This window comes from Tachysurus fulvidraco, chromosome 6 (assembly GCF_022655615.1).
Source record: "Tachysurus fulvidraco isolate hzauxx_2018 chromosome 6, HZAU_PFXX_2.0, whole genome shotgun sequence".
Taxonomy (NCBI): domain Eukaryota; kingdom Metazoa; phylum Chordata; class Actinopteri; order Siluriformes; family Bagridae; genus Tachysurus; species Tachysurus fulvidraco.
The window spans coordinates 23,643,870-23,715,958 of NC_062523.1; the positions used below are offsets into that span (position 1 = coordinate 23,643,870).

The window sequence follows — 72,089 nt, forward strand, 5'->3', positions numbered from 1 at the left end:
AGTTGTTTACCAACCATCATTAAATACAGCAATGTATGTAATCAGTTTATCAGGTAAACAACTCAGACGGAAATAAAAATCCTCCATTCTAGCCTCTATAACTCTGTGTCAGTAAGGCTTAGAATCACGCTGACACTTGTCTCAGAAACTAGAGACTCTCTTCTTTCCAATGAGACCAAGCTCACCTCTGTGTGTCAAAGTATATGGGAGCTGTACTACTTTTTAGGTGGGTATGTCATCTGGGCGAAAATCATGAAAATGGGGGGGTGACAGGTAAGAGGTGTCCAAGTCAAAACTCCAGTTCTGCCAGAACACTGTCCGCTACCTGGGCTACGAACTCGCTCAGGGCTCAAGGAAGTTAACTGCCGAATGAATACAAGTTATCATGGACACCCAGCGGCCTGCCACTAAACAGGCTTTACAGGCCTTCCTCGGACCTCATCAACTACTGCCGCCAGTGGATCCCAGACTGTTCTTTGTATGACAAATGTCTGCGTGCTGCGGTGAAGCATTCTGATCCTTCATCCGCACCTCTCTCATGGACACCAGAAATGCAGGATGCTTTTGAGGCCTTGAAATGGGCCCTGTGTACGGCTCCTACTCTGGGACTCCCCAACTACAGCCTCCCTTTCCACCTGTATGTTGCGACTCAGCCAGGCACAGCCTCTGGGGTGCTGGCCCAGGAACATGGGGGAAGCATGCGACCTTGTGCGTTTCTTTCTAAATCCCTCGACTCTGTGGCTCAGGGTTTGCCTGCCTGTCTACGTGCTGTTGCCACTTGTGCTTTGATGGTAACTGATGCTGAAAAGATCGTTTAATCTCATCCTTTGACCTCACATCAGGTAACGTAAATTTTACGCAATTTAAACACACAGCACATGTCATCACAGCGTTGTTCAGGATATGAGACCGTGTTATTGGCCACTGATCATTTAGCTGTACGTCCATCATCCTCTCTTGACACTGTAGCGCATGCCCTGCAGCGCCTTCTTAATGCACAGGATGATTGTATGGGTGACTCTGATCATGATTGCCTTACTGAAATAGTCAATGCCACTAGCATCCGCCCTGACCTTTCCTCCATTCCCCTACAGACAGGCAGACAGGTGATGTCCTCTTTGTAGATGGCTCTTGCTCCAAACCGTGATGGTGTTTATCTTTGTGGCTATGCTGTTTGTCGGTTACCTAACACTGTCCTTGAATCTTTTTCTCTCCCTTTCTCCTCTGTGCAGGCAGTTGAACTCTTTGCTCTCACGCATGCCTGTGTTCTCGCTGAGGACGCTGACGTCACTATTTACACTGACTCTCATTATGCCTTCGGAGTAGCTCATGATTTTGGCCGTATCTGGCAATCTCGTGTCTTCACTGCAGCTGACGGCAAGCCTATCTCCCATGCCTCGTTAGTGCAGGATTTAATCACTGCCTGTCATCTGCCTCGTTCTGTGGCCATTGTTAAAACTAGGGCGCATTCCTTTGGTGACACAGATGAAGTGCGAGGGAATAGTTTTGCTGACCGAATGGCTAAACAGGCTGCAGCCTAACGCCCACTTCCCCCAAACCTATCTCCAGCCATGGTCTCTGTTAACACCATGATCTGTGCTGTTCTACCTGACATGGATCTCCCTTCGCTGCAGGCTTCAGCTTTGCCTGCTGACCGCGAATTTTGGACTAGTCAGGGTGCAACTGATTCCTATGTTATTCTAGATAACAAGGCCGTGCCTGTCTACCGCGACATTGTACTCCTTTTCTCGTCCGCGAGTTTCATGGCCCCACTCATTGCGGACAAAGAGGGGTGTTACAGGACTTATCTGAGGTTTTTTTGTATTTTCCGCTTACACACAGACGTGAATAGAATATTAGATGGATGTTTAATATGCGCACAGAACAACATTTCAAAATCAGGTGCCACACATCAACACCTTCCCATGCCTGACACTCCCTTTCAAGAATGGCAGATCAATTTCACACTCATGCCTAGACAGGGTCCTTTCAGATACCTTTTGGTAATGGTTGATAAGTTGGGTAGAAGCCAGATGGGTAGAAGCCTTCCCATGTTGTAAGGAAAATGCTAGAGTTGTGGTACAGAAGCTACTGAAATAATTCCTAGATATGGCATCCTTTAGGAATTGATTCTGACAAGGGAACTCTATTTACATCTAACGTCACTCAGCTTTTGTGTAAAGAGTTAAAGATCAATTGGCATTTCCACATTCCTTGCCATCCACAGTCATCAGGTATGGTGGAGCGAGCCAATCACACAATAAAAGACAAAATCCGCAAAGCTATGCATGCATCTGGCTCTAAAAATTGGCTACACGCACTGCCACTTGTCTTAGCAGATATGAGAATGACCGCACAAGTGGCTTTGGATCACCTGTCTCCCTATGAGCTCGTGATGGGGAGACCATTTCCCCAACCTTGGCGAAGAGGCAAACAGGCATTGGGAACGGGGGACCTTGATGTACACCTCAGTGAGTACTCTGCAGGGTTAATTCAGAAGCTCAACGAGTATTGGGCGGGGGTAAATTCAAAACGACCCCAAATTCCAATTGGCAATACTCACCCTTTTAAGGTGGGAGATCGTGTCTTGGTCAGAAATTTGGGAAAATTAGGCACGCCTTTGGGTGAGACCCCGTATAGTGGGCCTGCAGAAATAGTCGCTGTGACTTGCACTGCTGTGTTAACTGATCTTTTTCCACAGTGGATCCACGCCTCCTGTCTAAAACCAAGCACGGGTTGGAAAGAAGAATCATAAGTAAAAAGTCTGTCTAAACAGTGTCTGTGTTTCAGAAAACTGAGGTAACAGCTGACGACCTTTTCAGGGGTCCCCTCTTCCCAGTATCCAAATAAAAGGATCGGCTGACCTACAAAGAGGGGGCTGTCGGTGAGCTCCAGGTGGTGACACACATCTCTCTGCAAAAGGCTGACATCATTGAGCGAAACGGCGTGGTGACCCCGCAGACTCTCCTGTGTCGCCTGTTCGGACATCTGCCACGGTGCAAACAGTGCACAAGGAAGCCGTTGGGGACAGAAAGACAACCTTTACTGGAATCAGGAAACATAGCCAGTGACCAGTATGGCTGTTCTACTTCTACTACTGCTCGTCGCGCTTGGGACAGGGATTCCCGTCCAAGCTCATCCACACGATAATACCTTCTGGCAGTTCGCGAATTGGACGATAAGAAATAGTGTTTGCATTTGTAGTTATACTTCATTATTATTCAGTATAAAAGAGGGGATTGCTGAAATGAATTTTCTTTATGTTAATTAATTTTTGTGCTTATTTCATTTTCTTTACACATTTCTCTTTCTCTGTCGAAAGGAATGTTCTCCCCACTCTGGTCATGCTGACCTGTGATAAGTGTGTTCTTGTTTTCTTGTTTTTGTACTCTGTGTTTCTGCAAACATAAGCATAATATCGGGAACATAGGATGGTAAGGCTTGCTGATAATGTAACCTTAATCTTAAGGGAATAGAAATGAGGAAACCTCTGTCATGTAAAAATGTATTTCTGTGTTATATGTCATCTTCACCTCTTCTGATTTAATGTTCTTGATTTGAGTCTATCCTGTTCTTTAAGCACTCTATCTTGACAGTATGAAGAAGACAAGATAGGCTGACCTGCTTGTGAGATTACTCGCAGGACATTCAGTTTCTTTTTGCTCATGTACAGTACAGGCTTATTGACCTTCAATTCTTGGATAAGAGTTGTGAGGAATCAGCATTCTGGCATACCCATATCTATGTTGAACTACCTGAAATGTGATGGAATAGTGTGTTCAGATTTCTGTTATTTTTTGTTAAACTAGCCACTGTGCTAAATAAAAACCTGGGATTGTTCTGGTTATTTTCTATGAGTTTGCTCAGGTGTTTAGCCCTAGCAGCTTTTAGAGCCTGTCTATAGCTGGACATACTGTCCTTATATGCAATTCTAAAAACCTCTAATTTAGTTTTTCTCCATTTCCGTTCGAGGTTACGGGTCTCCCTCTTGAGGGTGTGAGTATGACTATTATACTATGGTGCAAGTGTTTTATCTCTAACCTTCTGTAATCTGACTGGGGCAACAGTGTCTAATGTGCTAGTGAATATAGCGCCTATGCTGTTTGTCATTACATCTAGGTCGTTTGAGTTTAAGGGTACAGTAAGAAGTCCAGACAGATCAGGCAGGTTATTTATGAATCTGTCTTTGGTGGTCGGAATAATGGTTCTACCGAGTCGATAATGTGGTGAGACATAGTTAGTCTGTTCTATAGGTAGTGTGTACATTATGAGGTAATGGTCTGTGATGTCATCACTTTGAGGTATGATATCTATATCAGTGACATCTATTCTGTGTGATATTATTAAATATAGTGTGTGTTTACGTCGATGAGTTGCACTAGTGATGTTTTGTTTGAGCCCTGTGAGTTTGTGTCGTCAACATGAATGTTAAAGTCTCCTACAATTAATGCTTTGTCAAAGTTAACCAATAGGTCTGAGAGAAAATCTGTGAATTCTCTAAGAAAAACTGAGTAGGGCCCTGGGGTCTGTACACGGTCGCTAGAGCAAAAGACATCAGGGATTTCTTCGTGTGCATGTGCGATAGTGTAACATTAAGGACGAGCACTTCAAAAGAACTAAATCTATGCTGTGTTCTCTGGGTAACAGTGAGGTAATCACTAAGGATAGTGGCGACACCACCTCCACGACCAGTCAGACGAGGCTCATGCTTATAGATATATCCTGATGGTGTAGACTCGTTTAGACTGATGTATTCATTTGGTTTAATCCAAGTTTCGGTGAGGCAGAGTGCAGTAAGGCTATTATCTGAGATCATTTCATTTACAATAAGTGCTTTGGGTGCAAAAGATCTAATGTTCAGAAGTCCAAACCTTAAGAACTGTTTTTGTTTGTTTCTTTGGCATTTTTCTGGTCTAATTACAGTAGGATTATTTCGAGAACTTCTCATGTATTTACTTTTCAATCTCACTGCTCGGGGAACAGACACAGTTTCTATTGTAAGTTCTGAGAGTTCTGCTGAGGTGAAGGATGGCTATTGAGATTTAAATTTAAAGAGTAGTTTACCAGTCAGAAGGTGTTCAGCGCCCTGGAGATGTGGTTCGAGAGGATCTCCGCTCCAACTCTGCTGAGGTGTAGGCCGTCAGCACGGAATAGCCTAGGATGCTCCCAGAAAACTTTCCAATTATCGATAAAGAGTAGTTTCTGAGCCTGCCACTATGACTGTAACCATTCATTTAAAGCAAAAAGTCTACTGAACCTTTCAATTCTTCGCTGGTACGTTGGAAGCGGTCCACACACGATGATCCTCGTCGTGGGCGCTGTGCTGCGAACCGTCTCCACCAGGGTGTAGTAGTCCCTCTTCAGGATCTCCGACTATAATATATTATGTAATATAAATAAATATATTTAAGACATATGTTCCCATATGAATTTGATTATATTATCTTGTACATTGAGGTATATTATCACATATAATTTTACATATATATTTACATACATTTACAATGGCTTTTCCAATATATAATTTCATATAATGTGGGACATATTTCAATATACATAATAATATATTAAATAGTATAATATGTATTTATTCAATATATGAAAACGGAAATAATTGTAATATTTTCCCATATATTGCAATATATAACTTACATATAATATATCATGTATCATATGATATATTATATATGTAAATTTCACAATATCTGGAGATGCATGAAATATATTGTCACGTAATATATTGAGACATATATTTTTGTTGCATCATTGCATTGCAACTATAAATGTCACCTCCAAATCCCTCCTGTGTTCAGCCCCAAGTGGTTGGCTTGAAAATCAGCAGCCAGACAAGCCATGTTCAATCTCATTTTGTAGCCATAAACCCAGGGGACTCAAATCCTGCCCTGGGTTGAGTAAGCCCAGAACCACTTCCATCACCCAGCTAGGCAGCTAACCCATCAATATGTGTTGGGGTATCAACCGCAACTGTTTCCCTGGAATGTAATTGTTACAAACTCACTTGAAGCGGCTAAGTGGTTCAGGTGTTAGGAACAGGCGTGGGAGAGTGCACACTATAGGCTCCAATGATTTGCAAGTCAACAATAACCAAGCTGACAATCATAGTGGACCTACCCACAAATGCATACTGGCAGACAGAGTATGTCTTGCCAGATCCATGTCTGTAAAAACCTTAGTCTCAATGAAATGGAATTTCAAAATCTATGAACAAATCAACATTATTGAGTATAAGCTGGATCTCCACCAACACTGGTACGTAGCCCGTTCGTTCCATATTTCTTGCTTCAAGCCAGTCGTGCCAGGCTCCTCATCTCTGACCAACCAGTCTCTACACCACAGTCTCCCCTAGATATTAAGGGTCAGCAAGCCTGCATCATAAAGACAAATCTGAACTCTTGCTGCTGTCAGGGCTGGCTGCAATACCTAATTGAGTAGCAGGGTTATGGACAATACTGGTGCCTGGGCACAACATTCTTGACCCAAAACTCTCCAGAGTGTCTTGGGCCTTGGCCTAGGGTGAGTAGGTATGGGAATAGTAGGTATGGGGGTTCCTCTGTGAGGTCTAGCCAAAGTATGGACCTCATTTTCCATCACACATTGCAACCTACATAAAAGGCAGCACCAAGCTCCACTTGCCACAACTCACCTGTAGTTTAACATTCAAAGTCACAACATTCAAAAGTCTTCTGATTGCAATACACATATTTTCAACATGGTACCTATATAAATCACTTTTAATTTTAGTTACATTGCAGAGTATTTGCTCAGTTTGATGTCATTTTCAAATTAATTTACTCATCACTTTATCCTGTGTTTTCATCATTGTCTCACACTGTTTTTGATATTGCCTGCCCTTTGAATAGCTCCTTGTTGATTGCCTAACCGGGGCTGTTTGCTTTTTTGGATTAGTCTGCTTTAAAAAATAAACTCCAAACAAACTGAACCTGTATGACATATAGTATGTACAGATGTGGCATTTTAAAAAGCCCGCCTCCGGCAGAAGAATGACGCAACGACTTCCGGGATTCCGCGTGAGCCAATCGAGGGGGGTCAAATGTTCAGCGCGGGAAATTCAAAAACCTGTAGAGGGCAGTTGTGTTTCATGTAGGCTGACGAGTCGACAATACTGTATGTGTTATTTTCTTTTGCCGGTTACATAAACAGTCACATCTGCGACCATCTCCGCTGTCACGGCTGGCTTTTTGGTACCGCTCGATGCAACCTTGGATTTCCTCGTGTTTAAGTCATTATTTATATATTTTATAAAATACAATGTTATCTCAATACAATATGTGATGCTGAGGTATTTTTTTTATTAAAAATAAGTTCCTGTTCATGTTCTCTGAACAATAAACACTATTTAACACATGATTTTTAGTCTGATTATTTGCATTGAGCATATCACAATATAGAGGCTGTTCTTATGTAGTTATGTACTAATTTAGCATTTTTTGTCTGATTATTTGCCATTGAGGCATACCACAATAGAGAGATTAACAACCTGCCCGGCAAAGCCCTAACCCTGGTCTGCGCTGCTTTTGTGTACTGTCTTTTGTGTAATGTCTTGTATTTTTTGTCTTGCACTGTCTTGTTTGTCTTGTCTTGTAATATTTGCACAGAAGCTGTCAGGGGTGCAAGGTAAAAACAGACTCAAATGCAGGATAGCTAAAATAAACGGATTTATTAACTTAAAAATCACAAAACAGGGACAAGTACTCGAAAAACCACATGACAAAAACGACGGGACAAGGATTCCGCACCGCCATAGGCAATGCGGCATGGTTAAATACACAAGACATTCATCACATAAGGAACAGGTGTGCAGAGACAAGGAGGAGTAAACAAGGGCGGGGAAGACATGTGACACAAAACAAACAAATGCACATTCAAGTTTATTCAATTCAAGTTTATTTGTATAGCGCTTTTTACAATAGAAATTGTCTCAAAGCAGTTTTACAGAGCATAAACATAGAACAGAAAGTAAACATAAGGAATAATATAAAGAATTAATTAAAAAATTCAAGATTATTATTAGATATATATAGTTCACAATGTGTATGTATTTATCCCCGATGAGCAAGTCTGAGGTGACTCAGGCAGCAGTGGCAAGGAAAAACTCCCTTAAATTGGTAAAGGAATAAAAATTGAGAGGAACCAGACTCATAGGGGAACCCATCCTCATATGGGTGACACTGGAGGGTGTGATTACAAATATACAGTCAAACAAATGTTGTATTGGTGTAAGGATCACATGGAGTTCAGATCTACTCTTTAGTATCACAGAGTCCGACTGAAGCTGGTAGATCTGTAGATGTCTCAGGATTCTCACAGAGTCGGCCTCATCTCAGTGGAGGTCCAAAATCTTCATCGCATGGAAGACGATTGGAGCTGGTACAATGTCTGGATGCCTCGGGATGGGTAGAAAGAGAAAAGCAGTGGAGAGGGATTAACATATCTGGAGTTCATAAAAAATGTGATGTAATAGTGCATAATATTATAATACCATTATAATATTATGGTAATAGTGCACAATAAGAATCTAATAGTTATGTAACTATTATCACCTGAAAAGAAAGAAAAGAAATAGAGAGTGACTGAATAGAGTGACTGCCCTGACTCCCCACCAAAAAACACAGAGGGGGAAAAAGGAACCCACTCTCAAAGAAAAAAGGCACCCGCACCCCTACTGCCAGTGAAACAGTGAGCAATATTTACAGTGATAAATAAACAAATCCAAGGGAAAACCCAGTTCAGAAACAGGCTAAAGTCAAAACGGGACAGGAACTATCAAGAAACACAAAAATCACTCTCTCAACAACATTGCAATAAACAAACCCCTACTAACACCCTCCACCTTCTTCTTCTGCTTCCTCTTTATATAGCAGATCAGTGATAAGGTCATCGAAATGGGCTCAGGGTCAAGGCCGGCTAAGTCAGCCTGGAAACTCTGGCCTGGAATCAACCTGCACACAGACATGCAAAGAACACAATACAATCCACAAATTCATGGGTTGTAAACATAGGTATCTAGTTGTACAAAAGATGACTGGGGAATTTCAGCATATTTTTCTCTAGCTCATCTGAGGAAAGAAATTATATGATTTTAGTGATTGTTCTGAGCTGAAGCTGCTTTCAAAAACAGCAGTCATTTGATTTTTAGTGATTTGCTATTCAAATTTTCTTCCTCTGTGTTTGACTTCCAAATTGCACAGTGAAATGTGTTTGCCCTGTCAGCTTGAATTTTCGTACCTGACAATGTTCAATCTATTTTTATATCAAGGATACAAAGGAATATTTGTACTGTATGACCTTTCACTGTAATAGAGAAAAATAAATAATAATATTAACTGTGATAGGAACTAGTAAATTTTCTAGAACAAATAACATGAAAATACATACTACATGATAAATAATAACTCATGGCAGTTTGTGAATATTGGTAGTGGTGTTCAAATCTCACGTGTTTATAGGGTTATAATGTCTATCAAGCAGTTGAACAGGTTAAAACCTTAGCCATTCCAACTTTTGCCTATATACCACTATATATGGGTAACATGATTAGGTGCTACGTTCAGTGTACAGTCTTTTTATTTATGAAATTCTTGGTATCAGGCTTCTTATCTCTGCAACCTATTGTACATTGTTACAAAACAGACATAGTACAGTACATAACGCAATAGTTTTCTCATCTCAGCCAAGTATTCCTATTCAGTTTTTTGGTAATCAATCCTAATCAGTCCTATTAAATCAGTGTTTTCATTACTCTCTGTTAGACAAGGCTTTTACAATTCAAAGTCTTGCACTAAGTAAGGCTAAACCTGCTGGAATATACACTCATCAGTGAGATATATATCAGTGACACCCTTGGAGTAATTTTGAGGTCCAGCCCTTCAATAGCTATTTTTGAAAAATCAGACTGCCATAACAATAGTTAGAAGTTGGTAACGGGAAATCTGGCACAGCAAGGAAAGAAAAAATGTGTTTTTGTGAATCTGAAATCAAATCTGTATTTAGTTGATCCTACAGCTAATAATCCATGAAAGAATCGTTTAGGTTTATGCAATAATAACAAAATGAATGATACAAAGGATGAAGTTTAAATGTCACTAAATGTTGAATTAGTATCCATTCTCCCTGATGAGCCAGAAGGGGTGGAGTTTCCACAAAGTGTATACAAATGTGGATGTGTTGTTCCTATATATAATATAGAAGAGTCTCCTACACCTTTCTAAGAAGCTCACTTTGGAACTGCACTTTTAAACAAAGATGACAACATATTCAAAGAGAGGTATACCTGTAAGCTCGGTAAGTATTTATGGGCTATAACTAAGTTAAACTACAACCAGCTATCATTTTTGTATAGTGTAAATTAATTTGAATAGAATTCTATAGTCACAGGTTACTTTGTATGGCTAGAACTTTAGTACTGTCTCATAAAGAAAAATAGATAATACATTACTGATAAATAAGTGAAATTAAACTAAATTCTTTGACTTGAATAACTGCCGCATACCTATTATGTATATTTAGTTACAGTGTAGTTTCTCGGGAACTAATTACCATATGCCTAGATAACTTTCACATTTATTTCTTCCTTACTATCCTCAGACTGTGTGATCATTTTTGACACATTTTGAATTCAGACTGTGCTGAGCAACATCATGCCCAATATGCACAAAAAACACCATCCCAGTTTTCGGAAAGAAAAAGATCCCATCAATTGTTCACACTCAACACTTGGCTACAATCCAGGATCAGGCTATTATTCAGAATCCTAAAACTTGAACAGACAAGTTTTTCGAAAAAATGAAAAGCAACATGCTTTTATCATCATTTTAGACTTTTTTCATTTAGTTTGTACGTGCTACTCAAAACAGTGAGAATTTGAAAAAGATATAGAGCTATTTATAAATGATCTTCAAAAGTTGATGAGGTTAAGGTACAGTACTTGATTATCATATTATTTTCCTCCTAAAGGTAAGTCCACAGTATCTGCACACAAACTCTACTAGCCACATCTGGCCCTTCAGCGCAGTAGCAGAACTGATTGGTGAGTCAAAATTATTTTTATTGCTTTATGGACCATTTTGCATAAACAAGAGAAATCTTTCACATTCTAGATTATAGGCAATATTCTGGCTGCTTACGTTTTAGAGATTAACCCTTAGGAATCCCACACCTCCCACTCACAGCCCTGACACATCTGGACATCAGGAGGGGAAATTACTTGAAGAATTTTCTTGACTAAAAATCAGATTTTAACACAATAATTCCCTTCTGTATGCACTATACTTGTTTTGAAACTGTCATTCACAACTCTCATTTATAAAACACATTTTAGTGTAGGTGTAATGAGGAGTCGTAAGACTGAGGATCCATTTGCAGCTTTAATATATAATCTCGGAAACAACAGGCAGAGTTCAGTACCGGTAAACACGACAGTGTAGGTAAGGCAAAAACGTAGTCAGAACAACAGGCAAAAGGTCAGGGCAGGCAGAAATCAGTCGTGAGGCAAAATACAGAAACAGATCAAAAACCAGAAACAGGAACAATCAGACAACGCTCAGAATGATAGCCGTATCAAATCAAGACTTCGCAATGGGATCAAGTTCGTTTGCTTATTTAAGTGCGCCAGCTGATAGAGAACAGCTGGTGCACTGATTAGGCTGAGCGGGGTGTAGTGGGAAGTGTAGTCCGGGAGCGCTTAATACTCCGGAGACGATTCTCTCCGTTGTGGGTGCGGAGGTGAGGCAGGTGTGCTGATCATGACAGAGCCCCCCCCCTGCGAGCGGCTCCTGACGCGAGGACGTGTGCGACGTCGAGGTCTACCACGAGACCGGGGAGCGGGCCTGTCTGGGTGGCGTAGGTGGAAGTCAGTGGTGAGTGAAGGGTCCAGGATGTCCCCTGCCTTGACCCAGGAGCGTTCTTCCGGGCCGTACCCCACCCAGTCGGCTAGGTATTCCAGGCGGCCCCGTCGGCGCCTGGAGTCCAGCAATTCGTGGACCTAGTATGCCTCTTCCTCGTCGACCAAGAGGGGTGCTGGTGGTTCGGCGGAGGTTTCTGGGTCTCTCGGTGGTCTCTCCGCGGGTTTCAGAAGTGAGGCGTGAAAGGTGGGAGATACGCGGTATGACGGGGGTAGTGCCAGGCGGTAGGAGACTGGATTAATCCGTCTGATGATTCGGAATGGGCCCACAAACCGTGGGCTGAGCTTACGACAGGGCGGACGGAGGCGGAGGTCGCGGGTGGACAGCCAGACCCACTGTCCGGGTTGGTAGTCGGGGTGCTCACGGCGGCGTCTGTCGGCCTGTGTCTTTTGCCTGCGAATGGCTCGCCGTAGCTGCCGGTGCGCCGCGCTCCATGTGTCCCCGCCGCGACGAAACCACTCGTCAACGGCCGGTAGGTCCGAGGGTGTGTCGGACCAGGGGAACAAAGGAGGTTGAAATCCCAGGACGCACTGGAATGGGGTTAGACCCGTGGCGGGTTTAAGGAGAGAATTCTGAGCATACTCAGCCCACATCAAGTATGTGCTCCAGTCGGTCTGGTTATCGTGGCAGTAGGAGCGTAGGAACCGGATGAGATCTTGGTTCAGCCTTTCCGTCTGTCCGTTGGCTTGCGGGTGGTACCCCGAGGTGAGGCAGATGTTCACGTTGAGTTGTTTGAAGAATGCCGCCCAGACTCGTGAGGTGAACTGGGGACCGCGGTCGGACACGATATCCTCAGGCAGGCCATAGTACCGGAAGACAAAGTTGCACAATGCCTCCGCGGTCTCGAAGGCTGTGGGAAGTTTCGGCATGGGGATCAGACGGCAGGCCTTGGAGAATCGGTCGATCACGGTGAGGATAACCGTGTGGTTGTTGGAACGGGGAAGGTCGGTGACAAAGTCAATTGCAATGTGGGACCAGGGGCGTTGAGGCGTGGGCAGGGGAAGCAGTAAGCCCGCGGGGAGCTGATGAGAGGGCTTAGAGGTATTGCAGATTGTACAGGCTCGGACGAATTCGCGCACGTCTGTGGCTAGAGTCGGCCACCAAAACTGGTTCTGAGCCAGGTGTAGGGTGCCTGTGACGCCGGGATGGCCGGCGCTGGGGTTGGAGTGTAGGAGCTCCAGGAGGTTCGTGCGCCAGTTCTCGGGCACATAGGTCCGGGATGGAGGGCAATTGGCAGGTGGTGGTGTGTGGGCGTTGGCCTGGGTTATTTCCGTCATGATGTCCCACTGGATGGGCGTGAGGATGTGGGCTTCGGAGATGATGGGTTCAGGGCTTGTGTCCGGGCCGGGTTCACGGAACATGCGGGACAGGGCATCGGCCTTGATATTCTTGGTCCCCGGCCTGTAGGTCACTGTGAATCTGAACCTCGTGAAGAACATGGCCCACCTCGATTGACGGGGATTCAGGCGTTTGGCGGCGCGAAGGTATTCCAAGTTCCGGTAGTCGGTGAGCACAGTGAACGGGTGTACCGCGCCCTCTAGCCAGTGCCGCCACTCCTCGAATGCTACCTTCATGGCTAGCAGCTCTCGGTCCCCCACGTCGTAGTTGCGTTCCGTCGGAGATAGCTTGCGAGAGAAGTATGCACACGGAAACATCTTGTTGGCCGGGCCCTGGCGTTGAGACAGTATGGCTCCCACCCCCGTATTAGAGGCGTCCACCTCTACTATGAACGGCCGGTCTGAATCCGGGTGGTGGAGAATGGGAGCTGAGGTGAAGCTCGCTTTCAAGCGCCGGAATGCCGTTATAGCTTCAAGGGACCAGGTAAGCCGAGTGGATGCTTTTTTGGTCATAGAGGTGAGCGGGGCCGCAATCGTGCTGAAACCACGGATGAAGCGGCGATAGAAATTAGCGAACCCCAGGAAGCGCTGTAACTCCTTCAGGCTCTGTGGTCGGGGCCACTGTAGTACTGCGCGCACCTTGGAGTCGTCCATGGCGACCCCCTCGGCTGAGATGACGTAGCCTAGGAAGGTCGTGGAGGTCTGGTGGAATTCGCATTTTTCGGCCTTGGCGTACAGACGGTGTTGGATGAGACGTTTAAGGACTGCCCGCACGTGCTGGGTGTGTTCCTCCATGGTCTCTGAATATATAAGGATGTCATCGATGTATACGACCACCCAGCGGTCCAGCATGTCGCGGAACACGTCATTAATGAATGACTGGAACACCGCGGGACTGTTCGAAAGGCCGAACGGCATGACTAAGTATTCATAATGGCCTGATTGGGTCGAAAAGGCGGTCTTCCATTCATCCCCCTCTCTGATCCTGAAGCGGTTGTAAGCGCTGCGTAAGTCCAATTTCGTGAAGTATCGGGCCTGGCGGAGCTGTTCGAGAGCCGACGGCACGAGGGGAAGAGGATACCGGAACTTGACTGTCATGTCGTTCAGCGCCCGGTAGTCAATGCATGGGCGGAGGCCTCCATCTTTTTTCTTCACGAAGAAGAACCCGGAGGATGCCGGGGAGACAGAGGGTCGGATGAAGCCCTTCTGGAGCTCCTCCTCGATGTAGGTTTTCATGGCTGCCGTCTCTGGTTGCGACAGCGGGAAGATTCTCCCTCTGGGTGGAGTGGATCCAGGCAGAAGTTCTATGGCGCAGTCACTGGGCCGGTGCGGTGGTAGTTCGGTGGCCCGAGTCTTGCTGAAGGCCGCCGAAAGGTCTTGGTATTCCGCTGGGAGTTTAGAGGTGGTGGAAGTGGAGCATACAGAGAGTGTGGTGCTGGGTCGTGGGGTTTTCGGAGGCAGTGGCTGGTGTCGGTGGCATGCTTCGCCCCAGCTTGAGATGTGCAGGTCTCTCCAGGAGATGACGGGGTTGTGAAGTTGGAGCCAGGGGAAGCCTAGGATGAGGGTGTGACGCGGGGAGCGGATGATGTGGAAAGGCAGGTATTCTTGATGGTGAGGGCCCACCTGCAGCCGGAGACGCCTGGAGATGTGCGTGATGGGGCCCTCACTGAGCGGCCTGCCGTCTACCGCCTCCACTGCCAAAGGAAAAGCACATGGGGTCACTGGCACGTTATAGGCTTGCACAAACTCCCTTGACATGAAATTGCCCGCGGCGCCGGAGTCGATTAGAGCAGACTGGTTAATCATTTTCCCCCGTATTTCAACTTGTACTTGTACTACCGCGCAGTTCGAAGATTGAGGAATGAGTGGGTCAGGACTCACCGATGTGTTCCGTCTGCCGGGCGGCTTGTTGGGGCAGGCGGCCAGTCTGTGACCGGCTTCTCCGCAGTAGAGCCAGAGTTGGAAGCGGAAGCGTCTTGCTCTCTCCTCAGGCGTGAGGTGCGTGGCGTCGAGCTGCATGGGCTCGGGGTCCGCCGGTCGGGCTGTGCGAAGTGTCTCGCGCGCGTGTCGGGCGGTGTGCGTAGGAGGTTGACGTGTACGCATCAAATTGTCAATGCGGATGGACAGGTCAATGAACTCCGTCAAATCTCTCCCTTCATCACGGCAGGCGAGCTCGGCTTGTAGATCCGGATGCAGCCCTTTGCGGTAGATCACCTTTAGGGGTCGCTCCTCCCAACCTGTCTCGGCGGCGAGCGTACGGAATGTCAGCGCGTACTCAGCGGCGGGACGGTCGCCCTGAGATACGGCCAACAAACGCTCCTCTGCGCTCTCACCAGTGGCGGAGTGCTCGAAGACAGCGCGGAATTGGGAGAGGAAGTGTTCAAACGTGGGGAAGGCGGAGCCATCCTCTTGCCAAACCGCCGTGGCCCACTCCAGCGCTTTCCCGGTGAGGAGCGTGCACACAAACGCTACGCGGCTAGCGGCGGTCGGATACAGGGACGGTTGTTGCGCCACAAAGAGCTGACATTGCATTAAGAAACCTCCGCATTTTCCAGGATCTCCGTTAAACTTTTCCGGAAACGCGAGCCGCGGGCTGGTGACAGCTGGGGTCGCGATTGGATCGGCCGGCGGGCGGGGCGCCGGTGCCGGAGGGTTCGGAGCCGCAGCGGAGCCTCGCAGACCTTGTAACGCCGCAGCGAGCTCTCCGATGAGCGAGGTAAGTCGCGTTAGTTGTTGGTGGTGTCCGGCGAGCTGCTGGGCTTGAGCGGAGAGCTGGGTGGCAAGCTGAGAGACGGCTGCTGGATCGCTTGGTGGCGAAGTCTTCTGTAATGAGGAGTCGTAAGACTGAGGATCCATTTGCAGCTTTAATATATAATCTCGGAAACAACAGGCAGAGTTCAGTACCGGTAAACACGACAGTGTAGGTAAGGCAAAAACGTAGTCAGAACAACAGGCAAAAGGTCAGGGCAGGCAGAAATCAGTCGTGAGGCAAAATACAGAAACAGATCAAAAACCAGAAACAGGAACAATCAGACAACGCTCAGAATGATAGCCGTATCAAATCAAGACTTCGCAATGGGATCAAGTTCGTTTGCTTATTTAAGTGCGCCAGCTGATAGAGAACAGCTGGTGCACTGATTAGGCTGAGCGGGGTGTAGTGGGAAGTGTAGTCCGGGAGCGCTTAATACTCCGGAGACGATTCTCTCCGTTGTGGGTGCGGAGGTGAGGCAGGTGTGCTGATCATGACAGTAGGTTTGCTCAGTTTCCTTTGTGTCTTGTTATTTTCCAATGAGATTTCTTACTATTGTTTATTCTGTTTTTTCTTTTTAAAATCCTTTCCTCACTCACTGTTTTTTCTTGCCTCTTGCTGTACTCTCCTGAGCAAATTCTCTGACTTCTAAGACTGCCTTCTACAAGGAAAAGCTGGAAACCGCTGCTTGTGATTCTCATAATCTTAACATCTTTTCTATTCTACTTAACCCACAGCTTCTCATGCACCAACCTTTTTTTTAAACTGCTAAATCTACAACTCCTATACTGTAGTATTCCCTTTCTATTTCACTTGCACATTTTACTAAGCTAGCAACAGAATAGATCCTGCAAGTAATCTTGTCATGCAATTATACTACCTGTCTGCCTATAAGTATGCCTCTGAGAGCCATTTAATCTGCAACAAATCCTAAATGCAGCTGCATGACTTTTTCCCACACCAACCCATTGCTACACTCCCTCTAGTGGTTCATGTAGCTGACTACATCTGAAATTAAACAATGATAATTGCCTAAAAGCAACAAGTGGACCTGCACCCACTTACTGTACCTCAAAGCACTTATCACACCCCACATTTCACCAAGCTTCCTCTAATTTTTAGTACTGCTAGGCAGAGGTGGGAAGTAACAGAGTAAAAATACTTTGTTACTGTACTTAAGTAAATTTTTCTGGTATCAGTACTTTACTCCACTATTTATTTTTTGGACAACTTTTTACTTTTACTCATTACATTTTTACACAAATATCTGTACTTTTTACTTCTTACATTTTCAAAACAGACTCGTTACTTTTAGTATTATTTCTTCTCATTGAGCGCTGTTTCCAGCCTATCATCCTATCATTGTGCGGCTTTTTCACCATGTGACTGGTGTACTGTATTATTTACTGGCTATCAGACATAGACTAAGGATAGCGGAGCTAACAATGAGCAGCACGCCTACAAAAGAAATGGCTAATGTTAATTCAGAGGGTGTCACCGATGTTAAAATAACTAACAACGAGGACATTCCTGAACACACATGGCCATATATGAGGGAGATGTTTGAAATAATTGGCGTCAAAAAGGATTCCTGGCGAATGCATAGCGAATTGTGTCAACCCAAAAAAACAAGAAGTGCTTAATTTAATTAACAGTAATTTTGTCATTTGAGAGTGAGTGAGTGAGTGAGTGAGTAAAACATCACAATAATTTTGAGTTGTTTTCAAGGACAGAGCTGGAATCTCCCTACAGTTTGGGATATGGCCTTGGTGATACACTTGGTATACATTGGTATACACTTGGTATACATACATATATATATATATAACATGACGTCTAGTTACCAGCATGACACTAAACAGGTAGGAGTATCGGCGACTTTTTACTTAAGTACATGTCAGAGCCCACACTTCTTTACTTTAACTTGAGTAAATAGTGTAGTCACTACTTCAACTTTTACTGGAGTCTTTTAAAAAATGAGTATCTGTACTTCTACTTGAGTAAAGGATGTGTGTACTTTTGCCACCTCTTCTTCTCGGCTGTTTCCACCATCTCTCAGGGTACAAGTTATGCCTTCAGACTCTGTTCTGTTTCATAGTTGGTGAAATGAACTCCCCCTACCGTAAATGATTAAACAGCGGTGTCACTGGTTCTCTTCAAATGATGTCTAAAGTCGTACCTTTTCCTGAGGTATTTAAACACTGGTTAAATGTGTCTGCCAAAAAATGCCATCTTGCCTGTTCTTCAAAAGTTGATCATCTGACCAGTACCTGTTTTACTTTTTGAGATATTTTAGATTTGTTTGTTTTTTTAAACTCCAAGCTAACATACACTTGTGGGGATGGAGAGAAAGTGGGCAGATGTATAGAAATTGGACGGATGTAGAGTGAAGAAATTATACTGATATACTTGCCCCTTAGCGACACATGTTTTCGGATTGCGTAGGAAACCTTACGCGCCCCCACTAAGAAGTGTATCTTAATTTGCACGAGGTCGTGTTGGAAACACAAGATCAACTATTAAAAGTTGGTCTTACCTTGAACGCAGGTGTCCTTCGAAGTCCCCTCGGTCTTCTAACAAAGGATCCTCTCCAAGGTCTTCTACTTAAACTATTGTTTGAATCTTTAAATGAAGGAGGCAGACTTATACCTTTTTGTCTTTTCAGGATCCTCACAATGGGAGGCCTTGTTCTTATTAAAAGTAGTGTAATACAAATAGGTGTGTGTAATATATGTAAAAGAAAAAGAAAAAGATTACAAATAAAAACTTCCTTCAAATAATCAAACTGTACTAGAATACGTAAAAGGTATTAAGATGCAAAGATTATAACAAACCAAGAAACACTCTCCAAGTGTAAACTTGCATTTGTTCTATGATTCAACTAAAGTATAACATGCACTAGGCTGCTTACAATAGAATGCACACTCAATGTGATTCAAGGCAGGCTTTTATACTTTTTTACTGTGGCCAGATTTGGCTGTCAGGTTTGGTTGGCTTTGTGCCTTTTAGACGGCTACCATCTTATTTCATAAATACTTCTCGGTTTCTCAAACATATCTCGCCTGCCGACTCTGTGTGCGCTGCTAATTTCTTTTCTTTTCTAAACTCACGGTTAACACTTCTATATATGGTCATACTTCCTGCAACTTCTCAAGCTGTGATTATATAGAACTGAAGCTTTCTTTCGCCGTGGAATTTGACAGCAAGCTATAAAACACTGCGCGTGCAGATTACTCCCCGCAAATACACAGAAGGCTTTACTTTTAACAGCAGGCCTTGAAACACGTGTGTGCAGATACTCTCAGTAATACACAGTAGGCTTTATAAGTGTTTACTACTAGAAAGTTTACAGTAAAATCCACAAGATTAATCTAATCAACTCTATTACATGAGGATACATGATTATAAGTAAAAGAAAAGCATTTCAGAATTTTTCTTGAACATTCTGAAAATAAAACATAATAACACATAATGCATTATAGTCTTCTTTTTTCTTTTGGAATCTTCTCCAGCTGTCTAGGTACAGCGTCTGATCCCTCGGTGTCTTCTTTTAAACACTCATATTCAGATCTTTTAACTCTTCAACCAATTCTTCAACCTTTTGGATTTTTACATCAATCTTTCTTTGTTTCTTCCCCTTACATTTAGCTTTTCTTTCCCTATTTCTCCTTCTCTTTGTATTATCTATGTCTGTCTGTCTATTGATGGATAAGTTAATAATTGGTCGTGGTGTACCTTGATATTTGTTATTATTTATTTGCTGAGGACCAGTATTAAGAAAAACAGTATCAGGTATGTAGAGTCCTGTAACTCCATCCAGTACATGCCGGTGTCTGATAACATCTCTTGCATGCCGCTGACTCACATAAAGAGAAAGCTATTGGCTGGACGAGGGGTAAGTTATAGCAGTGAAGTAGAGTAATTGTGGAAATGTCAGAAGAGGGATTCGATAAGGGATTCATGTTGCTCAATAGAATGCCTGTAACATTACTGTCACTTTGTGGGAACATTTAAGCAAAATATATGGATGTGCACAGAAGCAGGTTGGGAAACCGCACTTGCAGTCTTGGCTGCTTGAACAAGTGCCTATAACAGTGCGGGCTGGTGGCTATGAATTTCCTGAGCAGGCCGCTGTGACGTTACAAATGCAAAAATAGGTGGTTTTCTTGAAAACCGAGTTGCAATGCTTCTTGAATTTGCCAACTTCTTCAGTGCTTCATTTAAGACTTTATTATAATAGATCTCCCTCTTACATCCTTCCTGTGGGCAGCCCCATGTACTTGGCTTGGCCTGGCTACAATACCTCATTGAGTGGCAGGCGTCTAGCCAAAGTATGTACTCCATTTCCCATAACACATTGCAGTCTACAAAAAAGGGAGCACTGATCTTCATTTCCCACAATCACCTGTGATTTCAACATTAGAAAGACTTCTGATTGCAATACACCTATTTTCAACTGTTATAGATTCAGGATGTACCTTTATTGTATGACTTTTCATTTAAGCTACTCAACAAAGTATATGTACAGTTTCCTGTCCTTTACCAAACCATTTTGTTTCATACTTGCCTGACTCGTGGTTTTTGATTTTGCTGACCCTTTGAATGGCTCCTTATTGATTGCCTGACCTGTGCATGTTTAACTTTTTATAGATTATGTTTAGGATTAGTCTGCTATTTAAAAAAACTCCAAGCAAACTTGCACTTGCACCCTCCTGTGTATAGCACATAAATTTTTTATTTAACCCTGACCTGCTGAAAATGGGAAAATGGTGAGATAATCCTTCACTCTATCAAGCTTTGTATTCTGAAAATGTAAGCTTGTTTTTAATTAGAGCATTAACTACATTGGTCTACTGTAGATCTGTCTTAAAAGACACAAATTTAGCTTACTACCTAAAATAGTCTACCACCTCACAGCATCATTATCTTGAGTGCAAGTGTATTAGATGCCATGCAATAGACTGACATTTGTTCCAGGGTGTAATCTTAGTCACACATCAAAATTTTGTCCTGAACAGAATAAAGAAGAACCTTAAGTTTTAAAAATGTAAGTAACATTAGATAATATTTGAATTTCCTCCTTTTTTTCTGTTGGCAGACAATGCTTATGACCCAGATGTCAATGCAAAACAGCTCTGGATTACAAAAAGTGTGTTCAAACACCAGGACTGCCTCATCTTTTTGGATAATGGAAATGGCATGGACTTTGACAAGATGCACAAAATGCTCAGGTGTGTCAGGAAGCTTGTGATTGTCTGTCAGATGGCAAATATATATTTCACGTTTTTAATTTATTCAATTTTCAGTCTAAACTAACTGTGTAAACAGTAATCAATTCCTCATTTTACTGACTCTCTCTCTCTCTCTCTCTCTCTCTCTCTCTCTCTCTCTCGCTATCTCTCAGTTTTGGCTTCAGTGATAAGAAGCAGTTAAAAAAACATGTTCCAGTTGGTCTTTACGGTAACGGTTTTAAGTCAGGATCCATGCGCTTGGGAAAGGATGCCATTGTTTTCTCAAAGAAAGCTGACACCATGTGTGTGGGTCTGCTGTCACAGACTTACCTCGAGAGGACAGGAGCACAGAATGTCCTTGTTCCTATTGTCTCGTTCACATGCACTGGACAGACAGATATCCTTTACCTAGTAACAGAGTGATAGATGGATCAATTTTATTGGAATGGTGTACAGAAATATTGAATATAAAATGTATACTATATATATAGACTTTATCACTGCAAAAAATTAAATAATGATTAAAAACTAATTTAAAAAAATGATGAATAGCCAACCACCTAAGTGCTAAGTTCTTCAGTTTAGTAAATTTATATTAGTACATTTTATGCAGTAACTATGATTATTCAGTGTTCAGTGGGTAAAAAAAATTTAACTCACCATTTTTCTCAGAAAAATATATTTCTAAAGGTGCTGTTGACATGAACACAAAACAAATAAGTTTGGAAATTAAGTGATGTGTAAATAAATGGAATGGAATTACAAGTTTACATGGCTGTGTGTTTGGGATCATTGGCTGAAATGTTCACCCTTGTTTCATCTTCATCATCCTCGTACATGGCAGCAGATTTGTATCAAGAATGTCTTGGAACATTTTTCCATTCATACTTCCTTCAATTATATGGTATGGTGTTTTTATGGTTATGTGCAGTGCTGTTTGTTCTCGAAATATGGAGTGTATTATGGCAACCAAAGAGTTAAATTTTGGTCTCACCTGACCAGACTATATTCTCCCAATATTTCACAGGCTTGTCTAAATGTTGTGCAGCAATCCTTAAACTAGCCTTAATATGCTTTTTTTCAGAAATGGAGTCTTGATGGTAAGCATGCATACAGACTATGGCAGTTGAGTGCATTACTTATTGTTTTTTTTTTTAAAAAAAAAAACAAGTGTAATGCAAGGTCTTTCTGAATATCTCAACAGGTGGTCCTTGGCTCTTGCGAAACTCTTCTGATAATTATTTTCACTCCTCTATCAGAAATCTTGCGATGAGCACCTGATTGTGGCCAGTTCATAGTGAAATGATGTTCTTTCCACTTTTGGATTATGGCCCCAACAGTGTTTACTGGAACATTCAAAAGTTTATAAAACCTCCTGTAACCAAAGCCATCAAAATATTTTGGAACAATAAGGTTGAAAGAGCTCTTTGCGTTTACCCATCATGAGATGTTTCTTGTGTGGCACCTTAGTAATGAGAGTCCTTTTCATAGGCCATCAGTTGGGATTGAACCAGCTGGTATTAATTTCCACTAACACATGGGCAGGATTGCCTTCTAGTTACTAAAAGATTTCAGCTTTTGTCTTGGCTTTCCATGAATTTTAGCAGCTCCCTTCCTTGATGTGTCCATACCATTTTATTACACATGACTTAATTTCTGAACTTATTTGCTTTGTTTTTTTTTTGTTTGTTTGTTTGTTTTTGTACGTACTACTTGGGTTTTTACCGACATCTGGTGAAACTTTAACGTCAACAGCACCTTTAGAAATATATTTGCGGAGAAAAATGGTGACGTGTTCAGTACTTATTTTACCTCACTGTATATAGTAAATTAATTAATTCCGGGAGGAATTTTTTTTTAACCCCAATTAATTTGCATGAGAAATGTGCTGAATATGCTGGGCCAGCCAATAGGATGGGAGTTTAAGAGGACAGAGTTAGAAAGGTAAATAAATACTTCATGAATGTATAAATGGACCTTTGTGTTCTTTGCTCCTTAACCTCACTGCTCACTCAGTGCCGCACCAGAGCATGCAGAGAGTTTTCGAGATATCCTGGCACATTCTTTGTTTAACACTGAGGAAGAACTGTTTTCTCAGTTCAAAGTTATTGAAAGTCTTGCGAAACTAAGTGGAACCTGCATCATAATCTGGAACCTACGCAGGTGAGTTTTATTTGCCTTATTATTTATATGAGAACTCTGTGTAGGTTAAGGATGTGGATACTACATTTTACTATAAAAGAGAGAAGTGTAACATAAATATAAACTATTATTATTGTGATATTGTAATGTAGTCAATGATATGAATGTGAAATGTCACTTGAAGTAACAGAGTACCCTGCTACTCTAAATTTGCTATTACTACCTTATTTACTAAACTGCTGAAGACTACGAGCAATATTATTAGTTGTATGAAATTACACCATCATTTCTTACCTGGTTTTAACCTCCAATTATTAAACTGCAGAAAATCTTCAGGAGAATTAGAATTTGATTTCTTGAAAGACCCCAAAGACTTCCGGATCCTTGATGATGTGTACAATACATTCAGGAAGTCAAACAAGCGTCAGAATCAGGACAGCATGTCAGTGCCTGAGAGTGTTTATTCACTACGGGTAAGAATTAATCACCAAATATTATATAAATGTTGACTTGTCTGAGTTTACTTGTCATTTCATGTGAAAGGGGTCATTTTAGAAAACAGGGTTTCAGATAATATATAAGAAATCACATATATCTGGCTGGACACATGGATTTAAGTGTGAGTTGTTTATTTACAATTCATAACATAAGGCAAATTGTTATCAAACTGAGGTTGAACATCAGAAAAACAATGAAGGAAAATCAATATCAAAGTGAAATGAGAAATCTTAATTATAAACCAAAGATTGTCAGCAGGGAAACAATGACCAAATGCACACAGAATATAAAAAGTATAAAGTACACAGTAGATGTAAATCATCCACTTATCCCTGTTTAAATGGGAGGTTTTTGTGTTTAGTAAAAGTGGGGATCAATTACTGTACATACTGTGTACACTCATATATAATAAGGTATGCAGTTGTGCTCAGAATGAACCAATGACATTCACTATCATATTTAATGGTAATGTTTCTACACCTGTTGTGAAGTGATTTTTAATAATCCCAAGCAATAGATTAGTTGATTCTGTTGGATTTATTTTACATACTTTGACACACGGGGTGGCCTGGTCTCATTGGAAAGAAGAGATTCTCTAGTTTCAGAAACTAGATTTCAGATTGATTCTAGGCCTTACTAGCACAAGGTTACAGAGGCTAGAATGGAAGGTTTTCATTTCCGCCTGGGTTGTTTATCTGATAAACTGATTAATCTTATTTTTCTGGAACATGTTAGGGACCAAATAACAACCGAGGGTCATAGCCACATGTCTTGGCTTTCACCAAAAAAAAATTCAAGTCAAAAGACCCAAAAATGGCTTCAATAAAAATATTTTTCCACAGACATGGTCGTCTGGTGCAGCGTTTTTGTGTACTTGTTTACTATATAACTTTGAATTAAAAGGCTGCATGCTCAGTTTAAAAGGCCTAAAACATGCGAGTGACAAAAGGTCAAGAATTACGCAAGAATTTTTCTGCGCAGCTTTTTCACGCAGATCCAGGGAGCAAAGAGGGGGGTTGCAGCATATCGTTGGAATCATCTGCTTATTGGCTAAAGAGCTGTATAGGTCCCGGCCCATTTCATTGCTATTGGAAGGAGTAATTGTCAGTCAAAGGCGGGTTCCCAAAAATGATGTCATGACATCATTGGCTTCCCAGCCGTCTATCTCTGCAATACAAGCACCGATTGGCTCAAGTGAGGGCTTGTTTGATTCGTTAGGCCCTGGGCTATAAATATGATGTAAATTTAGAATTTTTGAAACCCCCAATGAGAAGTTAGAGCGGCAAAACAAGATGATGGCGCACTACTGTTTCCAGTTTTCGGAACACAAACGGAATATTTGCGGCGCGACCACAGCGTTTTGGATTAAAAGGCTTACAGATTCCAGTTCCTTGGACCTGTGTGGATTTTTGTGGAATATTTGTTTTGGAATATATTACCCCAGTGAAGAAAGGGAAGCGTCTAAACGTAAGGGAAAAACCGGTCTAGCGCCACCTAGGTCAGTTTTCTCCAAAAAAATTTCTAATAGTATGAAGGCTGTGAATCATATTGTGCTTTGTGTGTGGGCTTAAAAAAATATTGAGAGTATAAACCTTACTAGGTAAATAGGTTTTTTTCGTGTTTTTAGAGGATTTGATGCTTTAAAGATGAAATGAAGCTTGTTTCTGGGTCATCCCCTAGTGGTCAATTTGACCCGTTAGAGTTTAAAGGCATTTATGGGATCTTGATGTGAAAAAGTATTATGAGTATAAAAGAAATTCCAACTTCGGTGCATAAGAACACACAGTGACGTCCATCATCAAATTGAAAATTGAGCACTGCAGTGATCACCAAGAACAAACTGTCCCTCTATAATAGTTAAGAGACCAACAGCAACATTAAAGCAGCTATTAAACACCTGGTCACTAACTGTATGAGATAACAATCTCATATTTTTTTCATTTCTCTTGGCTTTGAGGTAGGTAGGGTAGCTAAATGGAAGAAAAAATATCCAAGGTTGAAATCAAATCTAAAAGTTTATGACAAATTTGCAAAGATTTTTTTTTCAATAAAAACTCTTTCGTAAAATGTCCATATTATGTTTTTGCTATCTTTGAATATGCTGTTTTGTACATTTCAGTACATTGCTGTTTTGTACAAGTAATTAAAATACCTCATGTAACTGCTGCTACTATATTAAGTGTTCATTCCAGTACATTTAAGTACAGTCTCGTTTCATTGTGTACTTCATTAGCTATATATGGTTGAAATGACAGTAAAAGTTCCTTTACTTCTTGACATGAATTATGCAACCTGGTAACCATTGTATTTCTCTTAAACATTTCTATTCCATTTTCAACCTCATTTTGTTTCTACATTGCATTTTGCAGATATACAGGTGAGTGAGAATGTGCTATATGAATTGAAATGAGTTTATGCAGCAGCTCCTCCTCTTTTCTGCAGGTGCAGTTTCAAGATGAAGTTTCACCAATGATCAATGTAAAGTCAAATCATTTTGATGTTTTCTTTTTCTCTTGATCCAGGCATACTGTAGTATCCTGTACCTGATTCCAAGAGTGGATATTATCCTTCAAGGGCAAAAGGTTGAAGCTCAGTCTATCTCAACAACTCTAGCAAAGGCTCATACGGACACATACAAACCTGAATGTCTTGTATCCTTCTACCAAATATTAAAGCAACAGAATGTAAACATATAACTAATGATGCACTAGAAAAAGTTATTAAATGATTCAAATATTTTAAAGGTCATGAGACTTAATATTTTATGTCAGAAAAAGGCAATAAAAATCACATTTGGCTACAACAAAAAGAGCATGGATAACTACGGATTGATGATGTACAACAAAAACCGGCTCATTAAAGCCTACGTGCGTGTCCCCTGCCAGCAGAAGGTGAGAATCATCCAGTTAGTTTAATGCTTAATGCTTTATATCTCTTCAAACAAATCTAGAATAAACAGATTAACAGAGATGGAATGATGATATAAACAACAAAGTCTGACCATATCCAAAAAAAATTTTGTATTTATTTATTCATTTAAATTTCTGGATTGCAAGAATCAAAGGAAAGGTCTACAAGACAGTATGTCGAGGTACGAGACTGTAGCAGTGAGTGAGACATGAGGCAGAGATGGAGGTAGCAGAGCTCTTTCATTAAAACAACACTGTCATTAAAGCAAAAAATAGGTGACAGACCAAATACAAAGAAACTAAATTCTACTTTTCATTCAAGCTGTTGTCAATAAAATAATTTGTAATGAAAATTGTTGTATTAAATTAGAAAAGAAATATTATGACAGTAAATACAGAACTACATACAGTTGTAAGCATACAGTAAACATACAGTTTGAGCACCCCTGGCATAAGTTATGTATTTGTTGATTTATTTAGTGAAAGCAAGTAAACTATTTTAAAAAAAGATATGTTTAGCAATTGTTAACATTCCCTAAGTAACACAAATGCACATAGCCCAATATGCAAAACTATTTACACTGAGCAGCCATACCTTTAAAACAACCTGCCTAATAATGTGTAGGTCCCACTTGTGCTATCAAAGCATTTCTGACCCATAAATGCATTGACACATCAAGGCCTCAGAAGATATGTTGTGGTATCTGGCCCCAAGATGTTAGAAGCAGATTCTTTAAATCCTTTAAGCTGTGAGGTGGAACCTCCATGGATCAGACTGATTTATCCATCAAAGGCCAAGTCAACACCATGAAGTCCTTGTTATGTTCTCAAACAATTCCTGAACTATTTTTGCAGCTTAGAAGGGAGCATTATTTCTTGAACATTGCCATTTATAATCATTAATAATTACTTCAGCTTTGGATTCAAATTTGAATTCAAATTCAATTTTAAAAGTCATCAGTGTATTTCAAGGGCTTTCAGCATGCAAAAGATCACATGGGTTCCAGGTGTCATTTTATGAAGTAAACAAAATAATTCTTCTTTTATTCATGATATTTACAATGTTCATGTTCTGTTACCAGGGCAACCACACAGGACAAGGAGTTATCGGGGTTATAGAGTGTAATCACCTCGTACCAACTCACAATAAGCAGGACTTTGATGATACTCAAGAGTACAGGTGTGTTTGAGTACAGTATAGTATAGAATGAGTATTACATGCTATTTTAGAAAGTTTTTAACATTGATGTAGGTAAATATGCTATATTGTGTTTGTGCAGGAACACCATGAAGAATCTAAATATTAAGCTTGAGCAATATTGGAAGACCTTCACTTATAGTCATCAAGAATTTAAGCCTGTTGATAATACTAAGTAAGTTTTAAAATGCCCTATCTTTTCAACAGTTCCAATAATTATCACTGATATGTATGTCCAAATTGGTTGGAAGATTAAGGAATTACGTCACATTTTGTATGTTGCTTCCTCACTTTTTCTATCAGAAATACTCACCTTGCTACTCACTGGCAACTGAGTCACTACTCACCTGTTCCAGGGCCAGATGCGTCTTATTCCAAATTTGCATATGGAATCGGTCATTAACTATTAATATGAAGTCTAATGAGCTGGCACTGCCAGTGAATTAAGCAATTATGCAAAAAAAATCAAAACAATCCATCAGATAAATAGCAAAAGATGAATTGTGGGCAAACTGTTTGGTACTTTCTTAAAATAGGCAATAAACTAGTGAGCTCAGGAACACCAAAGGGCCTGGACAAACATAGAAAACACATGGTGGATGACAGAAGAATCTGTTCCCTAATGAAAGTAATAAGATGTAAGACATTCGTAAGCCTCAAAACAGGAAAACCATATTAGTTTGCCAAAATACATCATTAAACATCATATTTTCCTGTCCATAGGCACAACATCCTATGGGCAGATGAAACAACTGGGTAGATGCATGGCACTCATTTTATTCTGTAGGCATGCATGGCTGCCAATGAACTAGGTCCTTTGTGTTTACTTTATTTATGACACGGTATCAGAGAACATGTTCAACCAGACTCGGCGAGCACTTGGAAAATTAATAACATAACTAGAACAAGGACATGATCATAATTACACATTACATAGAAACAAAACTCAAACATGACAGTACACAACAGCAGGCATTGTGAGCAGGTTATGAGCGATGACTTGACAAAGAGTTGACACAAGAGGAAGGGTATAAATAGCAAACCACATTAGGAGTAAATCAAGAACAGGTGACGACATAAGAGGCATGATCACATTACCTTCACAATGAACAGCAATACACCCATCGGTGTCCCCTAATACTCGGGCAGGAAATTGTCCCAGTCTCTGACAATTTACATGTCTGTAATTATTTTGTTTTTCTCAGAACTCGCACAGATGCAGCTCAGGTAACTTGCCCCAGGTTCTTGCCTGAGGTTTCTGATGAGGAACAACTTGGATACCTCAAAACACACAAAGGGCAGTGAGTAACAAATCCTTTCATTTCACAATAATTTGGCATTAATGATATATAATTAATACCAGAATGATTTTTTTTCACCTTTAGAAAGAAGAGGACCCTGGACCAGTGTCAAGATAAAACAGAGAAGAAGAAATCCAAGAAAATTGATTTGGACAACAACATAACAGGGACATCAACATCCACAGCCTCACTTGCCATGTTTAACCAAGATACGAGTGAAAAGATAGTAGAAAGAAAAAACATTAAAACACAAGCCAGCTCTAAACACCAACAGAACTTTGAAGATCAGCTTCTTACGGCCAAGCAGGAGATAAATCAGCTCCAAGTTAAGGTAAGAGATCAAGACATAGAACAAAAATGACAAATGCAACATATGTAAACAAATTCAGTGAGTTTGTTTCATGCCCTGTTACTGCAATTAAATCTTGTCCTTTTCTTTTTTTTTTACAAAATTCTTACATAGGTGAACAGTCTGGAAGATGAGAAGTCTGCTTTGGCAAGCTGCTGTGAGAGCCTGAAGAAAGGCCGGTAAGATCTCCATTATGTAGATCAATACAATACCAATAAAATCAATCTGTATTATATTTTTATATGATGATATAAGTTGTGCAGTATATATAACAACATAATATAGTGTATGGTAGTTGACAATTAAGCCATAGTCTGTTCCTGCACTGAAATATTATAACTCATATTGAGTTTTTCTTCTCTGAAGCCTCAGGTTAGGAGAACTCAGACAAAGTGTGGCACGTCTCCTGTTCAGGTTTGTCCCTGAAGTAATTCTTAAGCAGTTGGACAACGATTGTGAAGCTGTTGATGAAATTCTTACTCAAGTTATAAATAAGATCTCCCTGACAGAGGCAGCCTCTACATAAAAACCCATATGAGTATGGGTTCCCCTTTGTGTCTGGTTCCTCTCAAGGTCTCTTCCTTCCATTCTAGGGAGTTTTCTAGGGACTTACTCATTGGGGATAAATACATACACATTTAAATGTATCTAATATTAATTTTGAATTGTGTATTCTACTAATCTTTATATTATTCTTTATATTAACCTTTGTTCTATGTTTATGTTCTGTAAATCCGCTTTGAGAAAATGTCAATTATACAAGCCCTATACAAGTACATTTGAATTGAATTTAATTGAAAAAACAGTGGTGGATTAATCAATAAAATTAACTTTTTAATTACTACACACAACTTTTTTTTTAATATGCCTGACTCTTATTCTGTTTAAATGCTTTTGAAAAAAGACATTAACTTTTTATTGTTTCCAGTGTATTTTTAAAATAAAATTGAAAAAGAAAGGTTTAGGCAGCTACTGCCTCAGCTCCTTTTGCTTTTAACCTTTTGTACATAGAATTAATTGCTTTTATATCACTATATAAGCATGTGTAAACCCATGTGTTTTTAAATGGTAAACCATTCAGCTCATGTGTAGGCTTAAAATCTTAAATTTTTTTCTATTTCCATTTTCTTAGTTCTGTGCTTAAAATGAACAATATCATACTTCAATGCTAGGCCAAAAATGTGTAAAATGTAGAAACTATATACAGCAGGTAGTTTGTTTGTATTACGCAATATAAGGTGCATATAGTTGGCCTGATTTGCTAAACTACATGATAATATACACAAATAAATAATGTTGAGCAGCTAGTAGGCAGGTTGTAGATTATTTATAAACCTACAACATTGTATATCACAAGATAAAGGAGAACATATAACTGAGACTATGTGTTTTAGGTCATTCAAATATTAATAAACCTTCCCTTCTCACTCAAAATAGGTAATTTATTTTATTAAATTTAGTTTTGATTTTTTGTTTTGCTTTCTTTGTGTTTCTTTGTTTCTGTTTATCTGTGTTTGAAATGCAATAAAAACACATAACACCTTCTGTGCATGTAAAATTTTTATTTATTTATTTATGTTAGGATCAATATGAAGCTGGTAATACAGTATGTGAAGTGGTTTTGCTCAACAGAGTACAGTCTGACTTTTTAAACAGAACACTGAGGGCAGAATTCATCCATTTTAGTATCAAATGTGTGCTTGTGATAATTGTCCTGAAATCCGTGTGATGCCCATTTGAAAGTAACTTGGTAACTAAACAAAGTATTACAACATCTGGAAAACGTTTTCTTTCACTTGCTTTTACTTTGGGAGGGTTCCAGCCAAATGGTATCAACCTCACATAAAGTTAATATGCTTTTCAAGTCTCTCAAATATTTTATTGTTTATTCCTGTACCTAGATAACTGCTATTTTTATTTATTTTTTATAATAAAAAAAATATTTAATACATACACAATATGACATGGAGTGAAATGCTTGTTTTTATTGTCCAGATCATACAAATTTACAAATAATTAAAATATTAAAATAAAAATAATAGTAAAAAATTCCAATAGAAACTCTGAACTGGACATTAGAAACTACTCCCTGAAGTAAAATATGCAGTAGTCATAGATCTGATTAAAGGCTGCAATCAATTAAAATCTACACAAACAGGCAAGTAACACTGTATGCATTTAAAAAATAAAATAAACAAAACAAAATAGAACACAAAAACAATTCAATCACTGAATGAGGAATTAGCATGTCCTGTGGCAAGTTATAAGGGGAGGAGTATCACCAAAGAAAGTATAAAGTCAAGCTGTCCTGTATTTCAAAACAGAAAAGTCTCTTGCTTCTTTCTACGAAGCTTACTTTAGACCTATAGACCACAGATTTACATAACGATGGCAACACCAACAAATCCAAGAATACCTTTATGCTTGGTAAGTACACAGTACAGGAAGACATTTAAAAACTCATGTAAACTCAAAAAAACCTGTTTGTTTTTAACTCAAAAGTACTCAAGAAAACGGATTACTTTTTTTAATTTTTGAAAATTTATAATCTTGAGTTCAATATTTAAAACCTGTCATGATAATTGGAGTTAAAGATAAACAATAATTTCACATACCTTAATAGTGCAAACATGTTTTACAGAGTACTACTCATGGACTATAACTAGATACAAATATAACCATCTTTTTTTTTTTTTTTTTTGAACACTGTAACAATAGATCATTGAAAAATTCAAATAAGAATATAGTCACATTTGTAATTTTATGGCTATAGATAGTACTTCACAGCCCTGCACATGTAATTTAAGATGTGAGAACTTCAGCAGCGGCTTCAGAGTTATTGAGTTAATTAATAATAAATAATCTTCATTTTATTCAATTATGTGTTTATTTCATGCTTTAAGTGCGCCCAAAAGCCAAAAATGGCGTACGCCAAAAAATATTCCTATTTATAAAACCGTGCGTACGTACACCTGTAAGCAATGTTCCTGCAGAGGTTATAATGACTTTCCTCTGTTCTCTGCGGGTTTAAAAATGGGGTGAGGAGCCAGCGTATCAGGGGTAGCCACTGTCGTCTGCAGGTTATAATTATATTAAAAGCAACATTGTTATAATTATATTAAAAACAAAATTTTTACAGTTTCTACTTTTTAATATTGTTAAACATAAGCAAATTCATTTTCAGATGGTGCCCTTATAGCAACATGAGTGCAGTCAAATGCGCCGATTACATTTGGGAAACCAGACATTGCTGCAAATTGTATTTTAATTTCGGCATATTAAGTATACCATTCAAAACGACTGATATTATGGCACTCAGGGACGGCTGTGATATACCAGACCTATAGGGTGAGATGATAGATTCTAATAGAATTATTTCATATACAAAAAGGTCTTAGAGACAAAGTTGAGGACTACTTATAGTTTTTTTATATAAATAATTTACCTGTCTGCCCATTCCTGCTGGAAACAGCCAGTTGCCAAGAACCCCAGAGTGGTGAGGACTTGTATTTTGACTGGGATGGCATGGTGTCTGCATGTTGCCCTCTCTAATACTGGACCCAAATCAGCACATACACTCTAAAAAATAAAACGCTGGCTCAACTTAAAAAAATTAAGGTAACAATTTGCATGCATCTTTTTAAGTAGCTTCAACTCAGTCATTATTAAGTAGATTTCATGTACTTTTTATAGTTAGACTAACCCAATTTGTTTAGTACAACCAACATGATTTGACTTAACCTCTAAGAGCTTAATTAAGTTGAAACAACTTAATTTTAATTTCAAAGTTTTGGTGATAGTAAGTGGTCAAATTACATAATTTAAGCTATTCTAACTTCTTTATTTTGATTTCATTCTACTTAGATATGTCCATGCAAATTGTTACCTTAACTTTTTTGAGTACAAGTAACTTATTTCACTTCAGTCAGGAGAAATAACACAGCAATTCCAGTTTTATGATGAAACTGGTTTATTATAAAACCAATGTCAACTTATGTACAAGAAGAGTGCTTTGACAAAACAATGCTTTGGCAAAAAGATAATTATCCAGGACTAAAGTATTTTTTTCAAGTAAAGAATCAAGTATTTTTCTGGTAGGTACATATCAGAATAAAATAAAATAAAATAACAATAAATCACAGGGAACGTGGAAAATGAATTCCTACAACAGACACAATTGCCAGCTTATTGGGTCCACCTAGCTGAAACAAAGTTTTCTTCCTTTTTTTTTATTTTTTGCAAAGTATTAAATTTTACCTTCATCACATAAACTACAGCCGCCATAAAGTCTCAAACAAATACAACACTGTAACCTTCATGTAAAAAATTGTCAAAATTACAGCTTCTGTATGCGTATGCACAACAAAACTTTTACATGTAACATTTCAGGAATACAACAGTTTATTGTTTAAAGATATTACCTTCGGCCTAGCTTTCAGACCATCCAGCTCAAGAATTATTTTCTGAAACACCTCAAAAGTATTTTTTAGTTCCTTTGGGTAGCTGAGGTTGAGAGCATATACCAGCCCTAGCAGGGCACAGGCTCTGGATACATCCAGGTCTTGCAGGACTTCCGTTCCCTCAATAATAATACTGGCGTTGGCTGGGTCAAAATTTGTGGCACCTCATCATCCTAAGTAGATCAAAATCAATGTCAGTGTTTTAAGTCAAGGAAAGGAACAGGACATTAGACACATGAGTTAAATCTTAGGAGTTAAAACTTACTACACATGAAAAATTGCAAACTTAAAGAAATGTGTCAGCTGCCTAACCATCAAACATAATGCTGCAGATTGTATATGAAAGAAAAATAAAAACTCAAATGTTGTAATGGCAAATTTACAAAAAGCTCAAGGTTTAAAAGGTTACAAGATGGATCAACTGTGAAAACGTCACAGCAGATAAAGATGGCGTGCACACACATTGTCATGTTAGGTATTGTGCTTAAATTAACTTGCTTATTAGTTAACTATTTAACTTGTTACAGGTTTATGTATGTATGTATGTATGTATGTATGTATGTATGTATGTATGTATGTATACATACTGTATATGTGTGTGTGTGTGTACGTATGTATGTATGTATGCAGGTATGTATATGCATGTATGCATATGTGTGTGTGTATGTATGCATGTATGTATGTATGCAGGTATGTATATGCATGTATGCATATGTGTGTGTGTGTGTGTGTGTGTGTGTGTGTGTGTGTGTGTGTGTGTGTGTGTGTGTGTGTGTGTGTGTGTGTGTAAGTCTTAATCAACCCAGTGTAAACTTTAAATTCGGACGACACTATTCGGACATTTTTCCGGTGAGGGACGCCGCTCCGTTTCCGGTTCAATCTGAGGAGGACGTCACCTCACTACATTTGCGGGGGATGTCACCATCCTAGTGGAATCCCTTTTTATTTTCTTTGGTGCCCTGCGGCATCGCCCCGCATTTCTCCGGTGGAGGATGCCGCACCGTTTCTAGGTTTCTCCAAGGAGGTCGTTGCTTCACTTCTTTCGCGGGGGGTGCTGCAGGCCCGAGGCGGGGGCTCTTTCTCGCCCTCCCACCCTTTTCCACAGGTCATCGAGGCGAGGGATTGGCCGCGGTGCATCAGGGATGCTGATCGGCCCTACAGCTCGGCGGTGGACGTCACTCGGCCTTTCAGTTCGGAAGCGGACATCGCCTTGGCCCTTCAGCTCAGCTTTGGACGTTGATCGGCCCTCTCTGGCTGCGCCGCCATGTGCCCTGCTCCCCCCACTTGCCTCGCCGTGTGTCTTGGCTCCCCTCGCCTACCTCACCGTGGTCCTTGCTCCCCCCACTGGCCTCGCCGTCGTCCTTGCTCCCCTCACCTGCCAATAGCCGTGGGACCCCCCACCCCCGGACCTTGTCGGGTTTTGGCGCTTCGGGAGCCGCGTTCTTTCAGGGATCAGCGCGGATCTGTCAGGGATCAGCGCAGACTTTTGGCCATGTGCTCTTGTTGTTGTTTTTGTCACTTGATTGCCCTGCCTTCGTCAGCTCCTCCCGGTCACCACACCTGTTCCCCGTTGTGTGTGATTGTCCCTTTGTGTATAAATGTGAGCCGCGTTGCCAGTGGCAGCACAGATTCATTAATATAACATAATATAGTTATGTGTTGTAATTAGTTACGTTAGTTCACCGTGTAGTGTGGATATGTTTGTCTTCCTTATGTATTAAGCCCCTTTCATTTGAAGCTATCCTGCGAACGGGTCGGTCTCCAATCCTTCTGTACCCGGGGTCTAACACTCCTCCTGTGCTCCCATTGTGGACAATGTGACTGTAAGGCAGTGCTGATTATTATTATTATTATTATTATTATTATTATTATTATTATTATTTTGAATACATTTTGAATTACATTTGGATTTTACTAGATGTACAGTATATAGCCTAAAACAATCGGCGCAAATAACACTGTTGGATTTAATCTTCATGATATTGTGGATATAACGTATGAAATGGAGTGAAAATTAAATGTCATTAATTCTTATAATCTGTGATGGGTTGGCACTCCGTCCAGGGAGTGTGTATCCTGCCTTGATGCCCGATGACGCCTGATATAGGCACAGGCTCCCCGTGACCCAAGAAGTTTGGACAAGCGGTAGAAAATGAATGAATGAATGAATGAATGAATGAATGAATGAATGAATGAATGAATAATTCTTATAATCGTTCTTCTCACATTTATTTTCTACAATCTAACTTCAGTTCACAACCTCACCATCTATGTCGCCAAATTCCCTTTGTCTCCAGAATGTGCAAACGCACAGCTCAAAGTTTGCTTATAGGTGCACACGTTCTCCCGTCAAGTTTGTTTTTTATAGATCACAACCTTTGCGTGGGAACTGGTGTACGTACGTTTCCATCCCCGTTTTGTCCATACACACGCTTTATAAATGAAGCCCCAGGAGTCTATTTGACTCATCTGGAAAGTTTAATGTGTCATAAATTGGGTTTCCTTGAACATATTTGCCTGAAATTTACCAGGATTGTTCCAAATTATGAATTTTGTTATTTTCATTGAACTATGTGTTCGTAAAATAAATACTAATAATAGAGAATCCTCCTCAAGTCATCACGGGTCAATTTAACTCGGCCACATTTAGTGGGGCAATAGGTCACACTTTTGCCCTTTTCAGCGCAATGAACATACATACAGACACAAAAATGCACACATAAAATGTCCACTAACACACACACCCAAAACACACACTCACACACCACACACATGCACACACATACACCCCCACACACACACACACAAATTGGGCATTGCATTTCATTAGGCTTCCAGAAAAAAAATTCACACTTTTGATATGCCTTTGCCTAGCAAAATATGATCTACCGAAATGATGCTACACACACACACACACACACACACACACACACACACACACACACACACACACACACACACAGTCAAACCCTGTTCAAAGCATTGGCCATTGCATTTCAGTTGGCCTCCAGACCAAACAAAGGCTACACATTTGTAAACATCACACACAAACACACACATACTGTACACAGTCAAACACTGTTCAAAGCATTGGCCATTGCATTTCAGTTGGCCTCCAGACCAAATAAAGGCTACACATTTGTAAATATTACACACACACACACACACACACACACACACACACAGAAAAACACACACAAACACGTTCATATTTTTATAAAGAAGTTCAAAAATAAAATACATGTGTTTTGCAAATCATATTTGTTTCCTTTCTCTTATTTATAAATTTAGTTGCATCAGTCAGCTTTGGCCAGGAGATATGCTGAGTAATGTTTGACATTTACCAGTCAGTGGTTATCCAAAGTAATATGTAATAATTTCTGCTTATTTTACTCAAAAACATGACATAATTTCATAAGGTTTATCATTCATAAATTAAGTATAATAAAAACATAAGAAGTGTAAAAGAAGTTTTATTCACATGAAATTATGCCATGATTTTGAGTGGTGTGTGTGTGTGTGTGTGTGTGTGTGTGTGTGTGTGTGTGTGTGTGTGTGTGTGTGTGTGTGTGTGTGTGTGTGTGGCCTGTTGTTGGTTGATCAGATGACATCTGGTAGGCAAAATAGATATTACAAGTTTAAAAATTTCACAAATGTAAGCTGATCAGAAAAATAGTAATTATTGTAGAATTTTTGATTTATAAGCATTCAAGTCAATTTGGCCTGGAAAAAAAACAGGTTTTATTATTTGCTGACATTAAAAATGGTCAAAATGGTTTCAAAACAATCTCCTGGCTTTGAAATATACCAGCCTGTAATTGTGCATCAACTTTTGTGCCTCTATAGTGAAAATAATTCAAAATTTCTGTTTTGTTTTTTTTTACTAGAAAATTAGGTATTTTTGAATATTAATGAGGATTATTATACCAAATATTACAACATTGTTTGCAAAATATATGTTAATATGTTGGAAACAAGTTAGACTAAAAAGGTGAAAAAAAGGCTATCATATATACTTCAGCAGTCAAAAATAACAAGGTCAACTTGACTCAGCGTTCCTAATTTGCATAGAAATGCAGAAGAGGTCTGCAGAACAGTTAAGTTAAATTGTGTGAGTTAAAACCTGATAGAATATTACCTGAAGAATATTACATCATTTTGTGTAGTATAACTTTCACTTTCATTTCATCATTGCTGTCCACATTCAGAAAAACTCAGTAGTAGTTGTGTGTAGAGCTTTTAATGTCTAGGAACAATATGTTTACAATATATGTTTGCAATGTAACTACGCACTAGTACATTTTAAACTACTGTAAAACTAAAAAGTTATTTATTTATTTATTTATTTAACCTGCCATGAAAGAGCACTTAATAGCACATATGGAAATCATAACCTTCCAAAAGTGATAAGCAAGCATTAAAATATTAATTATTTATTGATCTTTATAGCATTGTCATATGTCATGGTGCTTGAATATCCTATTGCTTTTCTACTCAAGGTTAGTCCACAGTTCCTGCACACAAACTCCACTAGCCACACCTGGCCATTCAGTGCTATAGCAGAACTAATTGGTGAGTCAATACTGCTCGTTCTATTCTTTTATCTTTCCTTCATCCAACTGATTACAGAACCTAATTATCGTCCACACTGAGTGAAAAAAGGTTTGTTGTCTGTCCATCCCGTTCTATCGTTGAATCTTTGTAGTTAAAAATATGTTTGTTACTATATAAAATAAGTTAAAATAACCTGTACAAAATTAAAAGTCAAAATCTGTCAGAAGCAATAATAAAAAGCAACACTGTTAATGTAAATTATCCCTATTTTATCTAACCTGCAGCTCTAGCCTCCTCTAGTGTCCAGCTTAGTGTCCTGGTATACCATCTGTTCCATGGTATATTTTTACCTCATGACAATGTCATGACAATCAAGGTTTATATTATGCTAATCAGAGCTGACTAAGAATGTATACTCATTAAGAGAACACATTTTGCAGTCAAAAAGCTATAAGTCAATTTGCGTACAAACAGGCAAATTGACATAGGCTGAGTCAATAAAATGTATTACTGTTAATGTTAATTACTTTTTCTTCTACCAGGGGAGGTTTACATAAGTTAGTTCAATTCAATTAAATATAAATAACACTTTTCTTCAGGGATGCGGAGATAAAACAGACCCAAATGCAAGATAGCTAAAATAAACTGGATTTATTGATACAGATGACAAGGATTCCGCGCTACCATAGGCAACGCGGCATGGTTAAATACACAAGACGATTAACACATGAGGAACAGGTGTGCAGAGGTGGGGAGAAATGGACAAGGGTGTGGCATACACGTGATACAGGGCTGGATCCTGACACTTTTAACAATGGCCAATAGTGAGGACCAGTGTCAGAATTATATCCACTCAAATTCACAAAGAGTTTAGGGTTCCTCCAGCAGCATGTCTTCTTTCCATAGTGAATCTCTGGGCCATCAACATGATGTAAAACAAAATGGGACTTATTAGACCAGGTTACTATCTTCCATTTCTTCAAGGTCTGATATATGCTGATATAAACATGTCTGTGATGCTTTTAATGGGGTTACCATGTGCACCATGACTAGTCTTTAGCAACTAAGCCACATAACCCAGCAGGTGATATAACACATTCCTTCAATGACCAGCATTACATTTTCTATTTTTATGACAGTTGATCTGATGGGACAAATAATTAAGAGAAACTTTATTGAATTTTGATGAGCCTTGGAGTCCCAAAACACTGGTGCTCGAACCAGCACCAGTGTTTTGGGCCTCCAAGGCTCATAGCAGTGGCCAGAAGCACTCTTCATTTTGCTGTTTCAGAGCTGTACATGCCTGCCTATTTTCCCTCCATCAAACACCACCAACTAGAACTGTTTTTTTGCTTACTTTAGGTCACCTAAGGTATCATATACCTTAAGAGGTAAGAGATATCTCTTATCTTGTTAAGAGATAATCAACAATATTTGCTTCATCTGTGAGTGGCCATTATGTTTTGGATCATTGGGTATAAGTATATAATTGGGTTATGTATACTTTATGTACAGTAGTGCAGTTAAGAATGTTGATAAAGAATGTTATTTTGTGCCTATACCGGAGAAAAACTATGAAGACACCCGTCTGTCCCCAAACACATATGTGGTTCTTCCCCAAAATGTTGCCTCAAAGTTAAAAGCACTGATTTGTCAAGAATGTCATAGTATGCTGCAGCATTACAGTTTAGTTTCACTAACTTTCAGTTTCATTACATTACAGTTTCATTTCACTGGAGTTGTGTGCACAAAGAGATTTTCAGAAAGATACATGGTTTGCATCTTGCACCACAGAACTCCAAACCCAATGATCTGCAGCTACTGCCCTTTGGACGAATGAACACAAATACACACAACCACACACTAAGATCTAGTGTAAAGCTTGTTCCACAAGAATGTAGCTTATTATAACAGCAAATGGGACTTTTTATATATAGTGAAAATACAGTTATTTACTGAAATGTTAAGGCTCTGATTTACAAATATCAAAAATAAAGAGCAATAACATGTGAGTGCATGCAGGTTATTGGTATGTGATACATAAATACTGAACCAGTACAGTGCTATTTCACTCTGTAGCCTGTAAATCAGCACTTGGGACAAACCATTTTGTGGGGGACGTTGAAAATAACAAAATTACATTACATTTTTCGTAGTTGTTTTTTTTATTTATTTATTTTTACTTTAAATATAGTTAAATTATTACAGATAAACTGAATCCAAGAGAAGTATCGTATTCATTTTGCAAACTGTGTGCTTCAATAACATTTTTGCGGCACCCTTATATTACGAGAAAAGTATTTCCTTTCCTTGTATTCGCGTCAAAAGCGTAGGTTGCCAGATCCTCCTAAAGATACACACTAATTTTAAATATTCTCATCATGGATGGATGGATGGATGGATGGATGGATAGTAACATGTCCAGCTTCTAACTTGTAACTTGTCCAGCAAATAAAGACAAGTAAATACAGATAAAATTTAAGATACTAAGAAATCTTATGGGAATTATTAGAACAAACAGATTTTCAGATGGCTTGTCACAATCTTCCTAGATAAAAAAGGAAGCCAACATGTTGTTTCACAAAGAATATGCGAATGGAATAAAATTCACAGTAAATGTAAGGGAGTCGTGTAAATGAGGCTTTTGCATGAAGCCATAATGAGTTTGCAAATCAAAAGACACAAATAAAATTAAACTGAAGGTAAAAATTGTTACAAACAAATAAATAAGCTCCTATAAAAAAATCCTGATTAAAAAAAATCAATATAAAAGTTTCAATTTTGTCCTCCATATGAATTTATTTATTATTGACAAATGACTATTTTTAATATACAAAGAAAAATTAAGAAAAATAATTTTTCTAATTACTTTCTACACAGACAGTAGATTCATGAAGCCTGTACTCATTAACTAAGTAAATAAATTATACCTGCAGTGTGTGAACTTTCTTAAGTTTTATCTTTAAGGGCCAGTTGTTCAAAGGTAAACTGTTCGGATTTTGGTTATCGGATTGGATCGAATCTTGAAAATGGGTTTATTCAATAGGGAAAGAGGGAATCTGAAACCCAATTAGATTACGAAATCCAGTCCTAGTTTATCTGGATCAAACCTTCAGTTTGTGTTCAAAACATGTCAGTAGAATTTGGATAACTTTGATCCAAAAAACAGGATTATCCTGATCCCAACAGGGGGTAGGATTTCAAGGTGGATTCTAGGAGGAAAATGTAGTAAAAGTTTAAAATGTGTCAAATAATACATTTGTATCATTTAGTATATATACTTTTATTGAAGCAAAACTTCAAAACAAAACTTCAGATCCACCCCCTAAAAGCAGAGCTTGGAAATGCTGGTCTCTCCTCCTCAGTAAAAAGAACCCTGAACATTCTTTATTTTGTTAACTATTGGACATTTAGCCATTTTATTCTTTTAAGATGTTTTCAAAATATCCGCAATGTATTTGTTAATGTATATTTATTTTTATGACTCAGATGAGGGGTCATAAAAGAAATTATGAATGGAAGTGGATGTTTGTTATTTTTGGGTTTTGTCTCAAAATAAAAAACTCTTACAGTGACCCATTGTTGGCTCTTCTACCTGTTCTTTACATAGCTGGTATCCCACGTTGTGATATGTTGTCCCATTTAGAGCTCAGGTAATCCGGATGTGGTAAACTTGAAAACGGTGTATGTGGATCATGGTGATCCAATCCAATGTTGGATGGATTGATCCTGAATAGAAAAAAAATGGTATTTCCAATTAAATTTTTTGAACTGGCCCCTGAGCATCACACTGGTAAGTGATTTTTGAGGCATTTTAGTTCCATCTACAGCACAGTCATTGTTTTTGGACATTTGTGTGCTCACAACTTTATGGTAATTAAAGCAGAGCGTAATATAGATGTGAAGGTCAATTAGTATTATTACATATGTATGTGTGTGTGCGTGTGTGGCATGTGTTTCGGCTTATATGAATATGACAATAGAATGATACTGGATTAATAAGGATTATTCCTCCAAGCGTTACAGCTTCATCTAAAGTGCTGGAGGCAAAATCGTGTTTTAATTGTCGCGATCTGGCATCCCAGTGAAAGCGGAAGTGGTAATGTTATGTATAAACCCGCGCGGGAAAAAGCAGTGTTTTGGTGGAAGTACTGAAGAAAGCGGGAGACTTTTTCAAACCGGCTTGTTGGAAAATTCTGTTAATCTGTCCGGTAAACATTTATTTGTGTTTAATATCGCTAGTGAGTGTTTTCCCTTTATAGTAAGAACGATTCCGAGTGTTTTATGGTGAAGGTTTATTAAACAGTGATAAGTCACAAGGACTGATCCCAGGCCTGCTAGTCTGAGATGTATTAGCCCTCTTAAAACGAGGAGATTTCACACTTTTCAGTCAAATTATAGACTTTCTTCAAAGCCTCAAGGCATTTATTTTGTATTATTTATGCACTAATATACACTTAAGACGCTGGAGTTTTCTGTGTTAACGTTACAGCGACTTTGTTTATATAAATAAGCATAAAAATGACCGTATTTCTAGTTTAAACTGTATTCCCTTTAATAAGAGTGCTCATGCTTCTAAAGATGTAAAGATGTAACTCGGGCTATAATAATGTCTCTTTCTACGAGTCTACAGGGATGTCCAAAATTGTCAGCTCTTTCCTTGGGAGAAAAAGCTAGTACATCCTCTCAAAGTCGGCATGTGACGTCACAAGCTGATTTGCATATTAATTGAATTTGCATATCAGATCTTTTGCATATCAAAACGTGTAAAAAAAACAATAAGCCAGATCTTGTACACACATTGTGGGTTTTTATCAGATTTAAATTTGTGAATGTAGTAGCTCAGTGGTTAATGGTTCGAATCCCAGGGCCACCAAGATGCCACCCCTGGGGCCCCTGAGCAAGACCCTTAACTCTCAATTGCTAAGATGTACAAATGAAATAACTGTAAGTCAGTCTGAATAAGGCCGTACGGCAAATGCCGTAAAATGTAATTCTTAACAGAAAATGGTTCATATAGAAAGAATTCACCTTTAAGTAATAACTTTCTGTTTTTTACTTGACACACAAGTGAACTTTTAAAAAAGAACAGCTAATAAGTGGACAGGTGGAACAAACACTGATTGGTTGATGGCACTAATAAGCAGTCAGTGATGGTCAACTGTGATGACTAAATCTGCTCTCTCAACTGATATACAGCTAGTCACTAACATATACAATTTTTTTACTCACACTCTCTCTAAATATTTTATAATAATAGTAGCAATTCTATGTTACTCTTCGTGAATAAAACGTTGGGGTACAATTTTAAATACACTATATGCTTAAAGGTATGTGGACAACTTAACCATCATACCCATATGGGATAGGATCTAGGATTTCCTCAGATTTTGGAGTGGGGCTGTGTGTATTTGTGATCATTCAACCACAAGGGCTTTAGAGAGGTCAGGTGAGGAGGCCTGGTGTGCAGAAGTTTTTGTCAATGATGATCTACATTATCAGTTTTCACAGTACATTTGCAATCCCATATAGTCTAATCAAATTAAAAACAGAAAAAAGGCAGTTTTACATGAGCCATAATGAACATAAAAGCAATCAAACTACACAATATTTAGAAGCACATGATTTTTTTTTTTAATTACCATAATATTTCCACAATTTTGGCAAGAACCCAAAGCATCAAACATTTAACTAATTACATGTGTTTTCACTGGTAGGAGTATAAAGTATTGTGTGCTTACAGTTTTGCTAATTCGAGTAGTTTTCTGCAAGAAATCACAAAAAAAGTTGCAAACTTTATCATTATATTACAAAACAATTCAGCAAGATCCTACAGGGACTGAAATGAAGCAATTCCTTTTAAGTATTACAGCCTAACCTCACGGTTTCCCCATAATGACATAATTTTGTCTTCTCTGTTAGGATCAGGATGAAGGTGGTAACTTGTGAAATCGCCTGGCACAACAAGGAGCCAGTATACAGTCTGGATTTTCAACATAACGGCGAAAGTAAAAATCACCGCCTGGCCACGGCCGGAGTGGACACCACAGTGCGTGTGAGTGAGCTTCCCTAACATTCTTTCAAAGTTTATTAAATTAAATATTGCATTTCTAAGCTTATTTTAAAAAAGAGCACAATTGTGCTTTGTCCAAATCTTTGACCAACTCTTTGATTTGAGTGTGATGTGATGTGAGATGCCCTGTATGTCATGAAATATTTCAAATATTAATGCTATATTTTGCACATTAATATTTTCTGAAAGTGTTTTGTTTAGTGTGTATTGGGAAAATTAAAATAAAGTTGTGATGAGTTGTAATGAGTTGTTATTTTAAAGTATTAAAAATATTTTTGAATTTCTTTTTAATAGTCCATCTGTGATGCATGCAGAGTGGCTTTAAAATCATAAGAAACTGGAAGTAAGAGTTTTCTTCATCATCTCTTCCTTCTTTTTTGGTGTAGTTGTGGCGTGTTGACAGGGGGCCAGACGGAAAGGCTGTAGTGGAGTTCCTATCAAATTTGGCGAGACATACAAAAGCTGTGAACGTAGTACGCTTTTCTCCCACTGGGGAGCTGCTGGCATCTGGAGGAGATGGTGAGTGTGACACCATGCTTTTTTTTCCTATTTCGTTTTTTTTTCCACAGTGTATTTCTTGTTACATCTTACAGTTGTTATAATTAGCCTGGTATAAAAGAAATACTAGATCTCATCTGTAGCTTAACGTGCCATCTGTATTTGTGTATCACTATTTGGAAATGAATGATTCGGTCTCAATTGCATATTAATAAGCAAAATAGTTAAACCAATAAACTTAATACCTGAAGCTAAAGTAGATATGAGGAATGAGGTTTGGTGTTGTCATCTGCTGCTTCTTCTTCTTCTTCTTCTTCTTCTTCTTCTTCTTCTTCTTCTTATTGTTGTATTTTGTTTGTTTGTTTTTCTTTCTTGCTGCTGCACATATTATCTGTATTCAGATTTCAACCTAAAGTGGGCATGGCTTAAACTGTAAGGCTTAAAACAAACTAGTAAGCCGTTAGTAAGTATAATTTAATGAACATTGTAAACGCAACATACAGTGACACACAGTTGTTCATGATGATGATGGTGGTCTTTGATCCACAAGCTTCGTATCAGTTTGTTCGCAGCCACACAGGAAAAATAAAAATCCAACCTGCTTAAAAAATGTGTGTTTATTATTTGTATCTGTTCATTTCAAATAATGTCTTTATTTTGGTTACTTCACAATTTTTTTTTTATTCTTAATATTGTTACTAAATGTATCTTAGAGTATCTAATGTTTCTGAAACTCCACTGACCAATGATTTAAATAGAAGTATAAGAATAATTAGTTAGATAAAGCTGAATTAAAAGTAAAGTGTGTTGCATTCGATATATCGCAATCATCCACAATCAACAAATTGTGCCTGAACATGTTGTTTCATCAAACGGTGTGAGTTTCGTATCGCATTGTGTATGTATTCAGATGCCGCCATCTTATTGTGGAAGATTAATGATAGTAAAGAGGTCGAGCAAACCCCAACTTTCCAGGAGGACGAGGACGCTCAGCTGAACAAGGAAAGCTGGAATGTTGTCAAGACTCTCAGGTCATCTGTCTCTGTTTGTCCCTTTCAGTTTTTTACATGTCGTAATTATTCATTTAGTTAAGTGGTTCTTATTAGTTCGAATTAATTGTGTGTTTCAGGGGGCACATTGAGGATGTATATGACTTGTCATGGACAAACGATGGGAATTTCCTGGTTTCTGGTTCTGTAGACAACACTGCCATCATGTGGGATATTCAGAAAGGTGATGATATGCACAATATGATTGCAAGCTTATGTTTAGCATTTCAATTGAAATTATTTGAATAAGCCAGTGCTGTTTTGCTCACTCGTGTGTTGTTTGCTTCATGCAGGTCAGAAGATATGCATCTTTAATGACCATAAGAGCTATGTGCAGGGTGTATCCTGGGACCCGCTAGGTCAATATATTAGCACACTTAGCTGTGACAGGTAATTTATGTATGTGTGTATTAAAAGCACTGCCACAAATGTACCACCTAATTCGGGGTTAGGGCTATTTTTTTCTTTCTATTTGTGGCTATTTTTTTGTAATAAATGTGCTTGTTTTTCAGGGTTATGCGCGTGTACAGCACACACGCAAAGAAAAAAGCCTACAGTGTGAGTAAAATGACATCAGGCACTGCTGGAGAGGGAGAGGTCAGTGTGGTGGATTATCCTCAACAGATTATTCTGTCCCTCATCCTAGCTTTTTTTTTAAAGCAACATTAGCACTTCCTGAGTAAATCTGGCTCTCTGGTTGGATCTGTTTCTAAGGGTTTATGAGCTTGCTGAATTTTATTTCATTTTCATCTTTTTCTACATAGCCAGGGTGATGTTGTATATAGACAACTATTTGAATATTATTATTTTTTTTTGGTTGAAAATGTATTTTATTTATTAACAAAAACATTCTGTTTTTCTCTTCATGTAACTCTTCATTCTGTTTATAATTAAACTGCATTTTGGATGAGAACTGCTGCATGCACTGATCTAAAAACACTAGAGATAAATCAGTAATTATGCTTAATGCATAATTATGATTATGCTAATTATAGTTCATTTTAATTAAAAACAACAGGATGTACTGAATTGGCATAAATATTCATTTGAATTCTAATCAGCAAACCTAAACATATACATGTTAAAAGCCCCTATCAGTAGTAATATTGTAAATAAAAATAGGCCGAATGGCTATTACTGTTACCTGTTATAACAGCTATCAATCAATCATACCAAAAGAGAGTGCATGTACATATGAAATGGTTCCATCTTTTTTTTTAAATGTCCTATTTTCTAAGCTGTCTCATTAGTTACAGCTAAGCACATGATGAAATCGAAAACGTTTAGGTTCGCGAATATACGTGGCTGCAAGCTTTGACGATCTCCCATCCCACAGGTGAAGAACTTCCGGATGTTTCACGATGACAGTATGCGCTCCTTCTTCAGACGCCTCACCTTTACACCAGACGGCTCCTTCCTCCTGGCACCTGGTATGATTGTTGTGTTGCACCACTGATGAGAAGGGTTTGAAAAAGTGGGGTTGTGTTACGATGCTTTTTTATGTGCACTTTCAGCCGGTTGTGTGGAGACAGGAGAGAATGTGACAAACACCACCTATGTCTTCTCCAGGAAGAGCTTCAAGAGGTAGTGTTTTGGTGTTATTTATGTCTACTTTTATTGTAGTACTTTATTGTTCCATATTAGCTGGTTTGTTGCAGACAGGTTTGATGTGTATGATTTAGCCATGTTGCTGCCATACTGCTGTTTTTTTTATGCTATGGTAAACCATGGGTGTTTATAGTGTCTGTGTGTTTTTGTATCAGACCCATAGCTCATCTGCCCTGTCCTGCTAAAGCCACTCTTGCTGTACGATGTTGCCCAGTGTACTTTGAGCTCAGAACCAAGAAGCTTGAAGGTGAGTCAGCTCCCCAACATCAATTAGTTTGTTATTCATTATTCCTACATTTGAGGAAGTTTTATTTGCTACAATATTCAAAATGTATTTATTAAAATCTCTGCTCATTTCTTCTGCTTTTCTATCAGATGGATCGGTGCAGCCACTGCCCAACACGTTCCAGCTGCCTTATCGCTTAGTGTTTGCTGTGGCATCTGAAGACTCCATCTTTTTTTATGACACCCAGCAGACATTGCCATTTGCTTATCTGTCCAATATCCACTACCACACCCTGAGTGACCTCAGCTGGTGAGATCCAAGCACATTGTTTTTTTAATGAGCTCTCCGTAATGCACTATTATAGTTATCAGTCCGCAACATGTTTTCTTATGTTTTATTTATTCTATTTTTTCTAATTTGGTTTACATATTAATGCTCTTTTAAAATGCAGATGTACATACTACATGCTTTAAAATGAAAAAGCTACATCATATTAGTGTATTTTATTATGACCGAATACTTAAAGTATTTTTATCGGATATCTTTAGCTACTGTGATTTCTCTGGCTGTGTGATTGGTGATGTAATTATGTCACTTGAAACTCCATCATGCTGTCAGCTTTTTAGCATAATCAAAGCAAACGTGCCGAATTTTGGCATGTGACTGACCGTGTGTGGTTTAGCACTGATTTTAGCTGTACAACGGTTCTATTCTGGTCTCTCTTGTTCCACTAGTATATTCTACTGTATATTATTATACTGTATACCGTATAGTATCTACACCCCTCAGATTTCATCAACAATTTTAGTATATAGACAATACTATAGAAATGAACTTTGGACATATTTTAGAGTAGTCAATGTGTTGCTTGTATAGTGGTATAGATTTACTGTCCTCTGAAAAAATAACTTAACATACAGCCATTATTGTCAAAATAGCTGGGAACAAAAGTGAGTAATCTCTAATCTGTACAGCTGTACATCCCTTAACCCCACAAAGTCACATGTCCTAGTCATCATGTTCCTGTTTTTGTCTGCTTGACAGAACCATACAAATTTGTGTATCTTGTATTAGAGCAGTTAAAATTTGGTGCTTTGAGTACAGTTCTCTCATACTGACCACTGCATGTTGAACATGGCGCTTCATGGCAAAGAACTCTGAGGATTTGAGAAGTAGAATGGTTGCTTTCCACAAAGATGGCCTAGACTATAAGGTGATCGGTAACAGCCTGAAATTGAGTTACAGTACAGTGGCCAGGGTCTACAGAGGTTTTCAAAGATGGGTTCCACTAGAAACAGGCCTCACAAGGGTCGATCGAAGATGATGATCACCAGGTGCAGAAGCTGACTTAAAAAAAAAAAAACAGAAGCATGTGTTCTGCCAGTCCAGCATGGTGGTGTTAGCATGGGGTTGCATGAGTGCTGCTTCTTTGAGGGAAACATGGATTCCAATATGTACTGTGACATTCTGAAGCAGAAAATAATTCCCTCCCTCCTGAAACTGGATTGAATGGCAGTTTTCCAAAATAACAACCCCTAACACACACTGCCTTGCTGAGGAAGCTGAAGGTGATGGAGTGGCCAAGTATGTCTCCAGACCTGATCCTTATTGAGCACCAGTGGGGCATCCTCAAGTGGAAGGTGGAGAAGCTCCATGTGTCTAACCGCCAGCAGCTCCTTGATGTCATTATGAGGAGGAGAAGAGGATCCCAGCAATTCCTTGCCCAGGAGAATTAAGACAGTGGTAGACATCAATAGTGTTTTGACATGTTCTCTTAGGGTGTACTCACATTTGTTGGCAGTTATTTAGACAATAATGGCTGTATTTTGAGTTATTGTTAGAGGACAGTAAATGAATAAGAGACCTTTATTCGTCCCACAACAGGGAAATTTCTCAATACTGCTATACAAGCTGCACACTGACTACTCCTATATTCACATTTCATTTCTATAGTATTGTCCCTTGAAAACATATTACAAAAATAGTTGCTGAAAGGGCATTTAGACCTGGTCTTTTTACGATCGGATAGCTATCTGATCAGAGAAAACGCATGAAGTGACCAGGTGTAAAAAGCCCCTTGGATAATTCTTAACAGATTTTTTTTTATAAATAATCTAAAGTTCAATAAACTAGAAGCCAGAATATATTTTAGGAATGCATATTGCATGATGTTAAATTGGTGGCTAGCATTTTTGGTTTAAGGTGGCACTGCTACTTTGGCACATATTGACGGATACAGGATTTTATGATGTAATAGTCTGTAGTTATTAGTGCCGATTATGCTATGCGCAGTTGTAAATGTCATAAGAGACCTTTATTCGTCCCACAACGGGGAAATTTCTCAATACTGCTATACAAGCTGCACATTGACTACTCCTATATACTTTTATACACACTTTTATACTTTTATACACACTTTTCATTTCTATAGTATTGTCCCTTGAAAACATGTTACAGATATGTGAGAAGTGTACACTGTACATTCAGAAAGAATTTAGACCTCCTTCACAATTTTTTTTCAATGCAGGTGTTCGGACGTTTTGTGTTTATATCTGAAATCTGATGTTATATCAGTTATATCAGTGTGATTAAAACATTTCATTTGTTAATCTTATTTACATCAGGTCTGGTGACGGCTCATTCCTGGCCGTGTCCTCCACGGATGGCTATTGCTCTTTTGTGTCCTTTGATGAGCTGGAGCTTGGCACCCCTCTGAAGGAGCGGCCACAGCTGGACATCACCCCGATCCCGGCCAGTGAGAAAAAAGGCAAGAGAACATCAGGTAGTGGACGAAATGCTTCACCAGTGCCCCGCACCAACCCTTCACCCATCACACAGGAGAAAGAAACTTCATCAGCTACATCTGAAGAGAAGAGAACACCACAGGGTTTGAAGGCCAAATCACAGCCCAGGCGCATTACCCTCAACACACTGGAGGGATGGAGCAAACCTAGCACCCCAAAATCTCCTGTCACACCCAATGAAAGTCCCAGCATGCCCAAATCAGCCCCTTCTACTCCTCTGGCTAGCCAGGGACAGCTTACTCCCAAAACTACCCAAACTAACTCAAGCACACCACTTGCTCCCATCAATGCCAGAAACTCCACAACACCTAAAGGACCCACCCCTAGGTAAGAAAGCCTCTCTGAGATCTTCTTAAATAGTTTTTTTATTCTACAATGCATTGCTATAAAAAAATTCCATACAAAGAATTGGTTAATTAGTTGGTTTGCTCTCCATTTCGTTAACTTAATGAAGTGATTAGACAAAAACTGAAACTTACTGTGATTTAACTCTTAGGACAGCTATTATTTATTTATTTAGTTGGTTAGTTTTAAATCACCGGTAAACCTTTTGCTCTCGAGATTTTTTAGTGTTATTGCTCTGAGATGAATTCAACTGGTGAACTGTAGTTTACCTTTAAACAAGTTCAATAGTCATCATATTAATAATGACTTAAATCATTATAGTAAATTTTATGCAGCAAGTAAAAATGTAACTATATTAGCCACTGTACAAAGTCATACACAATCCAGGAGGTAAAAGTTTGTGACAGTTGAAGTCTTTGGCTTCAGTTTTGAAACTTGATTTTGAAGTATGTTCTACTAGGTTGAGGTCAGGGATATTGAGTTATTTTCATGCCAAACCTGGCAAACCATATCTTCTTTGAATTCACATTGGGCACAGGAACATTGGTTTGTTCCAGTAAAAAAAAAAAACAAAAAAAAACTTAATGCTTGGATATAGAGACATTCTGTACAATTGTGTGCTTGCAGCAATTTAGCAGCAAAAAGGAAGGCCCTGATATGCTTGTGGTGGTCAGATGTTTAAATACCTTTGGCCATATAATGTAAGCTACTGAAGATTGCATTTTTAGCTTTGTACACCTGCTGCAGTTAGAAACATGGTGCTGGTTGTTCTGGCTAAATTACATGTGGTTCAGCCCACACTGAATTGAAATTCTTGTATTTGCTAGATCATACAGTGACAAAGTTCACAAGGATTTGGATGAAAACAGTAGTGGCAGCCATCTTTTCTGTAGGTGTGTTTAAAGGGGATGTTGGAATTGCTATAGGCCTTTTTACACCTGGTCACTTCATGTGTTGTCTCTGATCCGATAGCTATCCGATTTGTTAAAACTGTTCCATTTACATTAGGCCACATAAATGCGTCTTGGTGAAGTTCTTTCTACTCCCACCCAAAATGCAAATATATTTTACCTCATTTCCGGGGTAATTGAGATGTAACACGCTTTGGTGTATGCAGTTTTCAGAATGCAATCAAATGACGGTTATGCTACAAAAAACAGCATTTACTGTTTGCTGCGTTTTCGCTGGTGGCAGCAGTGCATTTTAAGACCCAACGAGACACCTGGGTGAAAGATCACTTGTGAGTGACGTACTTCCTTTTGGGAGGAGTATAGCGCTGACGTATGTGGAAATGCATCCCAGACCACCTCCTGAAGTGGTTTGAACGATCGGATTTATATCCGTCTTCGAAAACGTTTCAGAGGGCATTTAGACCTTGTCTTTTTACGATCGGATAGCTATCTGATCACAGAAAACGCATGAAGTGACCAGGTGTAAAAAGCCCCTTGGATAATTCTTAACAGATTTTTTTTATAAATAATCTAAAGTTCAATAAACTAGAAGCCAGAATATATTTTAGGAATGCATATTGCATGATGTTAAATTGGTGGCTAGCATTTTTGGTTTAAGGTGGCACTGCTACTTTGGCACATCTTGACGGATACAGGATTTTAGGATGTAATAGTCTGTAGTTATTAGTGCCGATTATGCTATGCGCAGTTGTAAATGTCATTCGGGAAGACCTTTATACACTTCCTCTCTTTGAGGTCCTGCATAGTTTAAGGGCACTTCCTCTTTACCTTGTTATTTAGGTTATTTGTATGCATGTTAGATTTCTTTTATTTATTAAAAATTGTAAATTAGACATTTAAGAACTTTAGTTTTGAGCACACTGCAGTGACACTTTGTGCATGTTCATTGAGAATTGATTTCCTATGTTATTCAAAAATTTTATTTATTTATTTGGAATGTCTGTACCATTTAATCCCATCCTAACAGAATGATTGCTAAACAAATTGTCAAACACCGGAGTAACAGTCTTTGTAATCTAACTGCTTAATGAGTATGAGTTTAAATATTTGGACAAATTTTGTAGGCCTCCATTCAGCATCTACAAGTCTGTGCATAGTTATGAAGTAGCAGGCCAAGTGAAAGGTGTGTGCTTTGTACTGAAATTAACTAATCTTTTCTCACACTCTCCCTCACACAGGCGGATTTCTCTGATACCACTTAACCCCAGATCTCCAGTTTCCTCTCAGACGTCTGCGACTCCATCCTCTGCTGAGAAAGCCAAACACGGTCAGTAGTGATGAGAGAGACTCTTCCAGAATGGTTGCTGTATGCTGTGATGGCTCAGATCAGATGTTTGTTTGTATTTTAACTTATGTGCTTTACAACACAGCATGCCGTTGATTATGAATTATGATGAACTTGTTTAATATTATTCATTGCAGAGTATACAAGTATCCAAAATCTTGTAATTATTTTTTTGTAGAGAGACCATCTCCTTCTAACGATCCAGTGTGCAAGCCTCCCGAATCCAAGCGGCCCAAGACTGAGGAAGCTTCCCCGAGTGACGGCAGCAGCACGTCTCAAAGCACTGAACCCTCAGTAGAGTCCAGCAGCAAGGCCATGGATTCTTGACCAATAACTGAATTTCTGTTTTTATCCAACTGTGTTCATCTATGTAGAAACCTGCACAAAATGATCCAGGAGTGTGTGTATGTGTAGTTGGACATGATAACTTAAAACTAATCCAGACACGTGCATAATTTGACCATAAGGGAGCTGTGCGTGTTATTTTTCTGGTTCATTTTGGCAAGCTTATTCACTTGTCTATTTATACTTTCATGGTTTGTATTGTTAATTGAAGACATTTCTAAATTGTTGTCAATCAATTTGTCCACACTGAACTCTTCATTGATATCAGATTACCAAGCACCAACTTTGAAGGACTAATTCTAAGAATTTCTTTCCATTTGCAAAGGCTCAAAGAAGGTAATTTTCTGGAGACAATTTGTATTGTCCTGTTTGCAGCAACAAATGAAGCAGCCACTTTGTCCATGGGAACATGCTGATTTGTCTGTACAGAAATTGAAGCACATGCGAGAACTGTGGTGGCAAACAAACCATAAATTATGTAAAATGTGGAAGTCTCTTTTTCAGAGTGAGGGATGTAGACTAAGCTTTTGCTGTAAACAGAATTTCTAAAGAATTAAATATTCCGTCATGAGTCAGCTTTAACCTTTGAGACTTTGTTTGAATTCAAATTTTGAATGAATTAGTCATTAAAATACTTGTCACAGTTCTTCAATTTCTTTTGAAGCAATCGTAAGAATTGTAAATACTAAAAAAATGTAAGTAATGACCTAATATACATTTGGGGAGAATACAATTTTACTTGTATATTTCAAAATTTCTTTTATATCCAGTCCAGTGACTTGTAAATGTCTGACGAAATCTGTGTGAATCTCAGGTTCTACCACTTCCCAAAGGTGATCTGGATTCAGAGCTAGTGGCTGGGAAAACCTCTAGAACCATTGCCTTTTTCATGAAATACTCAAATACCCTTTGGCGTTCATACACTGTAGCAGGAAATCAATTCCCTACACTATTACACTATCTCCACCATCTTGGGCTGTTACAAGGCAGATTTGGTCCATGGATTTGTGCTGTTCGATTTCTGACCCCATCTTTGGTGTGCTTCAGCAGAAATCCAGACTCTAGTCTGGCTTCAACCAGTCTTCAACCAGTATTTTTGAGTCTGTACCCACTGCAGAGCAGGCTTCCTGTTTTTCAGTAACAGAAGTGGAACACGATGTGGTCTGCTGTTGTAGCCTATTCGCCTTAATGTTTGTTATTTTGTGTATTCTGAGTTGCAATTCTGATCACTGCCATTGTTCAGAGTGGTTATCCGAGTTACTGTTGCCTTTCTCTGAGCTTGAATCAAACTGGGCATTTTCCATTGACCTCTCTCATCAACAAGGAGTTTCTGTTCATAGAACTGCTTCTCACTGATTTATTTTTTTTCTTTATTGCAACTTTTGAGTAAACTCTAGAGACTGGTTTGTGAATCCTAGGAGCAGTTAGTAATAGGTTAGTTCAGCAGTTAGTAATAAGTAATAGAAATACTTAAACCAGCCTGCAGACACCAACAGTCACCCTCAAAATCACTGAAATTACATTTGTTTCAGATTCCGAGGGTTGTTTGAACATTACCCGAAGCTGCTGGCCCGTATCTGTATGATTGTATGCATTGCACTCTGCCCATGTGTGATTGGATGATTAAATAACTTCATGAATGAGCAGTTGTACCTAAGTGTTCCTAATAAAGTGCTCCATGTGTATAAGATGACTCACCAATGCAAATTGCAACTGATCAGCATGGTAATGAAATACTGCACTTTTCTATCCAAATTACAATATCTAGTTTTCATAGCTTAATTATTTCAGTTGCATGTTTTGTGTGTAATGACTCATTCATTTCATGAAAGAAAGCAACCGATACATAGTAAAAAAATAAAACTAGCCATTCTTTTTGAACAGAAGTAATGACACCCTATAGAAGAAATCAGTGCTAGTGTAGTAGGGTAGTGTATTTAAACACACTGTAATTGTTTAGTCAGGAAATTTACATTTGTCTATATCTCTAAATACAAATTAAATGATCTCTGGGCATGTTAATTTACCGCTGTATTATTAAATACCTAAAGTGTTTTGCTACTATGGGAAATATCAAATAAAGTTACCAATTAAAAATGTAGTATACTAGTAAGGTTTTCAAGCTGATGAATGGAGGATGCAATGTCTACAGCAGCTTTAGGGAGGTTTTAAGACCATGTTTAACTCTGGACTCAGTAGCATTTGAAAGTTAGTCAAGATCATGCTGTTTTTGATCTGATCTAACTAAATTAGCTGAGTGGGATCTTGTGCACATACATATATCCACTTCATGAAAAGTGATATCAAAATGTTGGCAGTCTATTAAAGAAAATTTAAGAGGATTTTTCCTAGCACAGACTTGACTGCAGTTGACTATAGAATTGACTTTTTGCAAATGAACATGCATTTATCTCCATACTTTATCATGTTTTGCTGCATGTCCATCACCTTTTCTAGTCTGCTTTCCCACAGTGGTGACTAGTGAATGTATAAGAATCATTGCTTTAGGTGAGGTGTCACATCACACATCTTATTATTCTAATATATTGACAATTGCATTTTAGCTCAGTCAACAAAGCTGATGAATAGTTAAAATAGTTGTAAGGGCATTAAATACTGAGTTCAATCGTGTGTGGAAGCCCAGCAGCGTCTCTACTTCCTCCGAAGGCTGAGAAAGGCACATCTCCCTCCCCCCATAGTGACCATGTTCTACAGAGGGACCATTGAGAGCATCCTGAGCATCACTGTCTGGTTTGGGAACTGTACGATCTCGGATCGCAAAACCCTGCAGCGGGTAGTGAGGACAGCGGAGAAGATCATTGGGGTCTCTCTTCCCTCTATCATGGACACTTACACCACACGCTGCATCCGCAACGCCAACAGCATTGTCGATGACCCCACACACCCCTCACACACACTCTTCACCCTCCTGCCGTCTGGAAAAAAGTACCGAAGCATTCGGGCCCTCACAACCAGACTGTATAACAGTTTCTTCCCACAAGCCATCAGACTTCTCAATAACTGAACTGTACTATACTGAGCACAACATACACACACATCATCTGTATGGACTGCATAGACCCTCACAAAACACACACACACAGTTTTGCACAATTTTATGCTGTTTTTGCACATACTGTCCAACATTTCAGCTGTTTTTGCACATATTGTACAATATCTCAGCCATTACACACATACTATACAATATTTCAGTCATTTGCTGTTTTTTGTACAACTCTATATATTATCCAAAGGACCTGCTGCTAAGAAACTGTGTTCTTTCTAATGTTACTGCACGAAATATTGTTTGAACATTCAGTATTTGCATACAGTATGTACACTGGTCGGTCGGCGCTGTTTCTGTTACTGTTTATTGTCTTTTGTGCATTGCATTTTTTGTACTTTTTGTATTGTCTTGTAACTTTATGTCTGCACTGTTTTTTTGTCCCGCACTGTATTTTGTCCTGCACTGTCTTGTTTGTCTTGTCCTGCACTGTTTGTACAAGGTTGCACAGTTGCACTTTATGTGGCTAAGACTACTTACATGTCCTTAGCCCTGTCTTTGTTTTATGTAGCACCTTGATCCTGGAGAAACATTGTCTCATTACACAGTGAAATGAGACGACATTTCACTGTGTACTGCAACAGCTATATATGGTTGAAATGACAATAAAAGCTTCTTGACTTGACTTGACTTGACTTGACTTTTGTAATGCTTATTGTTAAATTCGAAGAAATGCATCGCTATTTTCGTCTGATGCAGTTACAGCAAGAATTTGTTCTATTGTTTCTAGGTCACAAATTCCTAACCCTGGCCCTGAATAACCCCTGTCCTGTCCCACATTTTAGTGTTTTCTTTTTTTACTGCCAATACATTTGATACAACTAATAAACTAGTTAACAGCACTTCCTGAGTTGAATTGGTGAGTTAGAGTAGAGTTACCTGAAGTACATGTTAACATACTCATAGTTAGCTGTTTAGGATTCATGATCCTAATCCTGAATCCTAAACAGTTAACTATGAATATGTTAACATGTACTTCAGGTAGTGTAACTGTTTTGGCAGTAGTTTCTTGAAAAACATTTTGCAGTGTATGTTAATCACATTATCTCACATGGACTTTACTCACATTTGGTTATCCATATCAATGCTGAGGTTACCATTGCTTCAGAATGCTGCCAATATCTTGAGCTTTAACCTTTTCAACACTCCTCCATTTGAAATCCTGCCTGCAAGCTGATTTTGTTGCACTTATTCATGACATTTATATTCATTGTATTCGGTGGTATTATATTTAACAGCCACCATGGTTCTCACACACACACACCAAACATTATACATACTGTAGCATGCACAAACTGCCTTTTTTTTAAAAAAAAAAATCTCCATAATCTCAATCTGATATATCTGTCTGGGCTTCTGAAGATCCTGAAATTTCTATTTCCATCATTTTTTCCCTGCATTTTTTTCTTTACCACCTATTATGTGTTGTTCAATCTAAAGCAGTCTTGTGTATGTACTAAATATACTGCCAGGTTATATGACACAACACCTTTTTTCAGACTGGCAATATATTTCAAAATGTCATTATTACAGTGTGGTATAATTCAAGCAGACCAACATTTCAAGTGTTAGTTTTTGTTAAATGGTAAAAACGACCCAGAGATCAGAGAGGTTGAAGGAAAATAGTGACAGTTGTGTAAGCAAAGCCAAGGGTTGCAACCAGACAAATCATGGTTCTGTTTTGAACAACATACAGTAGTATAATTGTTATACTAAATTGCACCTGAGTAAATGTGTTTGCCTGGTTACGCGTGACCCTTACCAACAAAAGCAACTCCTGAATAATAATAATAATAATAATAATAATAATAATAATAATAATAATAATAATAATAATAATAATAATAATAGGATGAAGAATTGTCACTGTCAAGGTTGATCCAGAGCCTATCGCTGGAACACACCCTAAAAGGCACTCCAGTCCAGTCCATTTTCGGGGCAACATGTGGACACAGGGAAAACATGAAACTCTACACAGACAGTAACCTGAGCTCAAGATTGAACCAGGGACCCTAGAGCTGTAAGGCAAGAACACTACCCACTGTGCCACAGTATCCAGAGAGTACCATGAAGATCAAGGAGAGCTTTAAAGGTCTACATACCCTGTAATATTTAGATCTTTTAGTCTCAAAAAAAAGTTGTATGGGTGTTGTATGAGTAATTAGTACGTCCCCTGACCCTGACTGGGATACGGGTGGATAATGACGATGAATGAACGAACGAACATAACCTCTTAACCAAGCTTCTATAACAGATAATGAACATAAGTCATGTGATTATGCTGATGCACCTTTAAGTACAGTAGGTTGACCTGTTTTTAAAGGTAACAGCTCAGCTTCAGAATCTTTCAGCTGCCAGGATTTAACCTTTTGTTTTTTCCAGGCCTTTATCTTTGTAAATATTTTATAATTAGGTATGACTTCCTGATTGTGCCAAAATTGTAGTCTAAAAAGTCATTTATTTCAAAATGTGTGTTTTACACAAAGTATATGCCCAAAAATATGTGGACAACAAATCACAACACCTACATATGTTTTTTTATGTTCATACTTGAGTAGGAACAACATTCCTGAAATTAATGCAACCAGTTAGGCCTCAACCAGTTAGGACACATTTTCCACAATATACACATCCGGTATAAATTAAAATGCAATTTGGACCAGGGAAGCTTGTCAGACAATGGATAAAAATACATACAGTTATGTCCCAGAAATCTATAAGAAAGCAATGCCAGAATAATGGAGGTTGTTTTAGATGCAAATTAGGAAGCAACCCCTTATTAATACTTAGGAATGGTGGGATTTAGTGGTCAGGAGTCCACATACTTTTGGTCATATACTGTAGTGTATGAAGATATAACATGAGTCAGTGTGAGCAGGCAACAATGACTCAGTCTGTGTGATAGCAATTAAATACAAACTGTGTGTGTGTGTGTGTGTGTGTGTGTGTGTGTGTGTGTGTGTGTGTGTGTGTGTGTGTGTGTGTGTGTGTGTGTGTGTGTGTGTGTGTTTGGGGGTTGTGATGTTTTTGTTGGATGAGTTAGTCATTAGTTTGTCAGGAAATGCCTCTATAGACATTCTCTAATTTGCTGCATTCCTCATGCCTTTCCTCCACTATCATTTGTGAGCAAAACCATCTCATCTATATTCTTCTGAGTGAATTAGTAAATCTACTCCTGCATGTATTATAAGACTGGAAGCACTACTTTCACATGGACATCTGAAATGCATTGATGATTAATTGCTACAAATGCACCATAAGGTTGGAGATTAGGCCTTTTTTTATTTTTAATTCTAATTCATATATCACCAGCTAAACATTTTTGGGTTTCATGTTTTATTCTAGTTTGTATCGATGAGGAAGATTGATCTGTTTTTCCTTGTATTACTTGCACCTACCAATTTCTACATCTTTATTATTTTGGAAAATGTATTATTTTGTCTGTTTCAGTAGAAGAATATATACAGGAACAGAGCCTCACTGAGTATATCAGCCATTTAGCTAATGTTTATTCTCATGAAATTCTCACTCTCATCAACGTTTTAGTTTTTTTGCTGTTTGACATTCCAATAATTAGCTCACAATGCAGATTTTGCTTACTTATTATTGCACTTAGTGTTCAATAATAAAAAGTACAACAATTGCTACAAGAGGTCCCTTGAGCCAGGGATGCCCCATGGTCACTCTATGGAAGTTTTAAATGAATAAGGTACAGAGGATAGAACAGTTAATGACAGGGTTACCAGGTTTGGGGTATTTGTTCTAAACTAAGCACAGTGACAATGTCACAAAACAAGTTTACAGCCATATATAAATTCTGTATATAAAAAAACAAGCCAGAGGTGACGATGACAAGGGAAAAACTCTTTGAGATGATATGAGGAAGTTCCTTCTTGAGACTCAAAATGGAATGAATCCTCATCTGGGTGAAACCTGATTATAAGTGTGATTATAGATGATTGACTTCTATAACTGGTTCTGTATTTCTGAACCAAATAATTTATTATAGTTTTAAGATTAACTCTATTGTGTTGGAATTAACTGTTTACATAAGACCTGAGTTCAAAACTGTTGTAATTACAGCCCTAAAGCTATCATAGCAATTGATTTTGTAAGCCATTGTAGCAAACTGTTTGTATCAATTGTAGTCAAGAGCCATCTTTGTGGTTTGTAAGATATCCACAGTAATCTCATTGATCTTTCAGTAGTCCATGTGGAGCCAGAGCAGTGAGTTGATTCCAAGTAATGAGAACTCCAACCAAGAGTGGCCGAACCAGGCAGGTCCAGAAAGTATGACATGTAATGGTTAAGGACATTGTGTGCAGAGTGCAAGAAAGGACACTGTCAAGACTAGCTATGAGATATCTTAAATTGAGAGCCAGAAGTTAAAACAGACATGAGGGTGCCCTGGGAAATAAAGCAGTCAGTCAACAGACCCGAGTGGACATGCGAATGTGTGGATTGTGACAGCATTGTGGCTTGTGAACCCTTTAGTAAGGTTCCAAACAAATAGTGTAAACTTTTGATTGAAGTCAGGTATTATGGTGAAAAACAATTCAGTGCTTATATTTTATAAATGTTACAAAACTGATGTCACTGCAGTATGGATAAGATAGGGGCGATGTGGTAATATATTCTGGTTCTAGTTATGAGCCTAGCAGCTGCATTCTGGACTAACTGGAGCTTGTTTATGCAACTACTGGAACATCCAGACAGAAAAGGATCACAATAATCCAACCTAGAGGTAATAAAAGCAACTACTTTCTGTATTTTGTGGTGACATTTCATTTCTTATCTTAGTAGTAGTTCTGAAATGAATAGAAGCTATGTTAATAATATTATCTGCATAAGGTTCAAATTAAAGACCATCAATTATAATACTATGAATCTTGACAAAAACAGAAAAGCCATCCAGTATTATTTTAAATCCGATGGCTAAAGATTTCTGGCAACACGTGTTGCTTTTTTTATGGCTGCTTTTTCCGAATCAACTAAAAGGAAGTTAATGAGCATTTACAATTTTTTTTAATTTTTAAGCTTGTGTCTTATCTGGCTTTGCTGAAACACAAACTGTTGGTGACCACTATATAAAAAACTAATACCACGTTTATGAATATTTTTAACCAAGAGATAGCATATATAAAAATAAATACAATGGGCTTAAAGCAGAACCTAGTTGAACAGGAAACGTACCTTTGCATGCATAGAGAAGTAAACATTTACATCTTTAATCTGATAACCATCAGGCAAATAAGACCTGAGCCAGGAGAGCACCATACCCTTAATTCCAACAACATGCTCCTGTCTATCAAGGTCAACAGAGTTTTCAATGCTATCAAAAGCTCCACTAAGATAAAGCAACACCAGAAAGGAGACACAACCCTGTTTAGAGGCCAGTAGCTGGTAATTTGCTTCTATAACCAGTGTTGTTTCTGTGCAATAATGAGGTCTGATGCATTTTATAAATCTTATTCTTATGTAGGTATGCGCATAACTGCTGTGCTGCAGTCATTTCTAGGATGTCGGAGATAAAGGGGAGGTTTGATACTGGCCTGTAGAATGCATAGATGAACCCAAGTGTTGGGGTCAGTTTTTTAAATCAGGGATTTGATAACTGCTAGTTAAAAAGATTTAGGTACATAACCAGTACTAAGTGAATAATTGATTTTTAGAAGAGTTTTTTACTTTTTAAAAGTTATATATTACACAAATTATTTTGATGAAATTTGTGAAATTAATTTGGTTTCTCAGAGGGCAGTAAAACATTCTAAGCACTGGTCTGATAATGTTTAGGATTAGCTAAGTTATGAAATTATCTGGTTTAAATTTATAGTCTGAATTTTTGGCTAATTTCTAAAAAATACGTTAATTTAAAAAATCCTAGTTAATTTAACTATGGTATTAAAGGATATATATATATATATTTTTTTTTTAAAGAGATTTTTGGTAAGTGGAGAATTTTCTCAGGAGGCTATTTTGCTTGCTGTTAGATAATCAGCAATATATAATTAAGATAATTGTTCCAATGTTCTTTTTTTAAGTTGCATGTGTGATCATACCAATGTGCTAGGTTTTTTCTCTCTCATTAAATAGACTGTAGTTTAAACTTAACTAAGCATTTGGTTGCCTGATCAAGATTTTTTGGGGACAAACAGTGATCCTTTGTTGATTACTCTGGGAGCTTACTCTCAGCAGCAGCTGACATGAATGTGCATTTGACAAGATGGCTTGAAAAGTGCATATATTATGACTAAGACAGATTTTAATGAGTTGGGTTTGTGACTGTTTTTCAGACTGTGAAAATTCAATAGTTAAGTGTAAAAAATTGCAGAAAATACCATGACCTTCATAGTCACTTGATCTACAGGCGCCTCTGAAAGTATTGGAATAGCAAAGGTCAGTTTATTTGATTTGCTATACACTGCAGTTATTTTGGTTTGAGATAAAAGGGGACACAATTGATCAAAATTTCAGCGTTTATTTTCTGATATTTACATCTAGAGGTGTTAACTTATCAAAAGATAATTTTTGGGTGAGGTATTGGAAGAGATAGGCATAAAGTTACCAACTGCATTTTATTAATCTTCTAGTTTCTCCCATCAGTCTCCTCTTTAAGAGGTAAAACGCCTGATCAGTTGGGTTAATCAGATGTCTGTTTTCTCAAGACTGTTGTTTTGGCTAAACCAATAATTTGCCTCTTTTCTTTAGCTTTCATTTATTATCTCCAATAGACAGCTCTATACACACACATATCATATCATATATATAAGTTAGCCATGGATTCACTATCAATTTTATACGTTTCTGGTGTCATTTGGGCAGAATTGCCATGGGGTCATTGCTAGCATGTTGTATTATTGTGGTGTCTGAGGTAAAAGAGGTATTCTGACATTTCCAATGATTGTCTTTATCCCATTAGTCAGAATATAGGCATATAATGTTAATGTAAGGAGATTCATCCTATAGGACTGTTTTGGTTTCTTAGAAACAAGATGTTGCCCAGAAATATCAAACATAAATGAATATTAAACTCCATACTAATATTACATGACACAGATTAGATAAAACATACACACACAAAAAAAACTAATGTACAGTTAAGCTAATTTTACATTGAACAGTGAGGCACACACAGGAAACAAACAGAATCAGTGTTTCTCAACTCCAGTCCTAGACTGTGTTTACAGCACTTGCATGCTACACATAGTAAACTTTGCCCAAACCCAGTGTATAGAATATACACATTCAGCAGCATTTAATTTATTTGTCAGGTGCTGTAATACAAAGTGAATCACACAAATTCTTTGTAGTCTTCAATAGTTTTCATATTCTGAGGCTAGTACAAATTAAGTCTAGGAGGCCAAGGTTTATTTCAAAAGTACATAAAGTAATGCTTTCTTGTATCTTGAGGGGTGGTTGGTCAAGTTCAATGGTGCTTGAGGCTCAAAGGGAATACAGTATATTCAAAAGCCGTTTATTTGGGTTTTTCAAGTGTGTATCCTCCTGATCTTAAAAAAACCTACATGAAGCCAGACTGGCTAACTGAGCAGTGAGGTATCGGAATCTCCATAATTATGCCAAAGCTTGTGTATTTTCAGACCTCTGAAATGAAGACAAGAACCTGGTTCTTAAATATCAGCCAAACATACTGAGAAATGAGCCAAAACATGACTGTCTAATGGAGGGAAGGAAAAGATGAGTTAATCAAAATTGCAATGGTATAAGAACAGGCACAGGGGGAGACAAACGGGGTGAAAAAACAATGACCCTTGTGGGTTTCCCGTGAAGAGTCAGTATGGAACATTTTGTTCCCTGTTCCCAGCTAGGAAATAATTCCAAGACTCTTGTAATTCCAAGGTCTTTGGGTGACTGTGATGATGGCTGCTGACAGGACTATAAGGATCATAATCCCAAAACTAACTAGTGATTCTATAAATTAAACTTGAAATAATAACTTTTTTGCGGCTATTCTGAGACTGGACTATGTTATATCTCAGTGATGGTCAAAATCAAGTTAGTGATGAGTAAAATATTTTCCAGAATTAAATTATACACTTACCACTCACTTTATAAGGAACATTTGTATGTACACCTGCACAATCATGCAGTTGTCTATCAGCCAAACATGTTGCAGCATATGCATCTCAATAAATTAGAATGTCCTGGAAAAGTTCATTTATTTCAGCAATTCAACTCAAATAGTGAATCTCATGTATTATATAAATTTAGTACACACAGACTGAAGTAGTTTAAGTCTTTGGTACTTTTAATTGTGATGATTTTGGCTAAAAGAAAATCTCAAAAAAATTTGAATATAGTGACATGCCAATCAGCTAATCAACTCAAAACACCTGCAAAGGTTTCCTGAGCCATCAAAATGGTCCCTCAATTTGTTTTTTTGAAAACCAAAGTCATCGCACACAGAATCTATGAGGTATTGTCAAGAGGAAAATGACAAACAAGAGACCATAAAATGCAGATGAGTTGAAGGCCACTGTCAAAGAAACCTGGGTTTCCATACAACCTCAGCATTGCCACAGACTGATCACTGCCCTGCCGTATAGAGGCAGTAATTAAAGCAAAAGGAGCCCTTACCAAGTATTGAGTAAATATACAGCAAATGAACATAAGTTCCAGAAGGCCAACAATTCACTAAAAACTTATTGAGAGAGTGAATTGGTGGGTTTTTGTTAAATGTGAGCCAAAATCATCACAATTAAAAGTACCCAAGACTTAAACTACTTCAGTCTGTGTGTTCTGAATTTATATAATACACAAGTTTCACTATTTGAGTCGAATTACTGAAATAAATGAACCTTTCCACGACATTCTAATTTATTGATATGCACCTGTGTGTGTGTGTGTGTGTTTGTGTGTGTGTGTGTGTGTGTGTTTGTGTGTGTGTGTGTGTGTGTGTGTGTGTGTGTGTGTGTGTGTGTGTGTGTGTGTGTGTGTGTCAAAAAATTAGGAAACCCCATAAAAGCCTGTTTTTATTTATTAAATAGTTAAAAATATGGACATTTGATCTATGTCGATTTAATTGTACTGCAAGATTTAAGTAATGTAACTAAACAAATATAACCCAAAAAACTTAAATTAATATTCTTTAAAACTGTGGTGAGCAGAAAATCATAAGACCACAGCCAAGTCAAGATCATGGGTACCAACCTGGATAGTTGAATACTGGAAAAAGAGAAGAGAATTTTTTCTTCTTCTAATCTAATAAGAAGTAGAAACTGATGTGATATTTTTCTGCTATTGTTGCTCATGCACAAGATTTCAATACCAGCTTTGATGCCATGATCAAAGTCACAGAGATCAGACTTTTTCTTTCATGAATGTGTAGGTGTACAAGCAATTCTATTAAAATGGAATAAAGAATTACCATCTGCTCATTACATCCGCAATATTTAACCATTGGTACTCTACATGCCCTTAAAAGTTCATACAAATTAGTTTCTGCTTCTAAACTGCTTCAAAGTTCTGGCTTTAATGCATTTAACTTCTACTCTTAAAGTTAAGAAATCTTGTGTTTGCCTTCATTATGGGTCTTTTATTATTATTATTATTATTATTATTATTATTATTATTATTATTATTATTATTATTATTATTATTATTATTATTATTAAAGGCTGTAAGCACCAAATCTTTACATATGTAGCATCATGTATCACCCATTAAGAAATACGTAAAATAAAGCTATTGGATGTTGGAGGCATACATTTTTCTATAATGTGTTTGTATGCAGTAGCATTACAGTTTCCCTTCACCAAAACATGTTCTAGAATGTCCCAGTGCACAAAGTGAGGTCCAATGTTATTTTGGAAGACCATGATTGGCCTGTACAGAGCTCTCATGTGTAATGCTATAAAGCCTATGAAGACATTCAGGACATTTGTACACTGCAATTGTCACACCTTTTGGATTACTTGAAAGACCAACTGCACCCCAGGTCTCCTTGATCAACATCAGTGCCTGAACTCACTAATGCTCTTGTGGCTGAATGAACACAAATTCCCTCAAACATGCTTCAATATGAAGACTTTATCTAAGAGTGGAGGTTATTAAAGCTGCAAATCTGGAAAAGGATGTTCAAAAAGAAAATATGGGTATGGTGGTCATTTATCCACAAATGTTTAGCTACATAGTGTATATAGAGCCTGAAGGCTCTGAAGCCTCTGTGTGTGATCAGGATGTGATTAGATCAGGGAAAACAAAAGCTTTGAACAAATCATACTGCTGTCACAACTGAGTATTGTCCATTTAAGGAGATACTTACTGCTTCCTTCAACTCTACCTTGAAAAATGAACATTGGTCATATTTGACCAAAGTTAATGTTAATGTTAAACCGGTTTTATATTACAAAGGAATGTTCATCTCATCCTGTGACAGGAGTGCCTTCCTTAAAAGCTTACATGTGACGACACTTAAAAAATAGCAGGTTAAGCTAATTTGGTTCCTACAGGAAGTCAAATGAATATTGAATACAATGAATTCAATATATTGAAAGAATTTAATTAGCACCTGGTTTATTTGGATAATATTGAGACTGTGACAGAACATCCACTTGGCATATCTAATATACACTATGGATGACTGTCCCTGAGGTGGCTCAGGAATAATGGCAGAGGTGTAACAACTGAAGCTACGAAACCTGTGGGTCAAGTTTGGAAAGATTACCAACACCTATGGTTAACTGGGCTATACCTAGACATAAATAGTATAGTCAAGGTAAGACAGAGAAAAGTAAAAGTATTGTTTTACGTATTTTATGACCAAGAAGAAAAACTAATACCATCTAATAAGTATATTATTATTATTCACTTGGCTTAATACACTACAAGGAAAGCACAACAAATACACTACAAGTAAAGCACAACACTGTGCGAAAATGTTTTTTTCACATATGTTTAAATAAAATAATGAGCAGGGTATTGGATAACAACACAAAGGTGGTAAAATTAACTTTGCATACAAACTAACAACAGATCTGCATCTCATAATCCTTCAGTACTAGCTATTGCTGCACTATATTAGAGAATGCAAAATTAATTAACCTGTGAATGATGTGACTTTTCAACGGAGTAAAAAAAATCACAAGAAGGTGTAGAACTAAAAAAAAGTTTTATTGAACGTGCTGTAGAATAAACAAAAAACAAAACTACAGGATTGCTGAAAAGGGATTAACATGACTAAACATTGTATGCAAAAACAGTGTAAAAGGTTTCCCCCCTTTTTTGTTCTTAACACTTCAGGAATTCAGCTTTTGATTAAATCCCATTTTGGATGATTAAAAAAACTGCACTTCTTCCTGTCGCATGTCTGAGCAGCTGCATATTAAAGGTTAGGGTCTATAAACAACCTTTAACCATTTCTTTGAATGAAAATATAAAAGTCTACTGAAATGAAATTGGATTAAATAAAGAAGATGCCCTGGTGCCTAAGTCTAAATCATATAATAAGGTTATATATGTAAAATAATACTGGAATCCTGTGCAGTAAAGATTCCTTACTATATGGGTATATGGGAGCCTAGTGGTTAAGGTGTAGGGCTTCTAATCGGGAAGGTTGCTGAGTTCGATTCCTGCTGCCACTGCTGGGCCCCTGAGCAAGGCCCTTAATGCTCAGTTGTATAAAAAGGATATAAAATGTAAGTCACACTGGATAAAATCTGTCTGTAGAGTCAGATTTCATTGTTTATTTTATGTCTCCAGTTTCCAATTTGTATGAAGAATAAGACATTTTCTGTTTTTGATTTCATTGGAATAGTTATTGATCATTAAAGGTGTTAAATGTGAAATGCTTGATGTGTGATTGGAACTTAGGTAGTATTTAGTTTGATCTGATATACAGTAGAGGTGTATCAGTAGATCAGTTTTGGTGTCTAATTCTAAATTAAAGTCGACATATTGTCTGGATTTTCAGTCTGACTTGACGTGTGATGGGGTTGAAGACAAGAGGAGATGAAAGATGCTCAATTAATTCATTATTAATTTCAAAGCAGCTTTTGCTATCCATCCACTGTACACTACAGACAGGCCCTTCGTGGCCACGATTCAACACTGTCATTTAAAATCACACCGAAATTCAGAATCAGAAAGATAAAAACGCAGTAAACGAAACGTGAAACGTGTTTTTTTCCTTTCTTCTCTCTCTCTCTCTCTCTCTCTTCAATTTCCATAATGATAAACTTAACCAGGTTCACTCGCTGACGTCAACAACCTATCTTGATCTACAAAAAAAAGTGTAAGGCTGGAAGAGAGATGTTGATTGACAGCCGCGTGAACCAATGAGAGCGTGTGTAGTAGCGGCTCTTTAAAGCGTCCGCTAATAGGCATCGCTGTAGGGAGGGGCGAGGTTGTTGGGCGTCGAGGAGAAGTTTGGTTGACAAACCGTAACCAGCAGAAGGTGACGAGTTTAAAAAATTGGATTATTTGGTCGTGTGATGGGAGTTTAGCGTCGTGTGAAGGTTCACAGGGCTGTTTAGACGGGCGGGGACGTGTTTATATTTCCGTCACTTTTTAAAGTCCCCCCTGCTGTTTCGTTTGAGGACTCGTAGGTCGTTGGACTCCCGATGCTGGGCGACGGAGAGCCGCAGCGTGTTGCTACAGAGTTAAAGAAACCACAAGTTAACACGAGACGGGAAGAGGCTGTGTGCTGTGCTAACTGGCTACATAGGCTATGTATGAATGTGTAACTGGAGCTGACAGAGGTCCATCAACCCCTGCTTTTTAATGTCTTTTATAGCATAGTTGATGTTTTATTATAAGTGCAAGTTGTCTTAAAATATAAGTCACACCCTAGTGCGCATGGAAACCTGTACTTTTATTTTAATAAGAGATCTGACATGGTGATATTCAGACTTCTGTGCATCAGTGGACACGCACTTGTGCTTGTAATGATCCTGGGTTTAAGAGACTGGCAATGAGACGCGCTTGAACTTGTTGGGAAACTTTAATCAGGTCATTGTGTTGGTGTTGATTGCTGACACTGAGTGCTGAGGTTTGGACTCCTACAATGAGATGGAGTTGTGTTGATCATCATAGACACACACACACACACACACACACACACACACACACACAGGATGGATTTCCCTATTGCACCCTGCGCATGTTCACACTCTGTGGATTAACTAACCCTTGTCGGCTTCCTATTTCCTTTAGATTTTGATTTACAGGATCTTTGACATTGCCACAGTAATGGTTTTAGTCTTAATGCCTTTTTTAATGTAATTTAAGACATGATGAAAAGTCTTATAAAGTGATCCTTTGGAGCATCCTTAATTTATAGGGGCTGGTCAGTTGTTGATCATACCCATGTTTTCTTGCTTGTATGCCAACAGACTGTCTAAACAAGTTTAGCACTAGTTTTGTTTCGGAGAGAAAAAAAAAGAATAACAAGGAAAGAGACTTGAACCAGGAAGCCGGTGAAAATGGCCGGAGAGCGCACGTACAGCGCGCACGACTCCGGTGATGACACCTTGTGTCCCAGGGAGCGACATGAGCATTTCCCTGCCTATCTCAGTGGCGCCTCCTCTTCCTCATCCACCACTTTGTCGCCCTTCTTCGAGAACATCGGCGGATTTCTGTACCGTAAAAAGTTGGAAAAAGGCTTTTTGCAGTACCGCGAGGTCCTGGACGAAGACAAGCGGCTCCACTCCATCCGGGCTTTCCACGCGGGGACGACCGGGCGTCCTCACCACACCCTGGAAGACACGTACCGGCTAGTGGCAGAACACTACTGGTGGGAAGGTATGTTGTTTTTCCAGGATTTAAAAGCTTATTAACTGCTAATAATAATTTGTAACATGAATGAGTATTTTTCCTGTGCACAATGGACGCGTAAAAACGCACACGGCTGCAGTACCTTTTAATGATTTTTCTCGCGCATCTTTGCTCCTCCTGGTGCGCGTTTCTGGTCTCGTGGGTTTGTCTTAGGAAACTCTTCACGCGCCGACGCAACATCTACGACTTCGCCGTGTCGGTGACGTGTGAAAGTCAGATTCCTCCCTCGAGTTATCTTGGTCGACAGATGCGCACGCCTTAAAGGCTGGGCTATTTGTTTGTGAAGAAACGAACTGGTCCACTCTGAACACCCCTCAGCCTCATACACATAGCTCAAGTTTCAAACCTGTTAACTGGGAATTATTTTCGAAGACTTATTTTAAGTCTTCCACTTCATTGTAGCCTTTACATTTCATATTTTACATTAGTCTCAACTCCTGGAAAAGTCGGTATAAACCAAAAGCTTCTGCCTCTGCTCCCTTAATTGCATTTACAGTAATACTGAAAACAACAATGACAACAACAAGGATATCAGGGCATCATCAGAGTTAGAACAGCGGGTCAGTGGGCTTGTGGGAACCTAGTGGCTAAGGTGTTGGGCTACCAATCGGAAGGTTGCAGGTTCGATCCCAGGTCCAGCCTTAACATTCGGTTGTGAATGAGATGATGAATGAAAAAAATGAGAAGATGTAAGTCGCTCTGGATAAATGTGACTGCCAAATGATGGAAATGGAAATGAAATGGAAACATCTTCATGTCAAATTACATGAGTGTTCTACATGGATTATTTTCATACAGTAACGGTTTAGTATAATTTGAAACACATCATTTTGAGATAACATGAATCAAATGTTAAATGTATATTAAATGTTTAAAACTATACTGCTCCTTTGCACTCCCCTATAGTATACTGTATAAATGAAGCTCTAGTATCGCAGACATCGGAAACATTTGACAGGATTCATTCCCTCATGAAATGTTTAAATGTAGAAATCATTATCCTAACTTACCACTTATTGAAAATGTTTGCTGAGAGATATGCTGCCATGTTTCGTGATGTTTGTTAATCCACCGTGTGTGTCATTTTCAGGAATGTACTTTCAGGTCAGAGAATTTGTTCAAGGCTGTGAGGAATGTCACCTAAGGCAGGCTAAAAAAGCAGAGGTAAGTCGTTTTGTTTGTGTTTGTTTTGTTTTTGTATTATATTCTTTTTGTTCTTGTTTTAATGTTTGTTATTTACTGTGTGTTTAGTACTCGAACTTGAGGAACATATCTAAGATGGTGAAATCACATAGTCATGAAGTTCTGAGCAATCTGAATAACCAACGAACGGCTGGACTGTTCTGTGACATCACACTGA

The 72,089-nt window shown here is 38.6% G+C and overlaps 4 protein-coding genes across 5 annotated transcripts in view; 3 read left to right on the top strand and 1 right to left on the bottom strand.

The window, feature by feature from the left end:
* Positions 1–10,207: 10,207 nt before the first annotated feature.
* Positions 10,208–31,201, top strand: LOC113640984 (MORC family CW-type zinc finger protein 3-like). Of its 2 annotated transcripts, none has more exons than XM_027143543.2 (14): positions 10,208–10,323; positions 10,996–11,068; positions 21,127–21,259; positions 21,433–21,656; positions 23,272–23,422; positions 23,727–23,874; positions 26,422–26,550; positions 26,671–26,790; positions 27,891–27,988; positions 28,089–28,181; positions 29,212–29,307; positions 29,392–29,638; positions 29,771–29,835; positions 30,023–31,201. In XM_027143543.2, exons 1-14 carry the CDS (start codon positions 10,285–10,287, stop codon positions 30,180–30,182), a joined length of 1,776 nt encoding a protein of 591 aa, XP_026999344.2. In that variant the 5' UTR covers positions 10,208–10,284; the 3' UTR covers positions 30,183–31,201. The 2 variants fall into 2 exon arrangements, with proteins under 2 accessions (XP_026999344.2, XP_047670963.1); XM_047815007.1 differs by having other exon boundaries at positions 10,247–10,306.
* Positions 31,202–42,724: 11,523 nt separating this feature from the next.
* Positions 42,725–55,562, top strand: chaf1b (chromatin assembly factor 1, subunit B). The gene is made up of 14 exons (XM_027143658.2): positions 42,725–42,881; positions 44,593–44,725; positions 45,130–45,262; positions 46,152–46,272; positions 46,371–46,474; positions 46,584–46,680; positions 46,803–46,887; positions 47,627–47,720; positions 47,805–47,874; positions 48,054–48,145; positions 48,274–48,433; positions 50,749–51,255; positions 53,423–53,511; positions 53,708–55,562. Exons 2-14 carry the CDS (start codon positions 44,600–44,602, stop codon positions 53,854–53,856), a joined length of 1,827 nt encoding a protein of 608 aa, XP_026999459.1. The 5' UTR covers positions 42,725–42,881; positions 44,593–44,599; the 3' UTR covers positions 53,857–55,562.
* A 10,243-nt stretch (positions 55,563–65,805) lies between these two features.
* Positions 65,806–72,089, bottom strand: part of acp6 (acid phosphatase 6, lysophosphatidic) — a 27,488-nt gene continuing 21,204 nt past the window's right edge. Inside the window, exon 12 of the mRNA XM_047814768.1 lies at positions 65,806–65,829. The gene's annotated coding sequence lies outside the window, so the exon portion shown is untranslated. The remainder of the gene's footprint in view (positions 65,830–72,089) is intronic.
* Positions 68,966–72,089, top strand: part of si:dkey-229b18.3 — an 8,605-nt gene continuing 5,481 nt past the window's right edge. The window contains exons 1-4 of the mRNA XM_027143617.2: positions 68,966–69,350; positions 70,288–70,696; positions 71,820–71,893; positions 71,981–72,089. The exon at positions 71,981–72,089 is cut by the window's right edge and continues 126 nt beyond it. Of these exons, the coding sequence (XP_026999418.1) occupies positions 70,378–70,696; positions 71,820–71,893; positions 71,981–72,089 (502 nt within the window). The 5' untranslated portion in view covers positions 68,966–69,350; positions 70,288–70,377. The remainder of the gene's footprint in view (positions 69,351–70,287; positions 70,697–71,819; positions 71,894–71,980) is intronic.

Bases quoted from the DNA above. Each gene is read 5' to 3' on its own strand.
- LOC113640984 (XM_027143543.2), top strand. From the start codon at position 10,285: ATGACAACATATTCAAAGAGAGGTATACCTGTAAGCTCG. The intron at 23,423-23,726 runs GTGAGTTTTATT...ATTAAACTGCAG, and splicing joins ATAATCTGGAACCTACGCAG to AAAATCTTCAGGAGAATTAG. The intron at 29,308-29,391 runs GTGAGTAACAAA...TTTCACCTTTAG, and splicing joins CTCAAAACACACAAAGGGCA to AAAGAAGAGGACCCTGGACC.
- chaf1b (XM_027143658.2), top strand. From the start codon at position 44,600: ATGAAGGTGGTAACTTGTGAAATCGCCTGGCACAACAAGGAGCCAGTA. The intron at 44,726-45,129 runs GTGAGTGAGCTT...TTTTTGGTGTAG, and splicing joins GAGTGGACACCACAGTGCGT to TTGTGGCGTGTTGACAGGGG. The intron at 45,263-46,151 runs GTGAGTGTGACA...GTATGTATTCAG, and splicing joins GCTGGCATCTGGAGGAGATG to ATGCCGCCATCTTATTGTGG.